This window comes from Lethenteron reissneri, unplaced genomic scaffold, assembly GCF_015708825.2.
Source record: "Lethenteron reissneri isolate LAM-NWPU_2019-01 unplaced genomic scaffold, ASM1570882v1 scaffold_1864, whole genome shotgun sequence".
Classification (NCBI taxonomy): Eukaryota; Metazoa; Chordata; class Hyperoartia; order Petromyzontiformes; family Petromyzontidae; genus Lethenteron; species Lethenteron reissneri.
The window spans coordinates 1,267,907-1,339,995 of NW_026891624.1; the positions used below are offsets into that span (position 1 = coordinate 1,267,907).

At 46.9% G+C, this 72,089-nt stretch overlaps 4 protein-coding genes across 8 annotated transcripts in view; 2 read left to right on the forward strand and 2 right to left on the reverse strand.

The window, feature by feature from the left end:
• Positions 1-1,626: 1,626 nt before the first annotated feature.
• On the reverse strand, positions 1,627-21,479 carry LOC133339444 (zinc finger protein OZF-like). The gene is made up of 2 exons (XM_061547611.1): positions 21,396-21,479; positions 1,627-6,770 (listed from the first exon to the last, which is right to left on the reverse strand). Exon 2 carries the CDS (start codon positions 6,758-6,760, stop codon positions 5,141-5,143), a length of 1,620 nt encoding a protein of 539 aa, XP_061403595.1. The 5' UTR covers positions 6,761-6,770; positions 21,396-21,479; the 3' UTR covers positions 1,627-5,140.
• Positions 21,480-31,360: 9,881 nt separating this feature from the next.
• LOC133339440 (zinc finger protein ZFP2-like) lies at positions 31,361-41,906 on the forward strand. The gene is made up of 2 exons (XM_061547597.1): positions 31,361-31,407; positions 33,484-41,906. The coding sequence occupies exon 2, from the start codon at positions 33,494-33,496 to the stop codon at positions 35,846-35,848; it is 2,355 nt and encodes a 784-aa protein (XP_061403581.1). The 5' UTR covers positions 31,361-31,407; positions 33,484-33,493; the 3' UTR covers positions 35,849-41,906.
• Positions 41,907-49,167: 7,261 nt separating this feature from the next.
• Positions 49,168-59,316, forward strand: LOC133339447 (oocyte zinc finger protein XlCOF6.1-like). 3 transcript variants are annotated; one of them, XM_061547617.1, is made up of 3 exons: positions 49,168-49,250; positions 52,238-52,405; positions 53,132-59,316. In XM_061547617.1, exons 2-3 carry the CDS (start codon positions 52,248-52,250, stop codon positions 54,216-54,218), a joined length of 1,245 nt encoding a protein of 414 aa, XP_061403601.1. In that variant the 5' UTR covers positions 49,168-49,250; positions 52,238-52,247; the 3' UTR covers positions 54,219-59,316. The 3 variants fall into 3 exon arrangements, with proteins under 3 accessions (XP_061403601.1, XP_061403602.1, XP_061403600.1); XM_061547618.1 differs by lacking the exon at positions 49,168-49,250 and adding an exon at positions 49,283-51,455; XM_061547616.1 differs by lacking the exon at positions 49,168-49,250 and adding an exon at positions 49,284-51,706.
• Positions 59,317-63,232: 3,916 nt separating this feature from the next.
• The window catches only part of LOC133339441 (oocyte zinc finger protein XlCOF6-like), a 14,958-nt gene continuing 6,101 nt past the window's right edge, over positions 63,233-72,089 (reverse strand). For all 3 annotated transcript variants that reach the window (XM_061547600.1, XM_061547601.1, XM_061547599.1), the window contains one exon: positions 63,233-66,920. In XM_061547600.1, the coding sequence (XP_061403584.1) occupies positions 64,745-66,910 (2,166 nt within the window). In that variant the 5' untranslated portion in view covers positions 66,911-66,920 and the 3' untranslated portion in view covers positions 63,233-64,744. The remainder of the gene's footprint in view (positions 66,921-72,089) is intronic.

Below are 72,089 nucleotides of genomic sequence, written 5' to 3' on the forward strand. Positions count from 1 at the left end.
TAGCCCCTTCTGTTATGTCGCGCTTCGGTTGGCGCCCTAATGTTGTGTTGCTCCTACATTGCACATTATTCCATGCCCTAAATGTTCACCTTCGACCGCGCGTTGTTCGGCACCCTAACAACCTTATATCATTATGCGTCATTGACGCCCTAAATGTTAGTCACAAGGGTTGGTGCATCGCCCTTTTCTCAGCCGAGACGGCTGGCTTTTTACACTGGGGGGGGGGGGGGGGGGTGAGGTAATGTGAGGTTACACCTGGATGATAATGTTGGGCTCTGCCGGCTTCAGCCTGCAACCAATGGGGAGGCGAGTTAGGGGTGTGGCCCTGGGGCTGTACAGTGGCTTCTGGAAAGTTCCAGGGATGTGGCAGAGGATTGGCTGTGGGGCATCACGTGGGCCAGGTATTAAAAGGGGCGGAGAAGGACAGCACGTGGTCAGAGTGTGGAGGAACGAAGGGGGAAGCCACGCTGGTGCCGTGGTCCGGAGTCTGCCACGTGGCGGGCCGCGGCAGTCTCTCTCTCTCTCCCTCTCACGCTGTCTGCCAACAGCGTGAAGGAGCAATAGAGTAGAGGAACAGATGTAGTGAGAGCTATGGACGAAACTTAATAAAAAAATTCTGAATTGCCGACATTGTCGCAACGGGGTTTATTAAAGTAGTATCCACTGGCTATAGTGTAATGCGAGCGCAAGCAGGGTTCGCTGCTGGCCTTTGGGCCAATCACATGGGCCGGGGTATTGGGGGGCGGAGCCAGTATGGGGGCGTATGTGAAGGTCCCCGCTCACCTCGGGTCCAATCGGAAGCGAGGTGAGTGGAGGCGGAACCTAGGGGCTGAGCCAGCAGGGCGCGATGGAGGGGCGAGATCTGGAAGGTTCGAAGGCACGAGGTGTGAGGGAGGAGACAGAGTCACGTGAAGGGGATTTAGGTGGCAGCCCGGAAGGGCTCCGGGTCAGTTGTTGGAGTAAAGAAGCAGGACCACCTTGGGTGGTCAGAGGGATTCCGCGCCATCAGCCACGTGGCTGCACGGGCTCAGCACACCGTTGGCCAGCGGTGTGCGGTGCGGGGGAAGCTGGAAAGACTGACGGAAGAGCGCGTGCGGGGCGCGTCGCAAGGAACAGCTGGTCCGGTGTTGGGACCAGCGGGGTGCGGGTGTTAACCTAAATAAAGAGTGGACGGAGACTCAAGCAAAGCGTGGCGAAGTCCTTTATTACAATAGTAGTAACTACTAATGCTACAGAAGTATCTACAGACTCTATAGTTGTATCTACTGACTGTAGATTTACTGGCCATAGTAGTATCTACTAACTCTACGGTAGTATCTATTGGCTCTATATTAGTATCTACTGACTGTAGTAATATATACTGACTGTACACACGGACACCACAAACACAACACAGCCACCAACACACAGACAGATAGCACATCAGGAGCTATGAAGGCTGGAATTCCACACACAGAGACACCACACACAGACAGCACATAACAGACACACACAGACGTGGTGAGGCCTAGTCCCATGCAGAGCCCCCGGCCTCGCCTAGATTGCCCAGCCAGCCGAGGTGGCACCTTGGCAGGCTGAGGCTGGGCAGCTACCCCCCCCCACCCACGATCCCCCCGCCCGCTCTACAGTAGTATCTACGGCCTATAGTAGTAGCATCTAGCAACTCTATAGTAACTGCACACATTGGGGTGAGAAGAGGACATGAAAGTGAAAATTTTACCTCAGTCCTGTGCATTTTTTTGGCATTTTGAACGCAAATGAATTGCCCCCTCCACCGAACGTGTATGCGTTGCTAGGGGCAACCACGGCTCAGCTTTGTCGCGCATGCGTAGATGCGTGCTTTGGCATGTGTTGAGCAGCACAATATAATAGCACTAAATTGCTCATTTAACTACTTTAAAGTTGACAGATGTGAAAATCGAATAGCGCTGGCTCACCGTGGGGCTTATCGCGTGGTACCTGGCTACTTTTTAAAAACTTAAACCTCACAGTTTGCGAGCCAAATCCTTCGCAATTTTTGTACAGACACACAGACAAAAAAATGACACTAGCGGTAAGTACCCGGCGTTGCCCGGGCAAAAATGACAAACACACACATCGACCCACACACATAGAAACACATCGACTTAAATGCACACACACACACAGGGACTCACACAGACATCGACTTTAGACACACACACACACAAAGAGTTACACACACACATCGACTTACAGACACACATCGACTCATACACACATACATAGACTCACACACAAACATAAATGGACTCACACACGCACAGAGGCACACACACATGGACGTACACACACACAAATGTACGAACAGACACACACACGGACTCACACACACACATGGACCAAAACACACACAGAAAGAAATGTACTTACACTGACTCACATGGAGCGACGCACACACAGCTACTAACACACACGCACAGCGACTAACACACACGCACACCGACTGACACAAACACACAAACATATCGACTCACACACACATTGACTCACACACACAGACACATCGACTTACACACACATCGCCGCAGACACGCACATCGACCCACACGCACACATAAACTTAGACACAGGCATTATTATTGTGAAAAGTAACTTAATTTAAAAAGAGTAGTTGTCTACACACGCACACCACGCAACACACATTGACTAACACACACACATGGACTTACACACACATTGACGGTATGCACTATCACTATAGCAGTGCATACCGACTGTGGTGGTACCTCCTTTCACTACAGCGGTGCACACGGACTGTGGTGGTACCTGCTTTAACTACAGCAGTGCAAACCGACTGTGTTGGTTCGTGGTATCACTACAGCAGTGCCTAGTGACTGTCGTGTAACCTGCTATCACAAAGGCAGTGCATACTGACAGTGGTGGTACGTGCTTTCACTACTGCAGTGCATACTGAATGGGGTGGTACCTGCTATTAATACAGCAGTGCATACTATGGTGGTACCTGCTATCAGTTGTAGCGTCCCCCCTGTGGGACATGGCTCGTGGCTGGCTCCTCACCACCTCGGGTTAACCCACACACTCCTCCCGTAACCCACCACCCACGCTGTAGGGCTGCGGGCGCGCGCATTACCGGACCTGCTGCCCACCACGTGAACGCGCAGCCACCCGCATCTGTTGCCCACCATGTGCACGCGCTAAAAATAGCGCAGCTGCGGTGCTGGTGCAGGAAATTAATTACTCCGCAGCCTCACTCGCCCCCACGCTCAATTTACTAGGTAATGGATTACTTCGGCACGCAGCCTCACTCGCCCCCACGCTCCAATTACTAGGTAATGTTCGCGCGTCGCACCGTGGATCGTTATCGTCGCTATGCGGACACACTGCGTGAAGCGCGCCGTGTAACCACGCGCACAAGAGAAAGCACCACGTAAAACGGCGAATTAATCAAGATTCACGCGTTAATCCACGGTGCAAACAGTCGATGGCCTTATACGCGCGCTAATTCCCAGTGTCACGGCGCACTATTGATAATAATACACGCGCGTTGATCCACTGTTCATACATGCATGCGAACGTCCCGGATGGTTTATGATTGAATTCGCGCCGATCGTCACACGTAGGCACGCACCCACACCACGTCTACGCTCTCTCCACACCCACAGAAATCACGCGGCATCGTTGCTCTATGCTGGAGTTAATTGCTGACACGACTGTAGGAAAACCCCACGTGGCCCGGAGCCAAAACCACCCAGCGAGCAGCGTCCCACCTAGTTGTACCCAACCCTCACCTATCTCTAAGCTCTCTGTGAGCCCTCACACTATCCCTCTCCCTCACGATTTCTCACGGACGTGCTGCGAGTCGGAGGGACGAGGGTCCAGGAGGTCCCTGCCTGGGTCGTGTCCTAGCCGTGCTCGTCAGCGTCACTCGGACGCTCGAGCGGCAGGAAGGCTGGCTGCATCGTTCGCTGACTTTTTACACTACCACTGTACACATACTATACACCACCATACATACACACATTTCACCACACATCACAAAACTTACCACATACTATGCACTGCACACTTAACACTACACTTCACTCTAAACCACAAATACACTATGCAAGGTGCGTGCATAGCCATCAGGTGGGTTGTACAGTAGAATTGCAGACCCCTGCTGTTACTATCATATAAAATAAAAAAGTAACATCATGCTAAGACCAATTAAATGAAACCCAAGGGATTAAAAGCAAAACAAGTGCAGAAAGTAGGCCTGACATGAAATTGTTTTGATATTATGAACATATATATTTCGTGTATTAAGTCAAATGTAAATATTACAAAAATGCTTACCTTTTCTTTTATTAAAGGGCATTTAAAAACACATCATGAAAACAAATTGGGAGCATCCAGAAAAGCACGGCCACACCTGACAGACACTTTAATAGTAATGTCCAACAGTTACAATTCATGCTTATTCATTTAATCATCATCATGGCTTGGCTTCGCGAACGAAGATCTAGGAAGGACATCCACGTCTTCTGCAGGCACGCTGGTGGCTGACGAGGCCTATGCGGGACAAGCAGGTCCTGCCACAACAGCTGCAAGTATAGGTCTGATCTGGGGTGGGTGCTGAGGGATCATGGTTCTTCCTCCTCCTTTTGTCCTCCATATGGGCCCTGCGGGTATCTTCGAATAAGGAGGTGGCCTGGTGGACTGCGTGCCGCCAGGAGTTGCGATCAGCTGCTTGTGTTGCCCACTGACGGTGATCGATGCAGCAAGCAGTGAGGGACTTCTTCAGGGAGTCTTTGTATCGCTTTCGTGGTGCCCCTATTTCGCGATGGCCAGAGGACAGTTCCCCATACAGCACAATCTTAGGTAAGCGGTGGTTCTAAATCCTGGCGATGTGCCCTGCCCAACGAAGCTGTGTCTTGAGGAATATACATTCCTAATTCATGTTTTAAAAGGCAGCATAATGCTTTGCATATCGACTATTTCACTTCACACTAAATGACTTCATATGTACAGAAAGCCCATCTCTGATTGAATTACACCTATAACCCCATTCATTATTTAAATGACAGAAGCTAGTGAATAAGGAGGATGCTATGGAAAATGGTCTCAAACTCCAGGTTACACATCTTCCAAGGTGCCATTTTACACGTGCTGGCCCCTCCTACTCAGATTTGTCCAAAAAGTCCATCCACACCTCCACATCCACAAACTGCTGGGGATTGCCTCGCTCTCCCTCAGAATCGGAAGGCTCCTCCTGCTTCACGCTGCCTCTATCCACTTGCAGATTGGGTCCTGGAGTCGAATCTTGATCTTCACATTTCACCGTCACTTCTTCACATTTCACCGTCACTTCTTCACATTTCACCCTCACTTCTTCACATTTCACTGTCACTCCTGGCCATGTTGCCAAGTGGGAATTTTCTTCCGATTCTCGTTTCACTAGAGATGGGCTAATTGCAGCACGTTGACTTTCACAAGTCGATTTCACTTTCTCCTTGTGTATCTTCTCATGCCTCTTTAGGTTTCCTGATAATGTAAACTCCTTCCCACAGACAGTGCACTTGAAGGGCTTCTCACTGGTGTGTGTTCTCTGATGAATATGAAGAGTTTTTAAAAGAGCAAATGCCTTCCCACACACAGTGCACTTGAAGGGCTTCTCACTCGTGTGTGTTCTATTATGTTTCTTAAGAGTGTCTGAACGAGCAAATGTATTGCCACACACAGTGCACTTGAAGGGCTTCTCACCCGTATGTGTTCTTTGATGAATATGAAGAGTTTTTGAACAAGCAAATGCCTTCCCACACACAGTGCACTCAAAGGGCTTCTCGCCTGTGTGTGTTCTCTGATGAATTTGAAGAGTTTTTGAATGAGCAAATGCCTTCCCACACACAGTGCACTTGAAGGGCGTCTCACCTGTGTGTGTTTTTTGATGAATATGAAGATTTTCTGAATAAACAAATGCCTTCCCACACACAGTGCACTCTAAGGGCTTCTCGCCTGTGTGTGTTCTCTGATGAATTTGAAGAGATTTTGAACGAGCAAATGCCTTTCCACACACCGTGCACTTGAAGGGCTTCTCACCCGTGTGTGTTCTCTGATGATTATGAAGAGTTTTTGAAAGAGCAAATGCCTTTCCACACACCGTGCATTTGAAGGGCTTCTCACCCGTGTGTGTTCTATTATGTTTCTTAAGAGTTTCTGAAAGAGCAAATGCATTACCACACACAGTGCACTTGAAGGGCTTCTCACCCGTGTGTGTTCTTTGATGAACATGAAGATTTTCTGAATAAGCAAATGCCTTCCCACACACAGTGCACTTGAAGGGTTTCTCACCCGTGTGTGTTCTTTGATGAACATGAAGATTTTTTGAAAGAGTAAATGCCTTCCCACACACAGTGCACTTGAAGGGCTTCTCACCCGTGTGTGTTCTTTGATGACCATGAAGATTTTCTGAACAAGCAAATGTCTTCGCACACACAGTGCACTTGAAGGGCTTTTCACCCATGTGTGTTCTCTGATGAATATGAAGAGTTTTTGAAAGAGTAAATGCCTTACCACACACAGTGCACTTGAAGGGCTTCTCACCCGTGTGTGTTCTTTGATGAGCATGAAGATTTTCTGAACGAGCAAATGCCTTCGCACACACAGTGCACTTGAAGGGCTTCTCGCCCATGTGTGTGCTCTGTCGCTGCTTCAAACGTCCACTGCGATCCGTGCTGTATACACACTGGTCATATTGGTGCGTTTTATCACCAGGCTGTGTCGAGGGTCTCTTCTCCATGCGATTAATTCTGCAGATATACACATACACATTACACATAATTACACACAATATACAAGACAAGGGTCCCCTTGTATAGCCAGACTGTTGGGACAAGTGCTGTTAGCGAGCACCTATGAAGGCTGACACAGGCAATGAGTCGGTGGGTGGCCAACATCACAAATGGCTGCCTTTGTCTCCCTAGTGGCGATGCTTACGCATCGCACCAGGTAATGATTTTAATCTGAGTCGACTGATGGGAGGCCCAGAAATGTTTCAAATAATCATCACTGGTGGTGGCCGTAAGTGGGAATTTCACTTGTGTCTCCGGGTTTGTAGTGCAGCACACCAACCACTGTACTTCTACTCCCCAGATTACACACCCAGAGTACATGCACATAATATACGTACTCATTACACACTCTAAAACAAAGTACACCGAGAAAAAATATCCTGTTCATGCAAGTGCTGATAACCAGCACCTATTAATGCTGACATTGCATTAATAGGATGTGGTGTGGCCAGAACCACAACCGACTGTCATCGTCTCTCTAACAATGTTTCCAAACTGCAAGAGGTAATCATTTAAGACTAAGTAAAACCATGGGAGCCCCAGGACCAGTTCACCTATTCACTGCCACCAATGTTGGCCAAGAGTGGCAATCAAACTCCGAAGAGTTAGTCGCAAAGTGCATGAACCAATGCATCACCACTCCCCACATTACCCGCTCATACGCACAGAGACACACAATTATACAATCATGGTCTATAGACGGCCAGACAACAGCAGTCGAGCATGTTTCTGGCCACCCACCCCCTGGTGTGTCATGCCACCCTTCATAAGTGGTCGCTAACAGTACTTTCCCCAACAGTCTGTTCAAGCTGTAGGGTGCATCTTTGTCTTTATCTTGTGTGTGAGGGAGTGGAGTTTGCATGTTCTTCTCCTATGTTGCATGGGATTCGTCCAGGTTTTCTGGTGTGTTCTTGCAGCTAAACCCAAAAACAACGTAGTTGGTTTTACCCAAAAGATCCCACTGGTGAAATAATTACCTGGATGACTCAATTGAGATTACAATCAGTAAAATTTCTGCCTACTGCAACAACCTTGGCAGAACCCTCCTGAAAAAGAGTTTTGAGACTCAGTGAGGATCTCCTCATTGAGGTAAAGCAATAACCCAGGCTAAGACTAATTCCAAGAGAAACCAGACAACAGTGGGCAAGCTTAGCAGACAAGCTCTGCATAGCCAGGCCCCACATCGTAATGTTTCATATTACAAACTGGACATCGATTCACAGTTATGAAATTGATATTCACACAAAATAAATAATCGAGGCTTTCCTGGGTAAACATATTAACGAACATGTTTAATATCGGGCCTGCCTGGTGTATTTGTTTGTTTTTAATAAATTTGAGTCTGATTTAAGAAGTTATCTTAGACTGACATTGTTTCATTAATTTTACATAATGGCAGCTTTCTGTGCAAGCCTACTGTACATCCCACCTGCTGGCTGTACAAATACACATTACATGTAGTGCAATGTAAAGTAAGGAGGACACAAGATCATGGAATTGGACAAACTAGTCCAGAGCCCAAAGAGGAAGTGAAACCAAGGCAAAACAATGATAAAAAGACTAAAAAATATGGACTGAGTATTACAGCAATTTTTATAAGGATCAAGAGAATAATGAGCTGCTGAATGAACTAGAAAATATATCCCCACCACCAAGGAATGCTGCAATGATAATATATTTTAAGAAGTAGAAAAGCCAATAAAAATCTCAAGAAAAACAAGAGTTAATTCGTGGATGCAATGAGTGGAGAAATTATAAAATCTGGAGGGAAGGAACTTATAAAATAAATCCATGAGCTATGCAATAAAGTATGGAGAGAAAATATTGATTTGAAGCTTGCGTGACTGCAGGAATCCATACTCTTTGGTTCTTTCGGTAAAGTCACGTAGGTATGGAGAGAAAGGAAATACCGGAGGAGTGGGCAAAATCCAAACTTGTGACAATACTCAGGAAAGGAGATCTCATGGAGGGTAAAAATTACCAAACCATCGCACAAATGAGCCTAATGGGGAAGATACTAATAATAGTACTCTTAAATCAATTAAAACCGCAGACTGAGGATTATTTGGCAGATTAACAGGCAAGGTTCAGAAAAATAGGAACACAGTACATCAAATGTTAATTTTAAGGTTCATAGCAGAGAAAGAAAAGAGAAAGAATAGGCTGGTTTACAACTGTTTCATAGAGTTCGAGAAACTATTCGATTTGACAAAGCCAGCTAAAACGTGGGCAATATTAGGATCATACAGAGTAGGGAAAATATTGATCCCGCAGATTCTGCAGGACATAGGTGAGAGGTTAAAGTCGGCAGTAGAATTTGGACCATTAAAGTTTGGACAGGAAATATCAAAATGTTCCCAACAACAATAGACATGACACAGGGAGATCCACTATCGCTAAACAACTTTGTCACATACATGGAAAGATTGATGGATGCCATTCCGGAAAACGGCACAGGAGTATCTGTGCAAGGAAAAAAAAATAATATGGGATTTGCTCACAACACAGATCTGATGGAAAAAAGCTGCGTGGTACTGCAGTAAAGTATGCATATGCTGAATATGCCAGGAAAGGAGGCAGGACTGAAGATTAATGTGGAAAAAACATGGATGATGGCATTAGGAAAGGAGAAATTTGAGAAAGAAGTAATACTAGAAAACAGCAAGATTGAGAATGAAAAGGAATTTGAATACTTTGGAAGTCTACTGACATGGGACGACTGCACAAACGACATTATAGCGAGGGTCGCAAAGGGGAAAGGAGTAATAGCAGGCTTTAATGAAATCTGGAGCAGCAAGTAAATCAGCAACAAGACTAAACTGAACATCTTAAGAACATGCTTGTTGAGTACAGCTTCGCATGAAAACGACTGACAGAGATAAAATGTTGATACTCGAAATGTATTACAGTAAGACCTCAGAGTACCCTGGTGTAAATGCAAATTCGCGTAAGTTGGGGTTCGCCGAAACGAGTGCACTGTATATGATGCTAGCTGGGTGGACTCGTTTCTTGCGCGTGCGATACAGTTACACGCCGTCAAAATACATGTTCACGTGATGGCGGGGGTGATTTGACTTGCTTCTAACCCCGTACTTGTAGCGAAAGAACAAGTCACAAGTGTAAATATGAATCGGAGTCAGTCACATATGATTGGGTCCGCGTACTGAGCCCTCATAATCTGAGACCTTACTGTACTAGAGAATATGTACTGCAACTAACTTGGACTCAGAGTGACTAAAGTAGAACTAAAAAAAAGTTCACACAGAATACCTGATTGATGCAGGCACTGATGAGAAGGAAACTGGCACTAATCAGTAAATGTAAAAGTGTGTTGTTCAGGAAAATGGAAGGAACCGGAAAGAGGAAGACTTTACAGAGAATGGCTGAAGAGATTGGTGCCAGAAAGTTGTGCACTTCTTGAGCATATTGGCACAAGACAGAGGAAAGTGGAACTAATTGACAATGTGCAGTGGACACTTACGGGATATGTCCATAGATCGTGGTGGTGATGATGATGATTACATCACAGCGAAATAGTGCAGCTGTTCATCTCTGCTGACATTGTAGCTCTGTAAAGCAATATCTGTAAGTAATTGTTGTTACATTAGGTTGCTACTAATTACAGTAAGGTTGTGTTAAATGGCAGGATTTAACGGGATTCATGTGAAAGTGCAGCACTGTACTCGTGTTGAAGATAGCAACAGAAGCCTTGATAGCATTTGCTGTAATATTGGTAGTTTAATTGTTGAAAAATGGCTGTGTTGTTAAGATACACTCTGATGATTTAAGACTTTAGTAAATTATTGTAAATGAGTAATGGCTTGCTTGTACATATTTGATGTAAACCTGTACGCTGTATGGCCAAGTTGTATACATTGCCAATGTTGCAAAGGATGTTTTGGGACAGTGTTTAGTGTGATGCCGCCGCCACGAAGCCGTTCGGCAGGCACCAAATCCCCGACCTCGCCACCACCAAGCAACGGAGCCGACCCCGCGTCCCCCTCACCTCACCTCACATGAACACACCCGCACTCATTCCCCCCCCCCCCCCCATAGAGCTCCGAGGGGAGGTCGCCTGGCCGACCGGTTTTTATCCGAGAGACCCTTATCGGGATTAATTCTCACGGTTTCCGGCGATCAGGGAATTGGATGACCTCCCCCGTGCTACGTGGCACCGCGGCGCTGCGGCCGGCCTTAATATGGTGTGGTCGCGGCGTGGGGCATTCGGCCACCGCGGTTGAGGCGCATTTCCCCCCACACACACTCCCACGGGTCGACGGGGCGAGCAGGGGAGGCACGGGACAGCATGAATAGCGGGGTCACAGGGGCTGTTGCGCATAGTCATGGAGGGTTGGGATAATTGCGCTTGAGCGCGCAGGCCCCATTGTTAGGGAGGGTAAGGGATTAAGTAGGATTTACGCCTTGCATGCAGCACACTGATTAGCATATCAACAGCGCCCAGAACCGCCGTGCGCGTGCCAGAGGATCGCGAGCCCATTGTTTAGTGCAGCATCCCCTTTGAGGTAGGGAGGATAAATAGAGGGGCGCAGAGGGAAAATAGCGGTTCTCTCCAGCGCCAGGCGACAGGACGCTCTCCAGTCCAGCGACCCGATCGTCCGTGAGACGCATCGAGGTGCGCTGCGAGCACGGGATCAACGAACCGCCGTGGGCATCCAGCAGGAAGTAAGTAGGTGAATTAGAATCATAGCAGATAAATCGGGAATAGGTATAAAGGTATCAGCGTAGGCCAGCCTCGTCGACTCACTGATTTAACATTAAATTACCAGGTATCAGATAATAAATCATTAATAGCGAAGAGTGGTCTCGCGTGATATTGTCGTGCAGTGTGAGCGTGTGGGTGCGCGTGTGTACACTGTGGTTCACCACGTGAGTGAGCGCTGCGTGGAGCGGCGCACGAGTGGGTGTCGCGTGTGTGCAGGTGTGTGCGCTCGTAGTGTGGGTGAAGGGGTCGGTGCGTCCGCAGGTCCCCGATCCGTCTGTCGCCGCCGGGACTCGCGCAGTGTGAGGGCAGCGTCGTTCGCCCCCGACCCCCGTTTAATAGCGCGTGATCCGTGGAGAGACAACGCAGCGTCTGCAGGTGAACGAGGGCGTGCGGTGAGCTATGCCTCTCACACGAGCTCGCGGAGGGACGGACCAGGGAGGGGAGCCGTCGGGCGATGAGCCCAGCGACGGCAGCAGCTGCTCGCAGAGCAGCGAGGGGTCGGCGCACGGCGGAGCCCCTGCCATAGGCACGGAGCAGGGAGGGACTCCGGGGACCAGCGGCCCCAACAACTTGGTGTCAGAAGTGGGATGAACCCTCACATCTTCACGGGAAGGTGGCGCGCTACTCCACGCAAAGGTAAGGCATGTGTTCACCGGCCAGGGGACCCCTACATGGAAAGCGTTTTCCCGTAATATCATAGGGGCTAAAGAGCTTAATGGCTGGTCGGACGCGCAGGCGTTGCGACATCTTACGTTAAACTTAGACGGGCGGGCAGCCGACTTTGTAGAGGCACTACCCGAAAGCGCGCAAACCCAACTAGAAGAACTAATGCGTAGATTAGACCTGCGTTTCGGCACGCGCAACGCGATACGGGCGAAGACCGCCTTAGAGGCGCGCCGACGCCAAACTGGCGAGGACTTCCGAGACTACGCTGAGGACGTGCGATCACTAACCCGGATCGCCCGTCCAGAGTTCTCGAAGGAGGTCATTGACGCGCTAGCTGCAGACAAGCTACTCAGGTACCTAGCTCGCACCGCGTGGTGGCAGCCCAAAAAGAGTAGCGCAGGCCTCCCTTTCGATACCCTAGTCGAGCAAGCGCTGGAGTGTGAGGAGCTCTCCAGCGAACGCGCGCAGCTCCGAGGGTCGGGACAGGAGTACACCGTGGCGAGCCTGATCCCTGACGAGGAGGAGGATGAGGATGAGCCCGCCAGCCCCATGGGGAGACGGGCAAGAGAGGCCCAGAAACCCCGCGAGACAACCCCGGGTTGGGTAGCTGGGTTACAGACCGGCATGGGAGATATTGCTGGCCGAGTAGACCGAATGGACGGTAAGGTAACCCAAGTAGGGGAGAGGGTAACCCACGTAGGTGAGAGGGTAACCCAGGTACGCGAGGAAGCGAATAAAAATATGAAGACCCTCCAGTCTGAGATGGGGGAACTACGCTCGACCGTAGGGGGGCTGGCCGGGAGAGTAGCCCAATTAGAGTCCGATGTGGGACAACTGCGTACTGGGGGAGGGAGAGGGAGCGGACAGGGGACCCGCTACGGAGCCGCCCCCCCTCCCCGGGCATGTTATATGTGCGACCGCCGAGGGCATCTAGTGAGAGACTGTCCGGAAATCACCCGAGCTAGGCAGACGCGGGGGTTAAACTCCAACGCCCGCTAGAAAGCGGACCAACTAGGGGTGCAATCGACGCGGTCCCGATACAAATAGACGATAATGAGAATAATGGCGAGCGAGTGATCTCCACACAGGTTCCAGCAACAACGCCCACAGAAACGGTGACTCCTGGCGACTGGCTACGGGAGCTGGTGGCGGGGATCACGGGGGCCACGTCGCTGGTGGAAGGGGAAGTAAACGGAGTGCGTACCCGAATCCTGCTGGACACGGGGGCGGTGGCCTCGCTCGTGTGCGCAGCGCACTGCAGCACGATCGGGGTCGACGTGCGTCACCTGCAGGCACCGGACCGCGCGCTGCACACGGCGAGCGGAGCCGGAATGGGGCTGCTGGGGAGAGCCACCTTAGAGGTCCGCATAGGCAGCCAGGGGTGCACCCAGGAGTTCTACGTGTCGAGTGCGTTGTGTCACGAGTGTATCGCAGGTACCGACCTCTTAGAACGGCTGGGACTCAACGTGCAACCCCGCCAGCGATGCGCCACCGTGGAGAGCAACGGCGAGCGGATACCGTTCCTGGGACGAGAACCGACGCGCCCCCGCTTCACACCTGTGGCCGCTATCCTGGCGACGGCAGTCACCATCGGGCCGCTCACCGAGATGCTGGTGCCGGTGGCAACATCCCCCACCGACCCCGCGCTCCGACCATCAGGGGAGGTAATGCTAACTCCTCACCCGGAGTTGGCAAAACGGTATGGGATAGTGGGATCCGCCACGTTGGTAAACGCAGATGGGGACCGATTGTTTATGCGGATGTTTAACCCCCACAGTTCCCCAGCGATACTGCGACGGCGCACCCCGATAGCCACCGTACACCCCCTGCACGCACGCCACTCTAACGACTCGGTGTTCACACTCTGGGCTGAGGACACCGGTCGTCCTGAGGGTGACCAGGACCTGGCCTGGCGAGTCGGCCTGACTCCCCGAGCCGAAGTCGTTCCCCTGCTCGACGCGTTACATGTACCATGGGCGGATTTACCTAAGGGAGAGGCCGATCGGCTGCGCGAGTTACTGCGGGAGTATGCCGACGTGTTCAGCGAACACGACTCGGACGTGGGTCGGACCGACCTTGTTAAGCACCAAATTGACACCGGTGCAGCCCGACCCATCAAACTCCCTGCATACCGAGTGGGCGCACCCGAACGCACCCAGATCAAAGAGGCGGTTGGGGACATGCTTCGCGATAACATAATTCAGCCCTCGGCGAGCCCCTGGTCAGCCCCGGTGGTACTAGTAACGAAAAAGGATGGGTCAACCCGGTTCTGCGTCGATTATCGTAAACTGAACGCAGTCACGCTCGGCGACGCCTTCCCCATACCCCGCATCGACGACACTTTTGACAGCCTCGCCGGAGCGCGATATTTTTCCACCCTCGATCTCGCGTCCGGGTACTGGCAGGTGGAGATGGCGGAGGAGGATCGGCCGAAAACCGCATTCACCACCCCGATGGGACTATTTTCGAGTACTCCCGTTCGGACTCACCAATGCACCCGCGACGTTCCAGCGGCTGATGGAGTTGGTGATGCGGGGTTTGCAATGGGAACAGTGCCTGATTTACTTGGACGATGTGATCGTGTTCAGTAGATCTTTGTCTGAGCATTGGTCCAGGCTACGAGAGGTGTTCCAGCGACTGCGAGCGGCTCATCTCAAGCTCAAGCCACGTAAGTGTTACATCGCACAACGCGAGGTGGGGTACCTCGGGCATCGCGTCAGCGAGGCAGGCGTGCGTACCGATCCGGAGAAGGTACGCGCCGTAGTGGAGTGGCCACGGCCAAGGAATCTGACGGAGATCAGATCATTTTTGGGGCTCGCCACCTATTATCGTCGATTTGTAAAGGGATTCAGCGAGATCGCACGCCCACTCACCCAACTCACTTCCCCTAAGCACCCCTATCAGTGGACGGGGGCCTGCCAGACGGCCTTCACCACTCTTAAAGACCACCTCACCCACGCCCCCACCCTCGCTTTCCCCGATTTTACCACCGATTTTATTTTGGACACCGACGCCTGCAGCAGCGGGCTGGGCGCGGTGTTGTCACAGGTACAGGATGGGACGGAACGAGTCATCGCGTACGCCAGCCGGACCTTGAGTGGGGCCGAGCTGAACTATTGCGTGACCCGCCAAGAGTTGTACGCCGTGATTTTCGCATGTAAGCAGTTCCGGCCGTATTTGTACGGCAGGAGATGTCGCGTACGCACTGACCATTATGCTCTTCAGTTCCTTCTTACATTCAAGGAGCCGCGGGGGCAGATGGCCCGTTGGTTGGCGCAGTTGCAGGAGTACAACCTGCAAATCGAGTATCGGGCTGGCCGGACGCATGCAAACGCGGACGCCTTGTCGAGGCGGCCCACGGTGTACGCCGAGACAAGGGCGGAGGAGGCCTGCCCCTGTTTCACGGGGGGACGCTGCCGGCAGGCAACGGACCCCCGAGAGGCCGCGGCCACTGACCCCCCCCCAGCGAGAGAGAGTGCAGTGTGCGCCACAGAGACCCTCACAGGTGGCACCGAGGATCCCGTCGACCGCCCGGCAAGCGCGGGACCCGCGGCTCGGGACCCGATCGGACGGATCCAGGAGGACGTCGGCTGCGCCTTCCCGGGCCTGAACGACGAGCAGCTGAGACAGACCCAGCAGCGAGATCCGGATCTGGCGGCCGTGGAGGCGGCACTGCGGGAGGAAAAGAGCGCCCTACCAGGACCCTGGAGCGGTTTGTATGGCCGGTTGTGTGTGCAGAACGGAGTGGTACGGGAGTTAACCGAGGCCGGCCAGCCGGGGTGCATCTGTGTTCCTGCCCAGGTGCGACCCCAGCTGCTATGGCTGGTGCATGACCACCCACTCGGGGGCCACGATGGGGAACGACGCACTCGAGAGACCCTGCGTCGCCAGTATCTCTGGCCCAAATTGGCACAAGACGTGGCGGCCTGGGTACAGGGCTGCCGCGCCTGTCAGCAGTGCGGGCCGAAACCGGCACGATACAAGGTACCCCTAAGGCCGTTCCGCGTCAGCCGCACGAATCAGCTGGTCGGGATCGATCTACAGGGGCCATTCCCACGATCCCATCGAGGCAACCGGTATATTCTAGTCGCAGTAGAGTATTTCACCCGCTACCCCGTGGCAGTGGCCATCCCTGATAAAACGGCCTTGGTGGTGGCCCGGGCATTCGTAGAACATTACGTACTCAAGCACGGGATCCCGGAACGAGTCCTCACCGACCAGGGTAGCGAGTTTGAGGCCGAGCTGTTCCAGGCACTGTGCCGAGAATTCGGAATCCAGAAGGACCGAACCACAGCGTATCACCCCCAAGCGAACGGTATGGTAGAGCGCATGAATCAGACCCTAGCGGGGAAACTCAAACGTATGGCGGCCGCAAATCAACGGGATTGGGACGAACACCTCCCCTACGCCCTTTTCGCCTACGCCACCACCGTACACACGTCGACGGGACAAACCCCGTTTTTAATGATGTTCGGCCGTGAGTCTCGTTTACCCGCAGATCTGCTATTCGGCGTCCCTTCCCCCCAGCCGGAGGAGGGAAGCCGCCCCGTGGAACACCTGTTGGAGACCCTGCGAGAAGCCCGAGGCCGAGCATACCCGCAAGGGGAAGCCGCGCATCGGCGGCAGGAACAGGGCACCCGACCCCGCATGGAACCCCCCTTATTCCTGACAGGCGCTAAGGTGTGGCTACACACCCCTCGCGTCGGGGCCGGGCAGGTGGGGAAACTGACGACCTACTGGCGGGGACCCTGGACCGTGGTGCGGCAGATATCCCCCTGGACGGTACTAATTTACGGCGGGGAGAGGGGTCGAGAGACGGTGGTCAATGTCCGCCGCTTAAAACCATGGAAAGCGGCCCCGGCGAGAGAGGACTCCGTCACCCGAAAGCCCCGAAATCCCAGAGTACCCGCACCCCTCGTGTTGGGGGGCCTCGCACACTACATGGGCCCCGCCGGGTCCCCAAGACGCCCCGATCCAGTCCGGAGACGGCGCGGACGACGGCCACTAAACCCTTCCGCTGCTGAGTTTGTGCCCCAGCCCACAGGTGCCGGGGGACGGGGAGAGCCGCTGGAGTGGAGGAGACCGCCGCAGGAGCTACAGAGGACGGAACCACCCGCCCCGAGGCCAGCCACCAGGTCCGGACGGATCCCCCGGACCCCGCAACGTTTCCTCATGGGTGCGGCCCAAGCGAGGTGCTCCAGTCAACCCGGGACGGGGACTGGCACCTCGGGGGGCTATGTGATGCCGCCGCCACGAAACCGTTCGGCAGGCACCAAATCCCCGACCTCGCCACCACCAAGCAACGGAGCCGACCCCGCGTCCCCCTCACCTCACCTCACATGAACACACCCGCACTCATTTCCCCCCCCCCCATAGAGCTCCGAGGGGAGGTCGCCTGGCCGACCGGTTTTTATCCGAGAGACCCTTATCGGGATTAATTCTCACGGTTTCCGGCGATCAGGGAATTGGATGACCTCCCCCGTGCTACGTGGCACCGCGGCGCTGCGGCCGGCCTTAATATGGTGTGGTCGCGGCGTGGGGCATTCAGCCACCGCGGTTGAGACGCATTTCCCCCCACACACACTCCCACGGGTCAACGGGGCGAGCAGGGGAGGCACGGGACAGCATGAATAGCGGGGTCACAGGGGCTGTTGCGCATAGTCATGGAGGGTTGGGATAATTGCGCTTGAGCGCGCAGGCCCCATTGTTAGGGAGGGTAAGGGATTAAGTAGGATTTACGCCTTGCACACAGCACACTGATTAGCATATCAACAGCGCCCAGAACCGCCGTGCGCGTGCCAGAGGATCGCGAGCCCATTGTTTAGCGCAGCATCCCCTTTGAGGTAGGGAGGATAAATAGAGGGGCGCAGAGGGAAAATAGCGGTTCTCTCCAGCGCCAGGCGACAGGACGCTCTCCAGTCCAGCGACCCGATCGTCCGTGAGACGCATCGAGGTGCGCTGCGAGCACGGGATCAACGAACCGCCGTGGGCATCCAGCAGGAAGTAAGTAGGTGAATTAGAATCATAGCAGATAAATCGGGAATAGGTATAAAGGTATCAGCGTAGGCCAGCCTCGTCGACTCACTGATTTAACATTAAATTACCAGGTATCAGATAATAAATCATTAATAGCGAAGCGTGGTCTCGCGTGATATTGTCGTGCAGTGTGAGCGTGTGGGTGCGCGTGTGTACACTGTGGTTCACCACGTGAGTGAGCGCTGCGTGGAGCGGCGCACGAGTGGGTGTCGCGTGTGTGCAGGTGTGTGCGCTCGTAGTGTGGGTGAAGGGGTCGGTGCGTCCGCAGGTCCCCGATCCGTCTGTCGCCGCCGGGACTCGCGCAGTGTGAGGGCAGCGTCGTTCGCCCCCGACCCCCGTTTAATAGCGCGTGATCCGTGGAGAGACAACGCAGCGTCTGCAGGTGAACGAGGGCGTGCGGCGAGCTATGCCTCTCACACGAGCTCGCGGAGGGACGGACCAGGGAGGGGAGCCGTCGGGCGATGAGCCCAGCGACGGCAGCAGCTGCTCGCAGAGCAGCGAGGGGTCGGCGCACGGCGGAGCCCCTGCCATAGGCACGGAGCAGGGAGGGACTCCGGGGACCAGCGGCCCCAACATTAGCGATATGTATAGTTGAGCAGCGTCACGCATGGTGAGCACAGAACAGTGAAAAAATAATTACCTAACAGACTCAACCACAGCATGTATATAATCTTCCGGCTACGTCTTTACAGCTAGGCCTACCACTCCGACTGCGCTTCAGACAATCTGCTACAACAGGGATCACGACAAGGACACATGCTGATATATCTACCAATGAGGTTACCTATGACATCAGTGACGCCAATACAGCAACAGCTAACCTACGAATTCAACAGCAGCCTGACCACAACAGCATCGTCCATCATCACTTTGAACTGCAGCACATTTGACATCTTTCAAGGCGTGGTTCATTAACTAGGGGCGTTGGGGCGCCGCCCACCAAGCAGCTGGAGATGAGAAATTATTTTTGTAATAAAAAATACTTTTTAAAAATGTTTTGTTGTTTTGACATTTTTTTTTAATATCGTGATTCTTTCAACGTTAATTGCCTCATGAAGATATTTTAAGTTGTTCATATTATAAACCGCTGCAATAAAGTTTGATTTGTACCTCAGGGAGGACTCGGGGCGGCCGTGAAGGCATGCAAATGAGAGCTATCACTTCACACATTGCGATTAGCTTAACATTTTCGCCACGCCGTTTAAGATGCATTCAGGGTGGTGAAAAAGGCGCCCATGGCTGTAATTACTGTCAAAATGCTAAGTTGCATTGTGCAAATATAGCAGGTCACGGCTTTTGGCAATATCAAAGGGGTGTGTCGTGTGGACTTGAGGGTCATGGGGGCAGCATTTGAGCGCTGTTGTTTTGCTTAATATTGTTTATAAATGCCTACTGTTGCTAGAAAAGGCAGTTATATCACTTTCACGGGAAGGCCAATAACATGACGAGGTTACTCACAATAGCCCCACCTCGTGGAAATGTCAGAAGCCGCTACTGCATCTTTCCCTGAAGAAAGAAGATAGGACATTTGCCAGCACATAGCAAGACAATTATATCTCTGAATCAAAAGGCTTACAAGCATGATCCATGGCAGAACCTGGACCTGCAAAGCTCAACCACAGCAGACACACGACTATGCAAGGCCTCACGGGGCAGTTGCATTCATTCATAGGGCCTGGGAGAAATATGAAACTGACATAGATGAGTACTGTGAAAAATTTGAACGAGCATGGGATAGGATTGAGCCAATCCAACAAGCTATGAATCAGTTGATGTCCCTCTATGGACGTTACCAACTGCTGTCTGAGAACTGTTTGGCATTCTCAACAAGAACTAATATTAAGGAAAGCCTGCAAGAACGAGACCTTCAGAAATACATCAACCAGGATCTTGAGAACCTTCTGGACAGGAATCAAAAAGGCTGAGAGTTGGTTCCTCGAAGCACGTTGCAAAATCTTGAAAAAATCACTGAAATCTAAAATATCGAAGACTGGTGCAGATACCATGGAAAGTGCTAAAGCAGATGCTGCATGCATGCGCGCCCCCTATAGGGTAAGGGAGGCAGCCATGAAGCTAAAAATAGCCCAATTGAATAAGAATGCGTGGCAGCTGCTATTGCAACAAGTGAAAAGTCGAGATGGAAATATATTTAAATTCTGTATATCAGGAAAATAAAGCAACTGTGGTTGAGGTCCAGTCCAAAGTATTAGATACAGTTGTAGAACAAGACAGTAGGGAGAACTGGAGTAGGACTGGCAGTCGGAGGCTTCCAGACGATGCTGGTCAACGCACCAGGGACTGTGTAATGAACCACTCCTGCGAGCATACTCGCCCATCCTCTCATCCTGACCACCAGGAAAAAGGTCACCATCCGTGATCCATGCGTTTGCACGCCGACGGATGCGCAAGGCCAGGGTCGCAATCCAAGGATTCAGACTGTCTGGATTAAGGGTGGGTGGGAGGGAGGGCGGTCGTATAGCGGTTTGCGCGCTGTGCTACAAACCCGGCGACCCGGGTTAGAATTCCGCTCACAGCCAACGCCGGTGACGAAAATCTGAACCGGTCCCGGGCCTCCCCTAGGTCAACTCGGCCTCAAATGAGTACCTGGTGCGGTGTGTAAACATCGCCGGGCGTGGTGCTGGTCACCCACCACTTCGTGTGCCGTTCCGGCCTTCATAGATGCTCGCTAACAGTGGGTGAGTGTGTAAGTGTATGAGTGGGAGCGTGTGGGTGAGCGTGTTGATGGGCGAGTGTAATTGTGTAATGCTTTGATGTCTCATTTCGACTAGAAATAAACGTTTGGGCTGGTTTCGTCCGAATATTCCAGTGTTGAAAAGCGGCCTGCAGATTACTCAATCGGGCGATACGCGCAGAAGCATCGCCCCCCCCCCTCCCCCCCGAATGCAAAACAAAAACTCGACGATCCTGAACTAGAGAATGGAGACTCTGAGAGGTAAAGCAGTCAGCCAGGTGAAGACAAATTAAACTTAGCAAGCAAATACAGGCAAGGCCTGCATGGCTAGGCTCCATGTTGTCCGGTTGCAACCTGGACATCGATTCCATACTTGCCGCTACTCAATTAATATCGCTACGAGAGAAGAAGCGAGGCTGTACCTGGGCAAACAACAACAACCAACATCACGATGCGAACTTCTCACCTCGGATCCTTCGCGAGTAACGCGTCCAGAAGCGGCTCTTGGCATCTCGTGACGTCACGCGGAAGCGCGCGGCGGTCGAGGTGACATGACGTCACTAACGAATAACATACTCCAATCTCCGCCCACTGAGGGCTTTAACTGAATACATTATGTTAATTTCATCATTGCCCACATTAGAGTTAATGGGCGTGTCTGCTGACAACGCATTCAAGACGGAATGAATAAAAGCTTTCGTGACTGCAGGAATTAATATTCTTTGGGTTGTTCAGTAAAGCCACATAGATAGAAAAATATAACAAAAATCTAAATCACGACGTTTCGATCACAACACAAGCAATCGTCTTAAGGTGAAAAAGAGGAAAATCTGCTGAGGCAGGCTGTTTATAAAGGTGTAATGTTGTAAATAACAGATGAATAAACTCCTTTAAGGCACACACTGGTTTATTGTCTTTCTTCCGACAGTCCCTACACACATGGAGGGATATACGGTTCACTCACCCGTAGCCTAAGGAGGTACAGCCTCCGTACCTGGCGGGACTTATACACGGGTCTGGCTGCTAGCCTAGGGAGGTTGTTGTATCTATGCCCTGTTTTCTTTGGTTCTTTCGGTTAAGTCACGTCTAAGGATAAAATAATAAATCAAAATAATAGCATATTACGACGTTAACCGAAAAAAACCAAAGAATAATTCCTGCAGTCACGAAAGCTCCAAAATTAAGATTGAACCACTTCTACGGGGAAGTTTTAAGCTTATCTTTTTTCTCTCTCTGGCTATTTGTTCTCTCTGCCTGTGTCCTCTCTTTGGAATTTTCACACTTAAATTCTAACTTAGCAATCTTTGAAATACGTAATCAACCAGGCTATGCGTTAATTGTGTGTTGACCGACTCTCTGTGTTGCATTACATCACATTTCGATATTTTGCGAGGTTATTTAATTTTAGTGTGCCTTTCTCCTAATTTTCAAGCTTGCGTGCCGTGCCACGTCGTCATCCTACTTGCGCAGCAGCAGCACGTTGCCGTCCACGCATTGATATGCTAATTTTCTCTGCCCCCTCCCTCTCTCCGTCCCCACCCCCCCTCTCTATATTTAAGGGACCGTCACAGAAACGACCCCTCTCTTTGTGCCGATATGTGTCCTCTCTCTGTGTGTCCTTGTGATGTCTGTCTGCTTGTATGTCTGTCTATAGTTTTCTAGATAGATTTTTGTTGCTATTTCTTTTATGCCTGATGATGATTGCTTGTGTTGCAATCGAAACGTCGTAATATGCTATTATTTTGATTTATTATTGTATCTTTAGACGTGACTTAACCGAAAGAACCAAAGAATAATTCCTGCAGTCACGAAAGCTCCAAAATTAAGATTGAGCCTTAGCTCTTAGAAGAACTGGAAGGCTTAGTCCAGGGTCCTAGCTTCTTCAGCCCGGTCTTCGTGTGCGAACTCCCGCGCGCTCCCCGCGCTTGCCCTTTTATACCCGTTTGTAACTCTCTTTGACCAATCCCACGCTCCCTCGTGGAACCCTCTGATTGCTTCTTTACAATCCGTCGTTTCGATGCTCTTTTACCTTATGTGACCCCTGGCCGTTGGTCTGGCGGGAATCTGTGTTTAGGATCCGCTCTCAATCTCCCTGACCCCGGCCGTTGGTCCCAGAGCGATAACACTGCATTGCCCCTCTGATGCACAGTGGCCCCGCAGGTTACCGTATAGAGCAGGGGTCCTCAAACTTTTTAAACAGGGGGCCAGTTCACTGTCCCTCAGACCGTTGGAGGGCCGGACTATAGTTAAAAAAAAAACTATGAACAAATTCCTATGCACACTGCATATATCTTATTTTGAAGTGAAGAAACAAAACGGGAACAAATACAATATTTAAAATGAAGAACAAGTAAAGTTAAATCAACAAACTTGCCAGTATTTCAATGGGAACTATGGGCCTGCTTTTGGCTAATGAGATGGTCAATGTCCGGTTCCATATTTGTCACTGCTAGTCGTAACAAGTGATGCAAGTGTGCATCCGTTAGTCTAGATCTGGTTGGAGATTTCAAATGTTTCATTCTGGAAAAAGTCTGTTCACAGACATAAGTGCTGCCAATGATGGTTGCCATTTTGAGTGCATGGTTCCTGAGATGAGGATATATCTCAGAGGGGAGAGATGCATAGAAATTATGAAGGCTGCTTGACTTGAATGCGTCTTTCAGAGAGTCACAATTCTGCAGTTCAGCCAGTTCCATTTGGTAAATTGTATCCACATTTTCAATGTAAATAGAAAATGGGTTACGGAAAAGCTGTATGTCCTGTTCATGGAGATGAAGCTCTTTAAATCCAAATTGGAACTCCTTTTGCAATTTTTCCAGTGAATCCACACATGTTTTGTTTGGGAATGCAACCAATGGTTTTTCCGCTAACAGATTTTGAGTTGTGGGGAGATGGCAGAAGTTTTCCTCCTTCACTTGTTTGATGAGGAGGCCTAATTTTACTTCAAATGCTTTGACATTTGATTGCATATCACAGATGAGCTTCCCCTTTCCTTGAAGTTGCACATTGAAACTGTTGAGTAGCTCTGTTACATCTGTCAGAAAGGCAAGGTGCCATTTCCATTCTGCATCATTGAGCTCTGGTACTTCTTTGTTTTTTGAAAGCAGAAAAGCTGTAATCTGTGGAAGTAAGTCATAGAAACGTTTCAAAACTCTCCCTCGACTCAGCCAACGGACTTCTGTGTGATACAGAACATCTTCATAGTCAACATTTAGCTCAGACAGAAATTCCTGAAATTGTCTGTGGTTTAGTGCATGAGCTCTAATGAAGTTAACACAAGATACCACAAATTTCATAACAGAGTCCCACTTCAGTGATTTACTACACAGCGCTTGTTGGTGGATGAGGCAGTGTATGGCTATTGGATGAGAATGGTTATGTTTGTCCATCTCTTGGTTAATGCGAGCAATTACTCCTTTCTTAGACCCCACCATGCTAGGAGCACCATCAGTTGTCACACTGGCTAGTTTAGCCCAGTTCAGCTCCAAACCATTCACAGTTTGGCAAACCTTTTCATAGATATCCTCTCTTCTTGGTTCTTTCGGTAAAGTCACGTAGAGGGGAAATAATAAAATAATAAAAATAAAACATAATAAAATAATTCTCACGACGTTTCGGCCACAACGCAAGCAGCCATCCTCAGGTGAAAACCAGGTCTGTCAGGGAGACAGCGTCTGAATGAAACAGCACACGAGCTTGGAGCATATATATAAGCTGGGTTGGAAACGGGGGAAAGAGCGCCTTGACAAAATAATTTTCATATCAAGAGGAATTTAGCATATTTATGGGAAATGCAGGAATGTTATTAGTACTACATATGCAGCACGATGAATCCCTGCAGTCACGAAAGCTTTAAATCGAAAGATATCCTCTCCTGTAGTTGTTCCTTTGATGCTTTGCAGTGCAGCAAGCTCTTCTGTGACTTGGAAATAGTCATTCGTCCCACGAAAAAAAATTAGAAGTTGTGCAGAATCACGAACATCATTGCTTTCGTCGAGTGCCAAGGAAAAATAGGAAAGTTTTTTTGTGGAGTTTTGCAAATGCTGATGCGAATTGTCTCCCATTTCTACAATGTAATTGTAGGTCCTGAAAGATTCACTGTACTAAATAAATCGGCCTTCTCTGGACACATCTCTTTGGCAACAGAAAGAAGGCATTCTTTAACAAATTCTCCCTCCACGAATGGTCTGCCAGTGCACGCTATTAGCTTGGCAACTTGAAAACTTGCTCGCAGTGATGAAATATTTAGCTGCTTCTGCTTCACAAATGTATTTTGCTGAGTTGTTAATGTATTTTTCAGTTTTAATATTTTATCTTTTCTCACTTCTCCGACCAACCAATCATATTTATCTTTATGTTGAGTTTCATAGTGTCGACGTAAATTGTATTCTTTGAACACAGACACTATATTCTGGCATATCAGACACACAGTTCTTTCCTTGTACTGCATGAAAAAGTAATCATAAGTCCACTGTTCTTTGAATATCCTACAATCCGAGTCAATTTTTCTCTTTCTTGACATCATTGTTTCCTAGGGAGTCAAAATTGCTATTAGTAAAATACCAATATATATATATACAGCGCTACAAAAACAATATACCAGCAATAACTTTGCCCACACAGAGACATACAGACTGCACTGCCCATCAATGCAGTCTGATTGGGGGGAACTCCGTCCCCTCTCCCTCTTCCACCAATGACCGTCCTTCTCATGTGGAAAAAAAGTAACAGACAGGCAGCGGCGGCAAAAACACCCGGCGGGCCGGATAAATGTCCTCGGCGGGCCGCATGTGGCCCGCGGGCCGTAGTTTGAGGACCCCTGGTATAGAGTGTCTAGCACCTCTACATCGGTTTATAGATGGGCGGGGCAGCTAATGTTAATGTAGGAGCGAGTAGGAGAGTGCGAGTAGGAGAGAGAACTTTGCTTGTAAATGTAAGCTCGGCGAGGGCCAAGCTCGGCTAGGGCCCGGACGACGCAATGGCAAGCCGCCATTTACTAACACACCTAAAGGTTGGCTGTGTTAGTGAATGTAACTCAGAGATTCGAAAATAACTGCTAACATAGGTAGGTAGGATAGGAACATCACAGCCAGTTATAACCTAAACTGGTTAATAACGTCCTTCCAATGATTGCTCATTTTGCACCCATCTTTTGAACACGTCGGCTTTCGCGACCAATATTATTCATAATTAACGTTTTTTGGATTAGATCGCGTTATTCATAAAGGTGTCGTAACCCTCCACCACCCGACACGGCCAATCAGTAAAAAAGTGTCACGTTGACAAAAGACAAATAGTTCACTACTTTAGCCCACCGGTGTGTTGAAGAGTGAATCTACAACATTTACAATTTTTGAGTACGCCGTTTCGCTGGCAATTACATCCAGCATCATCGGGCAATTTGACAAAATAGTAAAGCCCTCACTTGCTCCCGGTCTTAAATAGAGCAGCAGGGTGACGTCATCATTTAACCCATTCAGGTGCAGTGATTTGAGGCAGAGGGGGGGTATTGTAATTATATAATAGATTAGTAATCCGTCAATTGTTATGATTAGTAATAAGTTGTAGATTAGTAATTAGTTTTAATGTGTATGATTTAATAACTGAACCCAATTACTATAATCACTCAAGTACATAACTTAAATGGGGGGGGGGGGTGGTATTATTATATAGTAGATTAGTAATCAGTTAATTATTATGATTAGTAATTAGTTGTAGATTAGTAATTAGTTGAAATTGTGTCTGTGTTTATATATCTGGATGGCTGATAGCCAGTGGGTTTGCAGAGTACCTTCGTCTTGGCAAAATCAATTCCATGTGTGCCCACCACATTAAAATAATGATCAGCCATGGCTGAGGTGTTGGTCCGACCGTGTTTTAGATCTGCCTTATGTTCACAAACCCAGTCCGAAACATGTCGCTTAGTTTCCCCAATGTAACTGCTGCCACAAACACAGCTTAGTTTGTAGATACCCCGGGGTATTGCATGTCAGGGATCACATCCTTCACAGATGAGATCAAATCACGAATTTTATGTATTGTCTTGAACCGTACCTGGATCTTGTGTTTGCTCATGATTTTGGAAATCGTTTTGGTGACCCCTGCTATGTATGGCAAGGTAATGGTTTTGATTGGGTCCTCAGATGGTTCTTTCCCAACGGTTGGGGTAATAGCTTTATGGATTGTGTCGTCTGAATATCCATTCTTCTTGAGGGCTTGGTGTACGTGCTCCAGTTCACTGACTAGGTAGTGATGGTCGGAAATACAACGAGCTCTATGGTATAGAGTTTTGATGAGGGAATTCTTATGGGATGGATGGTGGTGAGTCAGGTTTTAGGTAGGCATCCGTGTGGGTGGTTTTCCTGTAGACAGTGTCCTATTGAGCCATCAGGTGTCTTTTTGATTAAAACATCCAAGAATGGTAACTTGTAATCCTTTTCCACCTCCATGGTGAATTTGATGGCTGGGTGTACGGAATTGATGTGGTTGAAAAATTGGTCCAGAGCTGATAGGCCATGTGGCCAGATGACGAACGTATCATCAATGTATCTCTTCCACAAGGAAGGACGTAGGGTGGATGCTTGGATGGCATCTGTCTCAAATTTTTCCATGAAAATTTTGTTTGTAGAATGTTCCATTCCAGGTGAAGTAAGTGTTGGTGAGGCAGTGTCTAACCAGGGCCGGTACATCAGCATTCAGTCCTTGTGGAACCAAATCTCCAATGATTGTAATGGTGTCAGGCACCGGAACTTTGGTAAACAAAGATACCACTTAGAAACTGACAAGCAAATCACCTATAGATAGTGAGATGTCCTTAAGTGAAGATATCAAGTGAGCTGAGTTAAGCACAACTGAGGTGGTCTTACCAGTGAATGGTTGCAAGGTCTCAGACAGAAATCCGGCTAGTTTGTAGGTGGGTGAGCCAATGGTGGAGACGATAGGACGGAGTGGTGGTAAGTCATAAAATGTACGTGGCCTAGCAGCAGAGGGTTTTAAGGAAAGCCGCCTGGTTGGCTCGATTAAAGATGTCTAATCAGTGATGATGTTGTTGGTTTTCATAACCAGGCAGTTGATAGGATCTCTATTAATTTGGTATAGCTGCCATCATTAAGTAGGTCCTGAATTTTGTTATTGTATGTGGTTTTGTCTATGATGACAGTGGCATTGCCCTTGTCGGCTGAGAGGATGACTATATCATCTCTCTTTTTTAGTTGAGAGAGTTCAAGGCGCTCATCCTTGCTGATGTTGCTAATAGGTGTCTTAGCGTTTTTGAGGATTGCAGCGATTTCCGATCTTGCTACGTCTGCAGGAATGTGTCCCAAACCCTTAAGGGCTACGTCGACCTGGGCAATGATAGCATCAACTGGGATGTGTTTAGGGGTGACTGCGAAATTCAACCAGTAATTGGGGGGGCTTCGACCACACGAGGATTTTAATGGAACAGAAATCGGCAGTGAACAAATAAACGTGACGTCACGCGCAGGTGGGCTGATGGGTTGTGTGAGCTCCTTGGTGACATGACGTCACTAGTGGGGTACCCTCACCCTGGGGTCAGAAAGCTGGGTGAGTGCTTCTGTTTGGCCGAATAGATGGGGGCTAAACGGGCACGACATGAGCTGGAGAAGAGATGGACTGATGCGGTACAGGAGGATATGGAGCTGAGTGGACTTGCCAACGACTGGTACCAGCGATGTCAAGATCGGCCTCGATGGAGGAAGCTTGTGAAGGACGCTACTGATCATATGGAGGCAGTCACCCTTCAGCAACAATAGAGGGCAGAGGAGCGACGCTCACAACAACGAGTGGAGAAGGGGGTACAGCTGGTGCATCTTCAGGTCATCTCAGTCAACAAACCCATGGCACCTGGGTCTGTCCCGAGACCTGCTGTCAGCGAGCCTTCGACGCTTCCTCCTCGTAGGAGCGCCGCTGACAGAACAACGGGCAGCCGGGCCGCCGCCGCCCGAAGACAGGCCGATTACCCCGGTCACGAGCGCATGCGAGGTCCTTACGGTAAAATGTATGGGACCACGGTGTGGATGACTGTTGTCGGTCAACAAGTTCGACGCGTTGCCAAAAACCGTACACCCTCTTGGGGACATTTCACCTCCAGAGTCACCACACACGCGCATGCAAGCATTTGAGACGGAGGCATTGTTCGTGTGGTTCGTTTATTTTATTTCATGGTTACACAAGTTCAGTTGTGAGCCAGGTCGTCCCCTGCGGTTGGGCCAACTCTTCACCCTTTACAGGGATGGGTGGACCTAGCAAAGGACGGTTAGGTTTTTTTCACATGGGGGGGGGGGTAATGTAGTGATTGTCCCACATGATCCCTGGGACAGAGTAATCAAGAAGGCTGGAGCAAACACTCCATGCTTTCGTTGGTTAGGGCAGGGAACAAGAGGATTGGCCAGAACATTCAAAAGGAAAAAGAGCAGGAGGTTGGGTGAGCATCAGGTTCGGACAGGTGAGGGTAAGAGAGGATGATTGGTGAAGAGGAAGTGCGACAAGAGGCGGAGCCAGGAAGAGGTTAAAATAAGAGTGGGTGAAGGAGTTTGGGGCATTGATTAACAGAATGAGAATGAAGATGGGGACCCGTGCCGTGAAATAAAGACATTACCTTGTGGATAAAGAAAAGGGCCATAGTTTTATCTCAACTGTGTGAATTGGCAAGAAGGACATTTTTCAAAGGATTTAGCTCTGTTATTTGCGAGCATCTCTTCCTGTTCTGTGATTTTAAGGTTCGTGATGTTTAACTGCGTCAGATATGTGCTTTGTGGTTAATGTGGTGAAATTGAGTTATGCTTGAACCATTTGATGTTCACCTAGTAGGGTGAAGTTTGGTTGTAGTGGACATCTGGTCTGAGGTCGTGTTGGTACTGTTGAACCTGGGGTTGTTTTCACTGGTTTTCCCACCGGTGCTTGTTAGGATATACTGCTATTGTTATACGCTTTACTCTGTTTGAGTGAATTAAAGGCTTATATTTGTAACTGTTCTAAATCAGTTGTGGTGTTCCCTTTGGTTTTCTATTCCATCCCACATCAATTCCTATAAGAGTGAGCATGGCGTCCAAACCAGCACCCTCACCACTCATTTAAGATGAAGCCTCACAAATGGCGAGCCTTAGCAGTTCCGATGGTCCACGGACGCGTGCTAAAGCAGACGCACCATTCGAGGCAAAAGCGCAGGCAGAGGAATTGAGTGGGGCATTCGGTGGCATTCCGATGCAGTGGTGTGTGGATGTTTGGTGGAAACACGCTGGGAAAGAGAGATGAGTTATTGCCATACTTTTAGGTCAGTTGGCAAGATGCTCTTTTGGAATCAGGCTGTTCTCATAGCCTGATCAGTTTGGCAACGTTGGTCAAATTTGGGATACGTGGTCCCTCCGCGAAGTCCGCGGTGGATAAGATAATTTTGACGGATTCCTCTTCGATCTCAGTGATGGGTGAGGCTAAATTGAAAATCAGTAACGAGGGGAAAGAAATAGTGAATAATTTTTTTGGAAGTCCCCACGCTGTCGTTGGACATGGTGTTGGGAGTGGATTTTTTCAGGATTGGGTATCTGCTGGATTTGGTGAATGGTCAGCAGATTTCACCTCTGGGAGCCACTTATCAATTGTTGTGATATGAAGAGACTCCCTTGATGATCGTGCCACCTAGAAAAATGGAGCGGTTTAAAGTGTCCACTTTATCCGATGCCAATCAGAGTAGCTTTTACAGGGGTGTTCTCTCAATACCCTCATGTGTTCTCGGCTAAGACTGGGAGAACTACTACGTTGCAGAACACTATTCACTCGGACATAACCCTATTCGCCTCAAAAGCAGGAATTCATCCATGATGAGATTTGAAGGATGTTGGCTGAGGGGTGTATTGAAACAAACTGTTCTCCATCCTCTTTGGCTGTGCTCGCAGCGAAAAAATATAGTGATTGGCGATTTTACGTGGACTACCGGAAGGTGAATGCTGTCACTATGCCTGATTGATACTCGTTGTTGCAGATTGTGGACTTGTTGACGTCGGTAGGTGGAGCTAAATGATTCTGCACTTTTGTATCAATTTAAGGTAATGCCGTTTGGGCTGAGGAATGTGCCCACCACGTTTCAAAGATTGATGAATGAGGTGCCACGGGGATTGCTGGGCGTTTGCTGCTAGGAAACTCCCCATATGAACAAGCAGACGTGACGTTAGGTTTGCGTGGTCGCTTCCGATTTTCATTCCCGTAACACAAATACCACTGGCGGCTCATCAACGTAATTTATGCATCAATTATGTCGCGTGGTTCATTATGTCCGGTTCAGCGGTCACGCCCAATCACTCCATATATGGGCATGCCTCGTTAACATAATTTATTACGCACGTCCCTGTTGACTTGAGGTGTGGGTGCTAGTGACGTCATGTCATCTCCCCGCCGCGCGCTTCCGTGTGACGTCACGAGATCCCAGGAGCTGCTTCTGTGCGCACAACTCCCTCGGATCGGAGGTGAGAAGTTCACATCGTGATGTTGGTTGTTGTTGTTGTTTACCCAGGTACAGCCTCGCTTCTTCCCTCCCTCTCTCTCTCTCGTAGCGATAGCAATTGGGTAGCGGCAAGTATGGAATCGATGTCCAGGTTGCAACGGTACAACATGGAGCCTAGCCATGCAGGCCTTGCCTCCGGCCCTTGTCTGTATTTGCTTGCTAAGTTTAATTTGTCTTCACCTGGCTGACTACTTCACCTCTCAGAGTCTCCATACTCTCGTTCAGGATCGTCGAGTTTTTGTTTTGCATTCGGGGGGGAGGGGGGCGATGCTTCTGCGCGTATTCCCGATTGAGTAATCTGCAGGCCGCTTTTCAACACTGGGATATTCGGACGATACCAGCCCAGACGTTTATTTTTAGTTGGAATGAGACATCAAAGCATTACACAATTACACTCGCCCACCAACACGCTCACCCACACGCTCCCACTCATACACTTACACACTCACCCACTGTCAGGCGAGTATCTATGAAGGCCGGCACGGCACACTGAAGTGGTGGGTGACCAGCACCACGCCCGGACTGCCTTTGTCTCCCTAGTGGCGATGTTTACACACCGCACCAGGTACTCATTTGAGGCCGAGTTGACCTAGGGGAGGCCTAGGACCAGTTCATATATGTGTCACTAGTGTTGGCTTTGAGGGGGAAATCGAACCCAGGTCGATGGGTTCATAGCACAGCGCGCTAACCGATACACGACCACCCACACACACTCACCCACCCACACACACTCGCCCACACAGACAAAGACAGTTTAAAGAGGTGAGTTTCCAAGACGGACTTAATTATATCTATCGACTCTCTTACTAATCAGGGTGACCGCTTAATTTGACCAGAGTGGTGAACCTGGAATGGTGGATTGGTGATGTTTGCACGGCAGTGGGTCCAGCCTGCTTAGGACAGTGCGTGGACAAAACCTGCCCTGATAATTGGTTCTTTACCCTTCTATCTGGCAACAAAACTGACACCTTTTTGCAAGGAGTCATGTTTGCATAGACCGCAATACCTGCAGTCATAATACAAACAAAAGAACATAACTCTGATAATGTGCACTGTCCTTGAAGTTGATTGGTCCACACCCGAGACAGCTTTCCTTCGAGCCTAGTCTCATATGGGTTGGACCAGATGACGCCAAAAGGCGCACAACTCAAGGACAATGCACCATCAGAGTATGAGAGCTCGGGGCAAGCATCTACACTATGGGGACCTCAAAACCTGCCCTGTCACTTAGTGAGGAGGCAGACTGACCAGCGGCTTCCACAGTCGGTGTGAGTGCCCTTGCCCTTTATACCCAAAGCTCACTTAGCGCTCCTCCAGATGCGTTGTTCCTGGAGAATTCAGCGCTAATCTATCAGCGCTACAAAGGGTCATCATAAACCCATTGTGTACTACATAAGGATGCGTTCCTGACAATGGTATAGCTTTAGTATGAATAATATGAGGGTTTCATTGGGGTATCGGTAATAGCGCTAATAATACAAATACTAAACATTTAATAAACATTATTTATAACATCAGTATTATGTACTATGCTTACAAGTGCATTCTACTTTACTAATCCTACAAGTCAGTGGAGGAAGACAAGGTTGAAGAGCTGCTGCGCTTCCAGTCCGGGTCATTCTCAGAGAAAGGCTTCAGGACCTCCCTGATCTTAATGAAGCCCTCAATCTAAATTTGTGTGGCGAGGTTTTTTTAGGTGGAGTCTGAGACTCTATCCTGATCGTGTGAGTTCTCAACTGGCTAAACGAGTCAATGTTTTTTTAAATATAATCATGACCACGAATCGTGATCATTAAATCGCGGGGTGTGGAGTCTGGTTGGCTGAGAGCATGCGTCGCTCTCATTGGCAGAGCGAACAATGGGTACGTTTGCTTGGCGAGCGCTGCTGCGTGTTCTCACTCGTGAGCACTTTGAAAACTAAACAAAATTAAGAACAAAAATATCCAGCACAAAGAGCGCTGTAACAAATCTGCACTCTAAAGGGTCGCACTAAGCAAGGTCTGCCTGTGTATTGTGTGTAATATGTATGTATCTGCAGATTCAATCACATGGAGAAGAGAGGCTCGGCAAAAGCTGGAAGTAAAAGGCACCAATGCATCCAGTGTCGATACAGCACAGATCGTATGGATAACTTGAAGAGACATCAGAGAAAACATTCAGGTGAGAATCCTTTCAAGTGCACTGTCTGTGGGAAGGAGTTTATATTATCAGGAAACTTAAAGAGGCATGAGAATATCCACAAGGAGAAAGTGAAATCGACTTGTGAAAGTCAACATGCTGCAATGACCCCATCTCTCATGAAACAAGAATCAGAAGAAAATTCCAACTTGGCAACACGGCCAGGAGTGACAGTGAAATGTGAAGAAGTGAAATGTGAAGAAGTGACGGTGAAATGTGAAGATCAAGATTTGATTCTAGGAGCCAATCTACAAGTGGATGGAGGCAGCATGAAGCAGGAGGAGCATTGCGATTCTGAGGGAGAGCGAATCAATCACATAGAGAAGAGAGGCTCGGCAAAGGCTGGAAGTAAAAGGCACCAATGCATCCATTGTCCATACAGCACAGATCAGATGGGTAACTTGAAGAGACATCAGAGAAAACACACTGGCGAGAAGCCCTTCAAGTGCAGTGTATGTGGTAAGGCATTTGCAGAGTCAACATATCTTAAGAAACATAATAGAATACACACGGGCGAGAAGCCCTTCAAGTGCACTGTGTGTAGCAAGGCATTTGCTCGATCAGAAACTCTTCATATTCATCAGAGAACACACACCGGTGAGAAGCCCTTCAAGTGCACTGTGTGTGGGAAGGCATTTGCTCATTCAGACATTCTTCATGTTCATCAGCGAACACACACAGGTGAGAAGCCCTTCAAGTGCACTGTGTGTGGGAAGGCATTTGCTCAACCATTAACTCTTCATATTCATCAGAGAACACACACCGGTGAAAGGCCCTTCAAGTGCACTGTGTGTGGGAAGTCATTTGCTCAATCAAAAACTCTTAAAATTCATCAGAGAACTCACACAGGCGAGAAGCCCTTCAAGTGCAGTGTATGTGGTAAGGCATTTGTAGAGTCAGCACATCTTAAGAAACATAATAGAACACACACGGGCGAGAAACCCTTCAAATGCACTGTGTGTGGCAAGACATTTGCTCGTTCAGAAACTCTTCATATTCATCAGAGAACACACACTGGCGAGAAGCCCTTCAAGTGCACTGTGTGTGGGAAGGCATTTGCTCATTCAGACATTCTTAATGTTCATCAGCGAACACACACCGGTGAGAAGCCCTACAAGTGCACTGTGTGCGGGAAGGCATTTACTCAACCATTAACTCTTCACATTCATCAGAGAACACACACCGGTGAAAAGCCCTTCAAGTGCACTGTGTGTGGGAAGTCATTTTCTCAATCAAAAACTCTTAAAATTCATCAGAGAACACACACAGGCGAGAAGCCCTTCAAGTGCAGTGTATGTGGTAAGGCATTTACAGAGTTAGCACATCTTAAGAAACATAATAGAACACATACGGGCGAGAAGCCCTTCAAGTGCACTGTATGTAGCAAGACATTTGCTCGTTCAGAAACTCTTCATATTCATCAGAGAACACACACCGGTGAGAAGCCCTTCAAGTGCACTGTGTGTGGGAAGGCATTTGCTCAACCATTAACTCTTCACATTCATCAGAGAACACACACCGGTGAGAAGCCCTTCAAGTGCACTGTATGTGGGAAGTCATTTGCTCATTCAAAAACTTTTAAAATTCATCAGAGAACACACACAGGCGAGAAGCCCTTCAAGTGCAGTGTATGTGGTAAGGCATTTGCAGAGTCAGCATATCTTAAGAAACATAATAGAACACACACGGGTGAGAAGCCCTTCAAGTGCACTATGTGTGGGAAGGCATTTGCTCTTTCAAAAACGCTTCATGTTCATCAGAGAACACACCAAGTTCATAAGTCCTACAAGTGCATGGTGTGTGGGAAGGTATTAGCTCATTCAATGTCTCTTAAACATAAGACAACACATCCAGGTGAGAATCCTTTCAAGTGCACTGTCTGTGTAAAGGAGTTTACATTATCAGGAAACCTAAAGAGACATAATATCTACAAGGAGAAAGTGAAATCGACTTGTGAAAGTCAACATGCTGCAATGAGCCCATCTCTCATGAAACGAGAATCGGAAGAAAATTCCAACTTGGCAACACGGCCAGGAGTGGAAGTGAAATGTGAAGAAGTGGCGGTGAAATGTGAAGATCAAGATTCGACTCCATTACCCAATCTACAAGGGAATGGAGGCAGCGTGAAGCAGGAGGAACATTCCGATTCTGAGGGAGAGCAAGGCAATCCCCAACAGTTTGTGGATGTCGAGGTGTGGGTGGAGTTTTTGGACAAAGCTGAGTAGGAGGGGCCAGCACATGTGAAATGGCATCTGGGAAGATGTGTAACCAGGAGTTTTAGACAGATTTTCCAAAGCATTCGCCTTATTCACAGGCTTCTGTCATAAAAAAAATGCATATGGGTGTCGGTGTCATCCAATCAGAGATGAGCTTTATGTATATATGAAGTAATTGAGTGTCAAAGTGAAATACAGGCAGTCCCCCAGTTACAGAAAGGTTGGGTTACCAAAGGGTTAGGTTCCAGAGATCCTCAACCCAAATTTCCGTATGTTAGAAACTGAACAGTTTTCTCCCAAAATAGCGATAAAATCCCATAGCCAGAAATATAGTAGCCAGAAGGTTTGCAGAGCACCTTGGTCTCGGGAAAAAACAATATCATGAGAGCCCACAGCATTATAGCAATGGTCAGCAACGGCGGAGGAATTAATTCTGCCGTGTTTCAGATTTGACTTCTTCACATTTCACTGTCACTAGTTCGTTTTTTCTCAGTACTGTATCGCGATGTCATCCGTTTTCTAACGCACCTGTATCGTATCGCTGTATATACGCTCTGCACCTCCTATGGTTCTTTCACTTAATAGAATATCGACCTTATCCATAATTAAACTAATGGAAAATATACTGTATATAATTGTTCATACCACTATACAATTTTATATTTATTGCTATCAGAAACCAGTCTTTCCGAATGTTCGTTTACCGTGCATTACACTAGGCCTAGACCTCCGATCGCTGTTGGCTGAGACCATAAAGAATTGAAGTGTAATTGTGTTAAATAAAGTACATACAGTAAATTACTCATGAAATAAACTTAAACTGTAAAAAACTACAGGACGATGTGGCGGGTATACACATGGTAACAATTACGAAATTGCTTAACTTCGTATTTATTAAAGTGCATTTGAAAATAAATCGTAAAAATAGGTTAGGAGCATCCAGAAAAGCTTGGCCACACTAGGCAACCACTTTAATAGCAATGTCCAAAAGTTACAATTTATACTTCATCATAAATTACTTAACTTTCAAAATAGGCTCGTAATGTATGCTTTAATAACTAAAGTCCCCCGGTTGCAGAAGGACTTGACTTACGAAAATCCGATTTTACGGAAATACTTTAATGCAGCGTGGTAAGATTTCGGAAGCATAAGGCCTTACGCATCACTCTACCCAAACGCCGCATGCATCGAGCACGTGCTTCACTAGGTTAAGGTAAATGGATTTTGTTTGAGTGTTACGTAATTATTACTAGCTGTACTACCCGGCTTCGCCCGGGACTTGTATCCACCACGGCCGGCCGCCTTTGTCTCCCCAGTGGCGATGTTAATACGCCACAGCAGTTACTCGTTTGAGGCAGAGTCGACCTAGGGGAGGTTCAAATAATGGTGACCGGTGGTGGCCGTGAGCGGGAATCGAACTGGGTTCGCCGGGTTGGTAGCGCAGCGTAGCGTTAAGCACTACACCCACCGATCCTCACACACCACACACGCACAGACACACACACAGACACACACACAGACATACGCAGAGACACACAGACAGACACACACACACAGACACACAGACAGCACGCTAAGCAGTACACTACCGCTCCCCACACACCACACACGCACACACACAGACACACACACACACAGACACACAGACACAGACAGCACGCTAAGCACTACACTACCGTTCCCCCTACACAACACACGCGCGCGCGTCCATAGGTACACATACACGCGCTTGCTGCAGACACACACGACTTTCAGGGAGCAGCAATGCTGCGCAAGGAACGCCTTAGACCTGCAACACATTTGTGTAATGCGAGCGTAAACACACAAACACATACAAACACATACACAATACACACACACATACATGCAGACACACAGACACACACATAACACACATACATACACAGACATACATACACAGAAACACATACACACATACATAGACACACACATACATACACACAAACACATGCACACGCGTACATACACACATACATACAGACACGCAGACATACACATAAAGACATACAAAAAAACGCACATACATACACACACACATACACACAAACACATACACACACATACATACACACATACATACAGACACACAGACATACACATAAACACATACACACATAGACATGACCCGGCTTCGCCCGGGACTTGGATCCACGATGCCCGGCCGCCTTTGTCTCCCCAGTGACGATGTTCACACACGACAGCAGTTACGCGTTTGAGGCTGAGTCGACCTAGGGGAGGCCCAGGTCCGTTTCAAATAATCGTCAGCGGTGGTGGGCGTGAGTTGGAATCGAACTGGGGGCGCTCAACCAGCTTAATGACTATTTGTACAAAGAACATATAAAGAATCGATTATAATAAGCAGGCAACAGTCCACATTATAGACTGCCAGTACACGCACTCAGCTTCATAAGCAGGCTAGAGTGTACATGATAGAGTGGCAGTACGCTCACCGAGCTTAATAAGCAGGCTACAGTCTACATGATAGACTGGCAGTACGCTGACCCAGCTTAATGACTATTTGTACAGTGAACATTTAAGTAATCGATTGTTGGCGCGTTGGGTTTAAAAGTAATATTAATTGCACACATTGTGGTGGGGGTGGAGTGAAGAGTACGAAAAACTTTGATGAATTTACCTCAGAGTGGCGTGGTGGGTGTTGAGGCCTAGTAGCGTGCAGAGCCTGCGGCCTCGCCAAAATTGGGCACTTGGCGGAGGCAGGGTACGGGTGGCGTTCCTTCCCCCCCCCCTCAGCGCTCCAACAATATTGTGTAATGGCTATTATTTAATTAATTACGGAGCCTATGAAAGTGGCGAAGGCGTGGCTAGCCGTTGGCAGGGGCAACCGCCGTCCAATGAAAGTGCAGCCCTTAGCGAAGGCGTCGCTAGCCGTTGCCAGGTCCAATGAAAGCGGCGAAGGCGTCGCTAGCCGTTGGCAGGGGCAACCGGCGTCCAATGAAAGTGCGTATGGTCCGGAGACACACAGACACACAGACAGACAGATAGACAGACAGATTCGCGATTTTATATATATAGATTATTTTTTCCTTGTGTAGCATTACGTAATTGTTTTCTATGCTTAGAACTATATTTTTCCCCATGTTTCTATTGCTAGTTTTGTTTATTTTACGTTTATTTCATGAGTTATTTACCAGCGAAACGTCATACTCAAATTGTAAATGTTGTGGATTTAGTTTTACACGTAGGCTTTTGCAACCATTATCCATAGTAGAGGTTTTTGAGTTAGATCGCGTAAATATATAAATGTGTCGTTAAAACCCGACACCACCCGACACAGCCAACAAGTGTATACTCTTTGGTTCTTTCGGTAAAGTTACGTAGGTGAAAAATAAAAAATAAAAGTAAATTAAACCAGGAATGGTTTGAGAAGAAACTTGATGACTCTTTGGGACACTCTACAGGAAAGCTACCCACACAGATTCCTATCTGAAACCTGAATCCCACCACCATCCGGCACAAAAGAATTCCCTCATCAAAACACTGCACGATAGGGCCCACTGCATTTCTGACCAACACCACCTAGCCAGTGAACTGGAACACGTACACCAGACCCTTAAGATGATGGATACTCGGACCGCATTATCCGAAAAGCGGTTTCTCCAACCATGGAGAAACAATTCCCTGAGACGCCGATCAAAACCATCACGTTACCATACATAGCAGACGTTACCAAAAAGATTGCCAAAATCTTAAACAAACACAAGATCCAGGTCCGATTCAGTACAGTACACAAAATCCGTGATCTAATCCCATCTGTAAAGGATGCCATTCCTGACTTGAAATACCCTGGTGTCTACAAACTAAGTTGCATCTGTGGTGATTGTTACATTGGGGAAACGAAACGTCATGTCTCTGACCGTGTCCGCGAGCACAAGTCAAATCTGAAACACGGCAGAATTAATTCCTCCGCCGTTGCTGACCATTGCTATAATGCTGTGGGCTCTCATGATATTGTTTTTTCCCGAGACCAAGGTACTCTGCAAACCTTCTGGCTACTATCAAAGGTGTGTTCATGAAGCCATCCAGATATATAAACATAGACATAACTTCAACCGAGAAGATGGATACAAATTGAGCTGCTTTATATTTTGCTTTCCTATCTGCATCTCCAGTTTCTTACGTCTAGCCCTGCTTACTCCCATCACTTGGAAATTTACCGTACATTTCGAGCATGCTGCTTTCCACTCCCCTCTGATCCACGCCCTGCCCTCACACTCTCTATCATTGGCTCCTCCCCCTCCCTCATCTATATAATCCCTTGTTAAAAGCAGCTCTTTTGCCTACTTCAACAATTGTTTCTTGCTGTGGTTGTCCGCACCTGATGACAGACGCTTGTGTTGCGCCCGAAACGTGATTTAATTTACTTTTATTTTTTCACTTATGTGACTTTACCGAAAGAACCAGAGTATGGATCCTTGCAGTCATGAAAACTTCAAACCTAGAACAAGAGTATAGTAAGTGTTGTCACATAAACAGAACATGCCAATTCGTCACTAGTCCAGCGCACCGGTTGTGGCACACCGGTTAGTGCTGTACTAGTGACGAATTGGCATGTTCTGTTTACGTGACAACCCTTACGAGTTGGCTGTCGGGTGGTGGAGGTTTACGACGAATTTATACTTACACGGCCTAACCCAAAACTATTATGAGTTATTTACTTATGTACTTTGTAATACAATTGCACTTCAATTGCTTTTGGTCTCGGCAAACAGCGATAGTAGAAGTCTATGCCGAGCCTCATGCACAGTAAACGACCATTCGGAAGTGACTGGTTTCTATTAACAATTCATATTTAAAGTTTCCTGGTGTTCCTAAACAATTGGATACAGTATGTTATATTAGTTAAATTTTTGGTAGTGTTGAGGTAGATATTCGATGAAATTATAAAATCGTAGAAAGTGCAGAGGGTACATATGCGGCCATCACCAGTGATGATTATCCTTTTTTTCAACGGTTTTACTTAACTTGAAAGCTGTGTCATGGTCAAATCTTGTAATCTACATTTCGTCCACTTCCCGTTGTCCCATCAATCCCTATGTTTGCACACGTACTGAGTTCTGGTGACAATGCATGCCTGTATCAAAATCGCCATAAGTCAATCTATTAATTGGCTGCTTTAAAGCAATTAACACTTTGTATGGACACATTATTTATATAGATATTTGTGTAGGTCAAAAATGCCGCGGTCCCTACACTCTAGAATCGTCTCGCCCAAGAAGCAGGCGCCACGTGTCTCAGGCAGATTCATTTTTAAAATAATACATTTAATCAGGCAAGCGCTGATGTGGCAGCAGGCGCCGCATCACTGACGTACTTCGACGGTGAGTTAAACGAAATTGTGAAAAAAAATTCAACTTCATTCCTCTGTTTGCATGTCGTCAAATCTTGTAATAAAACTGTTGTCCTGTTCACCTTGTCAAATCGAGTTATTAAACTTCATTCCTCTGTATGCCGTGGTCTAATCTTGTAATCAATTGTCGTCCAGTTCATGTTGTCCAATCGATCCCAACTTTAGCACACATACTCAGATCCAGATACAATGCATGCCTGATTCAAAATCGGCATCAATTAATCAATTGCCTCGTTTAAAGCAAGTGATATTTTGTATGCAAGCCTTATTCGACGAGTGTTTTGCGAACAGGTTTTCTGAAAACAATATATTAATACCAACCTAGGAGTCGAGAGTTGTTTGTATGTCGTGGTCAAATAATCTAATCAAAATATCGTCCAGTTCCGGTTGTCCAATCGATCCCAAATTTTGCACACTCATATCCAGAGGCAATGCATGCCTGCATCAACATCGCAATCAATTAATCAATAGCTTGGCTCGTTTAAACCAATTAATATTTTGTATGGAAGCCTTATTCGACAAGTGCTTTGCGAACACGTTTTGTGAAAAATATGTTAATACCAACGTAGGAGTCGAGAGTTCGAAACTCGCCTAGAACATTTTCTTAGTACTATTGTGTGTTTCCTTATTTAAGGTCAACAGTAACATTCAATGCTTTGGTGTCTTTACAAAAGTTTATTATGATTTAGTGCATCCAATGGGACAATGCATGGAGAGGGTCCGTGGCGTCATTTTGGCACTCACCATATTTAAAGCGAACTTTTAACATTCATATTGATGTTTTTTTCCATTTCAAAATTAAGCTGGTTGTGGTGGACAAATCGGTTGAGTGTTGCCCTTTTCAAAACATTCTGCAATCAAATCTGTGAAGTCTGCACCAAATGCTGCTATCCTACTAATATTTACAGAGTACGAGGTAATGAAAATTCATTGCACTATCTACCAACCGAATTGTCATCAAAGCAAACATTGCAAATGTGTTCACGTTGCAAGCCACATATCAGCAATAACAATAGAGCTGCACCGCCAAAAGCTCACTGGAATAATGTTGATCCTGGTGAAATTCCAGATGTTATTTGCGTTTTACCTCAGCCAGAATAACGTCTTATCAAGAGTTATACCTTTTTGTGAAGATCATCAAATTCACTTCAGTATTCGGTCAATATGGCTTCCGTGCACAGGCAGTGCTCTTTGCTATGGACATCTTGAAGTTAGTGACACTTCCACGAGCAATGGCTAATACTGGAATGTTGACAACACAGAAGATCTTGAAAATCTCAACACCACACGCGCATTCTCTTTACATCGTGAACAGGTTTACAATGCACTCAACTGGCTAATTCAAAACAATCCACTTTATCGGGATTTAACAATCAATCAAGAAGTAAACATTGCTGATGTACTTAGTAATAGGGTTTTACCCTTTTAACTGGCAACAAAACTGACACCTTTATACAAGGGATCATGTTTGCATTAACCACAACACTTGCAGTCAAAATGCAAACAAAAAGACAACTGATAATGTATGCACTGTCCTTGAAATTGATCGGTCCACACCAGAGATGGCTTTTCTTAGAGCCTAGTCTCACATGGTGTTGGACCAGATGATGCCAAAAGGCGCACAACTCAAAGACAACGCACCATCAGAGTATTGAGAGCTCGGGGTAAGCAGTTAAAAGGGTAAAAACCTAATACTATATCTTGCTACTGGCAAAGGAGGTCTCAATCGTTAGTGTACGTTAAATTGCTATTCCTGCGCAACAACCAGTGGGGCAAAATCACCCGCAAGAACCTGCAAATGCTTACATGCTCATCCATGAAAGATCTAGATTTGTGTGGCTGCATGGCATCAAGCAAATGAAGATGTGTTTACATGGGCCAATGCAAGTGTGCAATTTTGTGCAATGTTGTGCAATGGTGTTGGCAAATATTGTAAGAGCTGCTATACTGCCACCAAGCATATGGATCACAAATACATTCAACGTGAACTTGATTGCAGGTCATGCAATGTATGAAGCCATTCGATTGGTCAAACTTGCGAGTCTACGATATGCAATGACAGCTAACGGATATCTGGAAGTCAAACATTTTTATGCCATAAGAAACGACTTCATTAATTTCAACTCATTCTCAATAGCCTATGATGAGGAAACACTTCTCGTTGGAAGTCTACAAGACTAAGCCAATGAAGGCGATTCAGAAGGAATCACTTTGGGCGATGCATTTAATGATTTGTTCACAAATCATCGGCTGGTGTACGAATAACAGGATCGAAATAATTAGGAATTATGCATTAGTGAAAAATACTACACTGATTCACATTCATGTGGTCAGAAAGATGCACCGGCAGGCAATGGCAGAGCATGCATAATTGAGTGTGACACAATTAAATAACTTAAACGAATCTGCAGACGATCAACAGGATCAAGAAATTTTCAATTCACCATCAACTTCATCGATGCTCATCCAAAAAAGTTGCAACAGATCATGAAAACTACTATTCTAGCCTTCTGGTTCAATACAAACCATACGGAAGTTAACAAGAGCTTTTGCAAGAATTTGATACTGCAAAGGAAGCATTTATAGCAAATGAACAATAGCTCAAACAGTTGAGTGACCATATGCAAGTGCATCGTGAACGCGATGGACAACTGGAGAACGCATTAAATCAAGTTCATGCACTCAACAATATCGAAGAAGCTGTACCAGTTCAAATGGAAGATGAAGAAGAAGAGGTGGCAGATGTCCCAATGAATGAAAAACAATTCCAATCGGCACGTACAGCAATGAAAGTAGGACCACAGGAAATGTTTTGAATGGTCGCAAAAAGCATTAACATACATTTGCATGAAGACCCTGAGAGTGAAGACTCTCGTCTTCATCACTGGTCGAGCTGGAGTGGCCAACACATTCCTACTGAAATTGTTGAAATATCAAATAAATCGTTGGTTTGCAAAGAAAGCTGTCATAGTCTGTGCATTAACTGAAGTCGCTGCGCGCCTTATCGATGGATCAACTATTCATTCCACATTCAAATTGTCTGTTCAAAGAGATGGTTGAAGCGCTACCATGTCACCATTATAATCCGACATTACTTCAGAACCACGCGACTACAATGGAAGGACATTGAATGCATCATCATCGATGACATATCAATGGTCTCATCAGATGCTATGCATGATTGATATGCGTCTTCGACAGCTGAAGAATAAGTATGATCAATTTTTCGGTGGTATCAATGTCCTGTTCTTTGACGATTTCATGCAGCTTCCTCCATTTAGACCAAAAAACACAACTGTCACTCCTATATATGGTCAGCCAGAATATCGGCAATCTGCCACTCATCTATGGAGATTATTCACACTGCGGGCTTAAAGCAAATATGAGACAGCAAGGTGAACACATTCCTGCGGAGGGAGCTGATAGGAACGTTGGGTTGCTCGGTCAATGGCCAGGGTCAACGGCGGCGTGGTGTATTCCGCAAATATGCCCGACTGTGAGGGTGGGCACAAGCCGGCGTGAGTAGGTTAAACGTTGAGTCTTATAAGGGCACCACGGGGTGACCAGCCCCTCCCCACCCAGCCCCACCCCTCCCACCCCCACCCAGCCCCACCCCTTCCACCCCCTACCCAGCCCCACCCTCCCCACCCAGCCCCTCCACACCCAGCCCCTCCACACCCTCCCCACTCAGCCCCTCCCCACCCAGCCCCTCCCTCCCCACTCAGCCCCTCCCTACACAACGGACACAATAGTCCCCTGTGGGCTGGTGTAACCAGGAGGTTCCTACCAGTATAATACCTTCATCACTATATTGAATGCACTGAGTTGGAGAAATGAGAGCTGAGCATTTCTCAGTATTGGAAAGCAAACGTCTTCAACAACTTATTGGAGAGTTTGCCATAGATAAAGCTCTGCGAATCTATCTATCGAAGAATCAAGTTAATGCTCATAATGAAGCAGTGCTTCAATACTTCAGAGCCCTATTTACACAACAACAGTACAAGATCAATTAGTGGATGCTGCAAGAAATGTTGAAAATATCGGAATAAACACAATCATTCCAAAGAACATCAATAAGACTGGAGGTTTGCCATGTGAATTGCTAATATATATAGGAGCCAAAGTCATGTTAAGATCCAACATTGATGTCTCGAAAGGACTTGTAAATGGTGTTGTTGGATATATCCGAAAAATCTATTGCCCTATTCCTAGTTGTGCATAATTGCACGAAAGACAAATACCTGAAATAGTTGCAATAGACTTTGGCAAGGACGACACCAAATGAAGCCGAAATCAGTTCCCTGCTACTCGTGGCTATGGTACAGCTGAACGAAGAATGCTGCCACTAATTCTATCATGGCCATTGACACTGCACAAAATGCAAGGATGTACAGTGGATCATGCAGTCGTGTACTTAGGATCAAAGCTCTTCGAAGCAGGTCACGCATATGTTGCCTTAAGTTGTGTTCGCTCGCTGGATGGACTTCCAATTGAAGATTTGGACATCCTAAAACTAACTGGAAAGACACCATGCTATAATGAAGCATTAGCAAAAATTAACAACATTAAAAATCATTAACCAAGTTTAAGAAACTCGATTTGTGTCTCAACAACTTATACACGCAAATATGGTTGAGTACATTGCAAACAACATCCAGTTAATTGCAAACAACATCCAGTTAAGAACAGTGCTCTCGGATCGCTCTATAAAAGGTAAGGTCCACAAAAGAAGTAGACTAAGTCTTAGACTGAGTATTCTTTGTAAGTATTTCTAAAAAATATCAAACAATTTCCCTTGTGAAAAAATAATTGTTAAAATTAAGACTAAAAATTTAAAAAGAAACCCCTTAAAAAAAAAAAATTTTTAAACAACGGTATTATTTTGAAGTGCACTCAAAAGTAAAAAAAAATTCAGCCGTCACCAGCTGATCAGAATATGTTTCGCCATTTGTAACTAAAACATAAAACCGTGGGGCGCTCCTTTAATATCACTTATCTTAATCGATGACCAACAATAGCTAAAGAAAGTTACCAACAAATGGTACTCAATAGCAAAACAAAATACTATTACATTTCTAATAATATAGCAGGACTGTCTCTATTTCCTATTACCAATCTCACGATGCTACTTAGTTGGTTGAGATGGCTTGATGTCTTAGTAGCACATTTAGAATCATCAAAACTATTCCATGCTAACATTCAAGTGTTTAGGTTTCGAAGAGTTGGAACAAAGTAAAATATTAAATGCCTTGTAGCGTTCAAACTCAAGTCTCACAATAAGGGAGTGGTATCTGATATCACTAGAAAATGGTAAGGTGTAAGGTCTTAGGCAATGTAAAATAAAAATCCTAGTAATACATTATAATACAAAGTTCACCATTCATCTGCAAATCTTGACGAGCAATCTTTACTTATCAATAGTGAAAACTTAACAAGATAAGTAATACGTATTTGAAGCAATTGAAACGCATATGTCGACTTGATTATGATAGGAAAATAAAAAAAACAATAGCTGTAATAATTACAATTACAAATACTTGACAAATACCTTCAAAATAATTAAAACCAAATCTACGCTTTCATTATATTATCGGATAAGCAAACATAGATTTGATCATCTATATATAGTAATAACCTATGCATGTCATGTATGCACTTATCTTCCCTTTGACTAATATACTCTGACCAAGAATAAAAGTTGCTATAGGAAGTTGAGAAAAAAATGTGTTTACCTATACTTTGGATCCCTTTGCAGTCAATTATTATTTTTTTTAAAAGCAGTTCAACACACACGAGTAGAAAGAGGTAGTAATACAGATTTAAGATTTATACTCAAAACACTTGTAAATGTTCTACACTTCATCGTCAAATGACATAACTATCAACATTTTCCCTTCTAAAAAATTTTGAATTTTTTTTTACATACATATCACACAAATACACTTTTATCAAACTAAAACATTCTAAAGCAACTCATGCATACAAATATTAAAGGAGTGCCCCACGGTTTTATGTTTTAGTTACAAATGTCGAAAAATATTCTGATCAGCTGGTGAAGGCTTAAAAAATATCTTTTTAACTTTAGAGTGCACTTAAAACCGTTTTTTTAAAATATTTTTAAGGATTTTATTACAATTTTCGACCCTGCTCAGTTGAGCTCAGCTGAGCTCACCTCTGGGGAGGGGGTGGAAGGGGGGTGTAGGTGTATTATACAACTCATTCATGCGCCACCATCTCAGTTCCACTGTCTCTCGCGTACTGACTGCTCATTGTAATCGGTGTGGACTTTATCGCAAAATATCGTCGCAACCATTTACTGCAACTCATCCACTCCTCAAAGTGAGAACATACAATTATGGGTTAAGGTAAAATATTTTTCACACGAAATTTTTTTTTTGAGTCGTTGCTTTAAAAGGTCACAAATACGTTTTCTATTAAAAAAGGAAAACGTTTTAAAGTATACCGTGCCTATTTGAAATGGTCATAAAAGTACCTGGTTTTCTGTATATGTTAATTACGTTTTTTGGTTGCTAGTTATGAAGCACAATATTTCCCTAAGTTGCGGTCGCTATCCCTACCTAAATCCATTGTTTGTTTGGGAGAAATTTCCCTGCTCTGCGTCGCATAAGCAATGTTCAAACTCTTCCAGTCCATAGCCCCCACCCCCATTTTGATGTATTCCTATGGGGGGGGGGGGGGGAAGTCCCCTGCTATACATCGTTTCGTTATAAGTCACAACGTCTCGGTCCCTAACCTCGAAGTATATCGAGGACCCCCTGTAATACAAATGTAGTGGGTCAGAAACCAGGGGAGACGCCAGTTGAGGCAACACAATATTTATTACTCTTTTCTACAGGATCCCTAACACAAAGGGGTAGTGGCCCCTTTACCCTGATGGCCTCTGGGCTACACTGCCCTAACACTGGGGACCCTGCTAATTCCCCGACCTCTGGCTGGGGCCCTAGGAGAGGCTATGCTGACCCGACTGTGCCCGGGTCGTCAGGTTCTGACCACTGGCCTCACTGAGCTCCGGCCCTGAGAAGGATGGCGGAGCTTGGGGTCCAGGGTCCGAGCCTCAGCCCGGGTCTTCAGAGTGGAGGAGACTGACTGTTATCGTTCAGAGGTCCGACTTATATACCGGTTCGGGGCTTGCTCCGCCCCAGCCCCGCCTTCCTTCCAGAACCTTCCACCAGTTCCTGGAAGGGTGACGTCATCCCCCAATCCCCCCACTCGGGGTTTGTGGATTGTGTCCCAGGATCCGTTATCCCGGAGATCATCGTTGGCCCCCTTTGCCCATAGCCACTTCACATAGAGGTAGCCCCTCTTCCGCCCCCTGTTGACCCAATAGTGATGCCACCCGCTGACACATGAGGAGTGCGGAATATCACCTCTCCACAAATACTGTGCACAGAGGCATATGTTGACTCAAACGCACACGAAAGGAAAAATTACGCGTGCCAAACAGACTGCTAATAAAGACGTTAATCAATAACAATATATTAACGCACACTGAGAACACATCTAAATACATACTATTGTGTACACAAAGATTAAGATTTCCCCCCGACAGCAATAACAAACTGTTGGGGCATGTACCGTTGGCAGGCGCCTTTGAAGGCCGACACGGCACACGAGGGGTTGGGGTGTCCAGCACCACGCCCGGCCGCCTTTGTCTCCCCAGTGACGATATTTGCACATCGCACCGGGTACTCATTTGAGGCTGAATCGACCTTAGGGGAGGCCCGATACCGCTTCAGATAATCGCCACCGGTGTCGGCCTTAAGCGGGAATCGAACTCGGGACACCGGGTTCGTAGCGTAGCGCTAACCGCTGCACCACCGCTTCCCTCACCACAACTCGCCGCCTCTGACGTCACCCCTCCGCATGCCGTCTTCGGCGCGAGACCCGCAGGGGGGGGAGGTGTACCCCGCTTGTGACGTCATGTCATCTCCCTCGTGCTTCCGTGTGACGTCACGAGATTCCAGGAGCTGCTTCTGTGCGCGCAACTCTCTCAGATCGGAGGTGAGAAGTTCACATCGTGATGTTGGTTGTTGTTGTTGTTTACCCAGGTACAGCCTCGCTTCTTCCCTCTCTCTCGTAGCTATAGCAATTGAGTAGCGGCAAGTATGGAATCGATGTCCAGGTTGGAACGTTACTACGTGGGGCCGAGCCATGCAGGCCTTGCCTCCTGCCCTTGCCTGACTGACTTTGCTTTCATTCTCTTAAGTTTAATTTGTCTTAAGTTTAATTTGTCTTCACCTGGCTGACTACTTCACCTCTCAGACTCTCCATACTCTAGTTCAGGATCGTCGAGTTTTTGATTTGCATTCGCGGGGGGGGGGTGGCGATGCTTCTGCGCGTATTCCCGATTGAGTAATCTGCAGGCCGCGTTTCAGCACTGGGATATTCGGACGATACCAGTCCAGACGTTTACTTTTAGTCGGAATGAGACATCAAAGCATGACACAATTACACTCGTCCATCAACACGCTCACCCACACGCTCCCACTGTTAGCGAGCATCTATGAAGGCTGGCACGGCACACGAGGCTGAATCGACATGGGGGAGGTGTAGGACCAGTTCAGATATTCAAGTTCATTTATTTGGTATAGCCCTGTGAGCCATAACGGCTCTTGAATCGGATGTAACCGCAACAAACAAAAAACATGAACAAGAAAACATCTTAAAGTGAATATGTGACTAAGTGCAAACAGAAAATCCAAGAAAAGACAGCAAAATAATGCAGAAAAAAAACCGTAAACCAACGCTGTGTGCAAAAATCCCAGTAGGATGCAAGTCAAACAACAACCACAAGACAACTTAAATTAAGGCCATCGGTCTTACTCCGTACTACAACAAACAAACATGGCCAAACCAAAAAACTTTTAGAAATCACCAAAATAAAGCCATGAAAGCAATGAAACGGAATTTTCACAGTAAACGTCACTGGTGTTGGCTGTGAGCAGAATTCTCACCCGGATCGTCGGGTTCGTAGCACAGCGCGCTAACCACTAAATTGTCACTCATTCATCCACCTGAACCACTCTCCCACGCACACACTCGCTCACCCACACAAAGATCTCCCTATAGCCTTAACAGACTGTAGGGGCAAGTGCTGTTTGCGAGCACCTATGAAGGGCGGAACGGTACAGGAGGGGTTGGGTGGCCAGCACCACGCCCGACCGCCTTTGTCTCCCCAGTGGCGATGTTTATACACCGCATAAGGTACTCATTTGAGGCAGAGTCGACATAGGGGAGGCCCGGGACCGGTTCAGATAATCGTTACTGGTGTTGGCCGTGAGAGAGAATCGAACCCGGGGTTGCCGAGTTTATTGCGCAGCGCGCTAACCCCTGCACTACTGCCCACACACTCGCCCATCCACACACACCCACTCTCGCCCACCTACTCAGTCACACGCCCCCCTCCCAGTCACTCACCCTCCCATTCACTCTCCCTCCCACTCACCCTCCCACTCACTCACGCACACACTCAACTACCCACACACTCATCTACCCACACACTCAGTCTACCACTTACCGTCCCACTCGCCCACACTCACTTGCCCACACACACTCGTTCACCCACTCGCCCACTCTGCCACTCATCCACTCACAATCAGAAGTTTATTACCGAGTAAAGTCCATTGAGCTAAGAAGCTCTTTTTCAAGGGCGACTCGGCCGGCAGACATTAAAGCATTCCTTAAATACATATTTACAAAAACAAACTTATATATAGCAATTATGTTATCCATAAGAGGTGTTTAGGTGAGATTGCGGACATATGAATGTATCGTTAAACCCGCCACCATCCAACACATGTTTTACATAAACAAAACATAACGTTCCAACCTGGACAGATTCCGTGCTTGCCGCTACTCAATTGATATCGCTACGAGATGGAAGAAGCGAGGCTGTACCTGGGTAAACAACAACCAACATCACAATGTGAACTTCTAACCTCCTAGCGTACTCAGAATATTAATGATGGGGGGTGCGGCATGTTGAGTGACGTCACGCGCGTTACACAGACATTATTTGCTCATATTAGTAATGAGGGCTTCACTGGGGTATCGGTAATAGCGCTAATAATACCGATGCTAAACAGTTTAATGATTTATAATAGCATCAGTATTATGTACTATACTTATGAGTGCATTCTACTTTACTCATCCTACAAGGTAGCGGAGGGAGACGAGCTTGAAGGAGCTGCTGCTCTTCCAGTCCAGGTCATTCTCAGAGAAAGGCTTTAGGACCTCCATGATCTTAGTGAAGACCTAAATCTAAATTTGTGTGGCGAGGTTTTTTTAGGCGGAGCCTGAGACTGTCCTAGTCGTGTGAGTTCTCAACTGGCTAAACAAGTCAGTGTTTTTAAAATATAATCGTGACCATGAATCGTGATAATTGAATCGCGGGCAGTGGGGTCTGGATGGCTTAGATTGTGTGTTGCTCTCATTGGCTGAGCGAATGATGGAGCCAGGTACGTTTCCTTAGCTAGCGCTGCTGCCTGTTCTCACTCGTGAGCACTTTGTAAACTTAAAAAAACAATTTCGATTTAAAGCTTTCGTGACTGCAGGGATTCATCTTTTTGGTTTTTTCGGTAAATTCACGTAGAAGGGAAATAATAAAATAATAAAAATTATAAATAATGAAATACAATTCTCACGACGTTTCGGCCACAACACAAGCAGCCGTCCTCGGGTGAAGAACAGGGCTGTCGGAAAGACAGCGTCCGAATGCTGTCTTTCCGACAGCCCTGTTCTTCACCTGAGGACGGCTGCTTGCGTTGTGGCCGAAACGTCGTGAGAATTGTATTTTATTATGTTTCATTTTTATTATTTTATTATTTCCCTTCTACGTGACTTTACCGAAAGAAGCAAGAAGGTTAAAAAAAACAAGTATGGACAAAAATCTCTAGGACAAACAGCGCTGTAACAAACACGCATCATTCTACGGGGTCGTACTAAGCGAGGTCTGCCTGTATTTGTGTGTAATAAGTATGTATCTGCAGAATCAATCACATGGAGAAGACAGGCTTGGCAACGGCTGGAAGTAAAAGGCACCAATGCATCCAGTGTCCATACAGCACAGATCAGATGGATAACTTGAAGGAACATCAGAGAAAACACACTGGCGAGAAGCCCTTCAAGTGCTCTGTGTGTGGAAAGGCATTCATACGGTCAGTATATGTCCATATTCACTAGAAAACACACGGGTGAGAAGACCTTGAAAAAAAATACTTCGCAATAAAATGATGTCATGCTGTAATGCAATGATATGATACACACGTCATGTGACTTCCTTAACACCCTGCTTACACGTGAATACTCTAATTTCCAGGCCGCTGTTGGTTAATTATTATACAAATAATGAACCTTGTATACCTGAAATTATGGTTGGTAAGTCTGCATTTGGTGAAGGATTGCTGTATATACCTCCTTTTAAGGTCACATTGTTTATAAATACGTTGAGTTATATGTTAACTGTATACGTACCAATACCAAATGCAATCTCACCAAATAATCCATTGTGGCTGCTAGTGGCCGCACATCCCTTTAAAGAAAAATCACCTGGATTCACATCCAATAAGCACTGTCACCACGTCCTACCGTAAATTTGGGATCCCTGTTGTAGCTGAATGTCTGAAGCGCAGTCGTAGTGGTAGGCCTAGCGGCAGAGACGTAGCCTGGGCCTCCCCTAGGTCGACTCAGCTTAAAATAAGTACCTGGTGTGATGCGTAAGCATCACGGCTAGGGAGACAAAGGCACCCGTTTGTGATGCTGGCCACCCTTCCCCTCATTGCCTGTGTCAGCCTTCATAGGTGCTCGCTAACAGCACTTGTCCCAACAGTCTTTTATGGCTATACAGGGGATCCTTGTCTTGTAATGTGTATGTATATTTACAGAATTAATCGCATGGAGAAGAGACCCTCAACACAGCCTGGTGATACAACGCATCGATGTGACCAGTGTGTATACAGCACGGATCGCAGTAGACGTTTGAAGCAGCAACAGAGCAAACGCAGGGCCGAGAAGCCCTTCAAGTGCACTGTGTGTGGGAAGGCATTTTCTCGTTCAGAAACTCTTCATATTCATCAGAGAACACACACCGGTGAAAAGCCCTTCAAGTGCACTGTGTGTGGGAAGGCATTTTCTCGTTCAGAAACTCTTCATATTCATCAGAGAACACACACCGGTGAAAAGCCCTTCAAGTGCACTGTGTGTGGGAAGGCATTTGCTCAACCAATAACTCTTCATATTCATCAGAGAACACACACCGGTGAGAAGCCCTTCAAATGCACTGTGTGTGGGAAGTCATTTGCTCATTTAAAAACTTTTCAAATTCATCAGAGAACACACACAGGCGAGAAGCCCTTCAAGTGCAGTGTATGTGATAAGGCATTTGCACAGTCAGAATATCTGAAGACACATAATAGAATACACACGGGTGAGAAGCCCTTCCAGTGCACTGTGTGTGGGAAGGCATTTGCTCGTTCAAAAACTCTTCGTAATCATGAAGGAACACACATGGTTGAGAAGCCCTTCAAGTGCACTGCGTGTGGGAAGGCATTTGCTCTTTCAAAATATCTTCAGAAACATAAGAAAACACATTCAGGTGAGAATCCTTTCAAGTGCACTGTCTGTGGGAAGGAGTTTACATTATCAGGAAAGCTAAAGAGGCATGAGAAGATCCACAAGAAGGAGAAATTGAAATCGACTTGTGAAAGTCAAAATGCTGCAATGAGCCCATCTCTCATGAAACGAGAATCAGAAGAAAATTCCAACTTGGCAACACGGCCAGGAGTGACAGTGAAATGTGAAGAAGTGACGGTGAAATGTGAAGATCAAGATTCGACTCCAGGACCCAATCTGCAAGTGGATGGAGGCAGCGTGAAGCAGGAGGAGAATTCCGATTCTGAGGGAGAGCGAGGCAATCCCCAGCAGTTTGTGGATGTGGAGGTGTGGGTGGAGTTTTTGGACAAAGCTGAGTAGGAGGGGCCAGCACGTGTGAAATGACACCTTGGAAGATGTGTAACCTGGAGTTTGAGACGATTTTCCATAGCATTCGCCTTATTCACAGGCTTCTGTCATTTCAAGAATATGTAATGCGAGCAAGGACAGGGTCACGTGAGTGTTGGCGGAGTCAGGGTCACGTGAGGGGGAGGATATAAGGGGAGAACCGGAAGGGGATCGGGAGTGGAGACAGGATAGAGAAGGGAGAGGCCACGCGGAGTCCTGGCGAGGAGTGGCGCGATTGCCACGAGGCAGGAGTCACGGCACCGTCGGCCAGCGGTGTTCGTGGAGCAGCGGGGGTGTCTGCAGAGTGTGCGGGAGCACACGGAGCAGCAGGGTGGCTGCTGGGTGTGCGGAGTCACACCGAGCAGCAAGGGGGCTGCGGAGTGTGCGGAGCACACGAGCAGCGGTGTGGCTGCAGAGAAAGAGCGGGAGCGTAGGACTCAGACGACGTGCGGAGGCACGAGGCGGAGAAGGTGCGGGTCGGAGCGGAGACATCGCGGGGTGCGAGCAAGAACCCAATAAAGGACACGGAGAATAACATCGTCTGAGAGTCCTTTATTACAAATACATAGGGGTTTAGCTGTCATCCAAGCAGCGATGGGCTTTCTGTACAGATGAAGTTATTGAGTGTCGAAGTGAAATAGTCGATATGCAAAACATTATGCTGCCTTATAAAACACGAATTAGGAATGTATTTTGATGGTTACATATTAAATTAATAAGTATGAATTGTAACTGTTAAAGTGGCTGTCAGGTGTTGCCGTGCTTTTCTGCATGTTCCCAATCTGTTTTTATTGCCTTTTAAATTCCCTTTAATAAAATAAAAGGGGGAACCATTTTTGTAATATTGCTGTGGTTTTCACACCTGATGATGATTGCTTGTGTTGCAATCGAAACGTCGTGATCATTTTATTGTTTTATTTTTATTATTTCCCTTCTGCGTGACTTCACCGAAAGAACCAAGAATATGAATCCCTGCAGTCACGAAAGCTTTAAATCGCCATTTTTGTCATGTTTACTTTTTGCTTCATACACTAAATATATGTTGATATCAAAATAATTTAATGTCAGGCCTACTTTCTGCACTTGTTTTGCTTTTAATCCCTTTGGGTTTCATTTAATTGGTCTTAGCCTGATGTTACTTTTTTCATTTTATATAATGGTAACAGCAGGGGTCTGCAAGTCTACTGTACATCCCACCTGATGGCTATGTACGCACCTTGCATAGTGTAGTTATTGTGGTTAACAGTGCAGTGTAGTGTCAAGTGTGCAGTGAATAGAACGTAGTAAATGTTGTGATGTGTGGTGAAATGTGTGTATGTATGGTGATATTTAGTATGTGTACAGTGCATAGTGTAAAAAGACGGCTTTGGCTTTTCACGTGACGAATCGCACGCAATGTATCATTGCACTCAGTCGCGAGTTGCAGTCCAAAGGTGCCGAATGAGAGTAAAGTTCTGCATCTTGACGCTGCATGCCACTTGCAGTGAGGCGTATTGTGTGCCATGCAGTTGCTGTAGCTGGTGTGAGCTTACCTGTGATGAATCGCACGTGTAATTGTACACTCTGCAATGTTGCTGTAATTGCTACGTAGAGCCAGGTGCTGGTGTTTTTTATACGTGTAGGTAATGTTCAGAGCATGCCACGCACAACAGTGTGTAGTGTTGTAAATATGACGAATACACTTCTTTGAGGCACACGTTGCATACGTTGTTGTCTTACTACAGGGTTCCTAGCAGGAAGGGTATATCGGTCCCTTCACCCGATACCTAGGCGCTATGGCCTCCGAACTATACGGAACCTACAGTGAGGAAAAAATGATTTGATCCCCTGCTGATTTTGTACATTTGCCCACTGACAAAGAAATGATCAGTCTATAATTTTAATGGTAGGTTTATTTGAACTGTGAGAGACAGAATAACGACAAAAATATCCAGAAAAACGCATGTAAATTTTTTTATAAATTGATTGGCATTTTAATGAGGGAAATAAGTATTTGACCCCTCTGCAAAACAGTACTTGGTGGCAAAGCCCTTGTTGGCCATCACAGAGGTCAGACGTTTCTTGTAGTTGGCCACCAGGTTTGCACACATCTCAGGAGGGATTTTGTCCCACTCCTCTTTGCAGATCTTCTCCAAGTCATTAAGGTTTCGAGGCTGACGTTTGGCAACTCGAACTTTTAGCTCCCTCTACAGATTTTCTATGGGATTAAGGTCTGGAGACTGGCTAGGCCACTGCAGGACCTTAATGTGCTTCTTCTTGAGCCACTCCTTTGTTGCCTTGGCTGTGTTTTGGGTCATTGTCATGCTGGAATACCCATCCACGACCCATTTTCAATGCCCTGGCTGAGGGGGAAGGAGGTTCTCACCCAATATTTGACGGTACATGGCCCCGTCCATCGTCCCTTTGATGCGGTGAAGTTGTCCTGTCCCCTTAGCAGAAAAACACCCCCAAAGCATAATGTTTCCACCTCCATGTTTGACGGTGGGGATGGTGTTTTTGGGGTCATAGGCAGCATTCCTCCTCCAAACACGGCGAGTTGAGTTGATGCCAAAGAGCTCCATTTTGGTCTCATCTGACCACAACACTTTCACCCAGTTGTCCTCTGAATCATTCAGATGTTCATTGGCAAACTTCAGACGGGCATGTATATGTGCTTTCTTGAGCAGGGGGACCTTGCGGGCGCTGCAGGATTTCAGTCCTTCATGGCGTAGTGTGTTACCAACTATTTTTTTGGTGACTATGGTCCCAGCTGCCTTGAGATCATTGACAAGATCATCCCGTGTAGTTCTGGGCTGATTCCTCACCGTTCTCATGATCATTGCAACTCCACGAGGTGAGATCTTGCATGGAGCCCCAGGCTGAGGGAGATTGACAGTTCTTTTGTGTTTCTTCCATTTGCGAATAATGGCACCAACTATTGTCACCTCACCAAGCTGCTTGTCGATTGTCTTGTAGCCCATTCCAGCCTTGTGCAGGTATAAAATCTTGTCCCTGACATCCTTGGAGAGCTCTTTGGTCTTGGCCATGGTGGAGAGTTTGGAATCTGATTGATTGATTGCTTCTTTGAACAGGTGTCTTTTATACAAGTAACAAGCTGAGATTAGGAGCACTCCCTTTAAGAGTGTGCTCCTAATCTCAGCTCGTTACCTGTATAAAAGACACCTGGGAGCCAGAATCTTTCTGATTGAGAGGCGGTCAAATACTTATTTCCCTCATTAAAAGGCAAATCAATTTATAACATTTTTGATATGCGTTTTTCTGGATTTTTTTGTTGTTATTCTGTCTCTCACTGTTCAAATAAACCTACCATTAAATGTATAGACTGATCATTTCTTTGTCAGATGGGCGAACGTACAAAATCAGCAGGGAATCAACTACTTTTTTCCCTCACTAACTCTGGTCACCCGTTCCCTATCGTCCTCCAGCTGGGACCTAGGGGAGGCTTAACTGACCCCGACCTCTTGGTCCGTGGGTCCTGACCACTGGCCTCACTGAGCTCCTGCCCTTAGAAGGACTGTAGAGCTTGGGGTCCAGGGTCCTATTCTCCAGCCCAGTCTTATGTCTTTGGTGTGTAGATAACTGAGCTCTGGCTTATATACCCGTTCGTTGCTGGCTCCGCCCTGGCCACACCTTCCTTCAGGAACACTCTAAGGTGACATCATTCCCCCGGTTCCCCCCCCCCCCACCCGGGGGCCCGGGGAATGTGTCCCAGGATTCGTTTACTGGGATCCACCGTTGGCCTCTCTGGCCCATGGCATGTGCCGTAAGCGATGTAACGCCTTTGCACTCTGTTGACGGTAAGTGGAACTACAGGCTGTTGAATGGTGAGTGACAATCACCCCTACAAGTGTGTAGACTATTCAAAGTACAGGGAACACCCTCATTTCAAATTTGAGGTGCACTGGTGAGATATTACATTATTCAAATAGAAAATCAAATATAACTTAAATTAATATTATTTCAATGTTAATCGAAAGCCATGGACTAGGTAATGCTTGACTGTTGAATGAGTTATTGGAGGTGAATATATTCACAATTAAGACGTTGATATTATTAAAGTATTTTTGTTATATTTCAACATAAAAATTGGTTATAATTTGGTCTAGCAAATAAACACTGGTGCTAAATCCCATTCAAGAGGTACTGTGTGAAGTGTAGGGTGATATGTTTTTCTGGTAATGATTACAGGTATGATACATTCGCTTATTTCCAGTTAAATTGTTTGCCGTTTTTTCGCGGGAAGTTTAATACTAGATTTTTGCCGACCTAAGGCCGCCTTACTCTAGCAACTACGAAGGGCTTCTCGGTGCTTGGCATCTCGCCCATTGCTCTAACTGATGTCCTCTTCTTCTGCCCCGCCCTCCCCCCCCCAATCTGTGCAGATACTGCCGAGTTTAACATGTAGCCTTTCGCAACCAATATCCATAATACAGGTTTTTTTTGGGTTAAACCAGCCACCATCCCATGCAGCCAATTAGTAAGGTTTGTCACGTAAACAGAACATGCCAATTTGTTACTCGTACAGCAAAGTGTTGGAGAGCCAAGCCAGATCATTTACTATCTGAGTACGATGTTTTGCCAGTAATTACAACTAGCTTCATCAGGCAACAGCCACATTTGTGCATGTAAAATGCACAATTGTCAGCATACGGAGTTAGCCTGACATTGAGTTAATGGGGCGAGCAGAATAGGTGTTTTGGCAGTGGTTCTAGTCTCAATTAAAAAGGCTTTAGTGGTTGTCAGTTAAATATACCAAATTTACATGTTACTATAATTTAACGTGTTATTGCTTTATTATTCAGAATATAAGTACGTATCCATTCGTTAATGCAATATTATCTTGGAATGTAGCACATTTAGGAGGCACTACAGATATTTTAGGCATATGTTTGTGGAATATTTACATTTGTATTGTTAAATAAGATGTTAAATGTTCTTAGATTTGAAAAGCGGCAGTTATATTTTATATTTGCGGTAGATTCCGTGCTGAGGAGCTGCTCTGAGGTGTTGTGTGACGTGGAAGGTGATAGGGATATGTTTAGTCATGATTGCAGATATGCAAATGCTCCTTGGAAGAACAATTTGAAATAAAGCATTTCCGTTTCACAAACCTCTGGTGCCCATCTGTAGTGAAGTCGTCCACTTCTCAGGAGGACAGAAAACAATGCAGAGTATTTGCTCAACCTCTCTGAGCTTTATTGTTCTTGTTTATTTGGCCGACCTATCCCCTCATTACGATTCACGGGAGGAGGATAGGTGGGCCGGCTACACATGGGATTTCTCCAGTTTATGTACCATGCTAGTGCACTTTTAAGGCCACGTGAAATGTCAAAGGCCCTCTGGAAGATCACGGAACAGACCCAGGTGTCATGGATTGACTGAGATGACTGGCAGACTCACCACCTGTGCTCCCCACTTTGCCACATAGCTGCGTTTTATCTGCCCTGCTCTCCGCTTGTTATTGTGAGCGTTGCTTCCCTGCCATTTGTTGCTGGGGGGCAACTGCCTCTTAAGTGTCAAGGAGCGTCCTTCATGAACCTCCTCCATAGGAGCCCATCTTGACACCTTGAACCAGTCATCGGCAAGTCCACTCGGCTCCAGTGGTGACTTGGTCATGAACTAAATCACCAGAGGCAAGACTCCAGACACTGAAGTATACGTGGTGAAGGGGTGTAAACCGCTATTTGCTTGAGTTGCGATGCCTTAACCAGGTTCATACACCAGAAGCCCAGATGATGAGAAACAGCGTCTGGATGGACTGGGCACAAACCACAGTGGGCACGTGATGGGACGAGATGGGCAGGTAGCAGTGGCCAGTTGGACAGGCAGTAAAAGTAATACTGCCGCATCATTTGGACGAGGAAATACGCGGAGCTTCAGCTAGGGCAAGCTGGGTGCGGGCTAGTCATGAGCCAGAACATACAGGTGGTAATCCTCTTCTTGGTTCTTTCGATAAAGTCACGTAGAAGGGAAGTAATAAAATAATACAAAATAAAACAATTCTCACGACGTTTCGGCTACAACGCAAGCAGCCGTCTTCACCTGAAGACGGCTGCTTGCGTTGTAGCCGAAACGTCGTGAGAATTGTTTTATTATGTTTTATCCCTGCAGTCACGAAAGCTTTAAATCGAAATTTAGGTGGTAATCCTGTCATGCTAATTAGGTGATGAGATGAGCTTAACTTAGACAAGCTGGTTGTAGAGCACAGCAAACTTATCACAAGCCAAGATGGGCAGGTGTGGTGGTTAATACTGAAGCACCAATCGAGAGATGACATTAACTGGGTTTGAGTTAAGGTGCAGCTCAGGCAGATCCAGGGAGCATCATCCCTTGGTGGTGGGGATATTTTTCGAGTTCATCCAGCAGCTCATTATTTTCTTGATCCAAATCCTTATGCAAATCACTGCAATACTATGTCCATCTCTTTTTCGCCGTTTACCTTGGTTGCCACTTCCTATTTGGGCTCTGGACTTGTTTGTGCACTTCCCTGGTCTTGTGTTCTCCATACTTTACATTGCACTTCATGTAATGTGTATTTGTACAACCAGCAGGTGTAAAATGAATAAAATAATGTCCAGTTAAGATCAATAATATCAGACGCAAAGATATTAAAACAAGTTCAGCAGGCAGGCCCGACAATCAGCACCCAATGGCAGCTACCAAAATCCAGACAACAAATCGAGAGTGAAAAAAGAACACGCCCCAGAAAGAGCATCCAAGGAATCATCCATCCTCGGGAGCGGGTGCGCAGAGGCAACTGACACTTTAAGCTTGGTACACTAAACTTCCATCCTGTTTCTTCACAAGCACTATGGGGGTACCCCACCGACTATTCGATGGGGAGATAATGTCCGCTGCCAACATCTTGTCGACCGCGACCCGCACATGATCTTCCTCCTTGGGGCTTAACCTGTAGGGGTTTTGGCGAATGGGGGCAGCGCTCCCCGTATCAATATGAAGCTGCAAGAGGGATGTGCGACTGATGTCATACTTCCCTTTGCTAAAAATGTCCGAAAATTCTAAGAAGCGCACGGAGCCTGCCTCGCTGGTCATTCGATAACTCGGGGCTCTCGGAACAAAGCGCGTCGAGCCATGAGTCATCACGCCCTCCTCTCTGTACAACGGCCGCTGCCACTCGCGCCGCATTCACCTCCCCAACACCACAACTCATGGGTGATGCATGCGCAAGAACCGTGCTCGCCTGGATAATGGAAGTTTCTATGCCAGCGTTTAGAACCTGAATGAAAGGCTCTTGGTCCCTCACGACCAAGGTCTGCACTCCCACCAAAGTCAACCGACGGTACAGCTTATTAGAGGAGACTAATAACATTCCGTCAGTGGTCGCCTCCCGCCCCAGCTGCTTACGCAGTTGCAGGGGGACTAACATTTGGGCCCCGGGGGGAATTTTAACAGTTCTCGTCACTAGGGCTTGGACGGTGGCATAACCCGAGACAAACTGCGTAGGGGAGGACAGAAACGCCATCCACCGGCTTGATGGTACCTCAATATAGCTCTGATCAATGAGTATTTTCAAAGGATTCTTACCCAAGAAATCCGTGCCCAGAAGGCACGGTACAGCAAGAGGTCTAGAGATGAATATGGGCCCTGTCAAGCGGATGTCACCAATACATACGTCCGCCAAAACCTGACCGATAATGCCCAGAGACCCCCCGTTTGCCGCAAAACACGGTACCGCAACGGGACGCAGAAAACATGAAGAGGGTGGGAGGATATTAAAAATCAATTCCGAAATCATGGTTGCAGATGCACCCGTATCAATAAATATCCGCACCTCCACACCTTGAACCATGCCAACAACCAACGAAGCCTCTGCTGCGGCGATCATACGGTGACCCAGTGCTTACCACTGGATATTCCCCCGCGGCCACCCGTCGTTCCCTACAACATGGTTTACACTGTCCGCGACCCATAAAATGGGTGAAATAGATGTAAGTGCCGGGTGTGTGGTGCGCCGCGACCCGCCTGTGGACCTTGAGGTCCCGCGGAAGCCCCGACAACCGCTCGAGGACCAAGGAATCCAAGCCGTCCTCATCCATTCTCAAGTAGGCAGCTTGCGCCAGGGCACGCTGCGGAAGGTGAGGGGGCATCTCGGCCTCCCCCCGCCGTCGTGCAGAAAACTTATGCCGTATGTTAGATGGAGGGTCGAAAATACCCGCCATCTGCGCAAGTGCCTGCTGGAGCATCTCACGATCTTTCGGCGGGATGGCGTAGAAAGCACCCAAAGCGTCTTCGTCGAGGGTAGTCGGCAATGCTCATAACGCCTCGGCATCTGGCCACCCTGCTAGCTCGCAGGTAGCCGTAAAACAGCGACAGAATGCCGCCCAATCCCCCCCTGACACAGGGGAATTCCTTGATGCAGGTAAGGGTCTAATTCAAAACTGGCACCTTCGCGTGTAGTTGTGGCGAGATTCGTTGGATGAACCCCGTCGTCTCGCGCTGTCGTCACTGTGGCATCCACATGTGCTGGCTGCGGACTCGCCACCTCCAGCAGGTCCGGTGAAATGGCGGCTGCACGCCTAGACGGCGACCCCGCTTTCACCCCCGCATCTCTACAATGGCGGCTGCGAGCGTGGGATACGCGTCATCTTGGTCGTCTCCCCGCAGCGCTGGCCCGCCGGCCCTTTCCAGCAGCTGTTCCAGCCCCATTTCGGCTGCCAACACGGCAGCGGCAGTCAACAAGTCAACGAGGCGGGCGCCCCGCGATCGGCGCAGCTTGTTGGGCGACGGCGGCGCAGCGAGGTTGGGCTCCTCCCGTAGTTCCAACAACTGGGCTTCAGCGAACGTTTCCTCCAGGATTATTTCACCCGGGGCTGTTTGTGGAATCAACCCATCTTCTTCGTCTTCTGTGACATCTTGGTAAGCTGTCATCGCCTTGTAAACACATTTATACCCAAGGATAGCATCTAGTAAGATTCTCACATTCCGACACCAGTTGTAGTGGTTTCTAATCAGGCGCAGACCAAGACTGGGAGGCAACACGTTTATTCTCTAACACAACCAACACTACTCAACGTTCCAAAGTAAACTATGACCATTCCGAGCGACTATTTACATTACAGGTTAACTACGTAATGTGGTGGTCACCGTTCCAAACCACTTGAAAGGATTCCCTATACGGGTGAACTAGAACTTCCGACATGCCGTCGTGTCATCGCATACTAAAGAGCGAAGCTCGGGGAAGACAACTTCTTCCCGGGTTGAACAGCCACGCTCCCTCTCGGGGCTCAGCTTACATTTCCTGCGGCGTGACCTGGCTCTGCCTCTAGTTACGCCCCATTCTCGATCCTTCGTGAAGAATCTGGATCCACATCACATGGCCCGCTAACCCCCTTCTGGGGGCCCCCGTGATCCCTCATCCGGTCACGTGCATTCGTGGGTTCACCCAGACTGTCATATCCTGAGCCGACCTCCGTGACATACGAAATCTGCCCTCTAATAAGCCCTTGTGTATAGTACACGCACTGTCGCCATAGAACGGCCCATTTATGTTGTTACACACATATAAAAAAAAACACCAGCACCTGGCTCTAAGTAGCAAGTACAGCAACATTGCAAAGTGCACAATTACACGTGCGATTCACAGGTAAGCTCACACCAGCTACAGCAACTGCGTGGCACACAACACGCCTCACTGCAAGTGGCATGCAGCGTCAAGATGCAGAACTTTACTCTCATTTGACACTTTTAGACTGCAACTCGCGACGGAGTGCAATGATACATTGCGTTCGATTCGTCACGTGAAAAGCCTAAGCCGGCTTCTTACACTATGCACTGTATACAATATACTACACCATACATACACACATTTCACCACACATCACATTTACCACGAACTATTCACTATGCACTACACACGTGACACTACACTGTACTATAAACCACTACACTCTGCAAGGTGGGATGTATAGTACACTTGCAGACCTCTGCTGTTACCATAAAAAAGTAACATCAGGCAAAGCCCAATTAAATGAAACCTAAACGGATTAAAAGCAAAACAAGTGCAGAAAGTAGGCCTGACATTAAATTATTTTGATATTATGAACAAATATATTTAGGGTATTAAGCCAAATGTAAATAATACTAATATGCTTACCTTTTTTTTTATAAAAGGGCATTTAAAAAACAATCATAAAAACAGATTGGGAGCATGCAGAAAAGCACGGCCACACCTGACAGCAACTTTGATAGTAATGCCCAACAGTTATAATTCATACTTATTAATTTAATACGTAACCATCAAAATACATTCCTAATTCATGTTTTATAAGGCAGCATAATGCTTTGCATATCGACTATTTCACTTCGACACTCAATAACTTCATATGTACAGAAAGCCCATCTCTGCCTGGATGACACCCAAACCCCTATGCATTCTTGAAATGACAGAAGCCTGTGAATAAAGTGAATGCTATGGAAAATCGTCTCAAACTCCAGGTTACACATCTTCCAAGGTGCCATTTCACACATTCTGGCCCCTCCTACTCAGCTTTGTCCAAAAACTCTACCCACACCTCCACATCCACAAACTGCTGGGGATTTCCTCGCTCTCCCTCAGAATCGGAATGCTCCTCCTGCTTCACGCTGCCTCCATCCACTTGCAGATTGGGTCCTGGAGTCTTATCTTGATCTTCACATTTCACCGTCACTTCTTCACATTTAACTTCTTCAAATTTCACTGTTGCCAAGTTGGAATTTTCTTCTGATTCTCGTTTCATGAGAGATGGGCTCATTGCAGCATGTTGACTTTCACAAGTCGATTTCACTTTCTCCTTGTGGATCTTCTCATGCCTCTTTAGGTTTCCTGATAATGTAAACTCCTTCCCATACACAGTGCACTTGAAAGGATTCTCACTGGTGTGTGTTCTCTGATGAATATGAAGAGTTAATGGTTGAGCAAATGCCTTCCCACACACAGTGCACTTGAAGGGCTTCTTGCCCGTGTGTGTTCTATTATGTTTCTTAAGATATGCTGACTCTGCAAATGCCTTACCACATACACTGCACTTGAAGGGCTTCTCACCGGTGTGTGTTCTCTGATGAATACGAAGATTTTCTGAACGAGCAAATGTCTTGCCACACACAGTGCACTTGAAGGGCTTCTCGCCCGTGTGTGTTCTATTATGTTTCTTAAGATATACTGACTCTGCAAATGCCTTACCACATACACTGCACTTGAAGGGCTTCTCACCGGTGTGTGTTCTCTGATGAATACGAAGATTTTCTGAACGAGCAAATGACTTCCCACACACAGTGCACTTGAAGGGCTTCTCACCGGTGTGTGTTCTCTGATGAATATGAAGAGTTAATGGTTGAGCAAATGCCTTCCCACACACAGTGCACTTGAAGGGCTTCTTGCCCGTGTGTGTTCTATTATGTTTCTTAAGATATGCTGACTCTGCAAATGCCTTACCACATACACTGCACTTGAAGGGCGTCTCACCAGTGTGTGTTCTCTGATGACTATGAAGAGTTTCTGAACGAGCAAATGCCTTCCCACACACAGTGCACTTGAAGGGCTTCTTGCCCGTGTGTGTTCTATTATGTTTCTTAAGATATGCTGACTCTGCAAATGCCTTACCACATACACTGCACTTGAAGGGCGTCTCACCAGTGTGCGTTCTCTGATGACTATGAAGAGTTTCTGAATGTGCAAATGCCTTCCCACACACAGTGCACTTGAAGGGCTTCTCACCGGTGTGTGTTCTCTGATGAATATGAAGAGTTTCTGAACGAGCAAATGCCTTCGCACACACAGTGCACTTGAAGGGCTTCTCACCGGTGTGTGTTCTCTGATGAATATGAAGAGTTACTGAACGAGCAAATGCCTTCCCACACACAGTGCACTTGAAGGGCTTCTCACCGGTGTGTGTTATCTGATGAATACGAAGATTTTCTGAACGAGCAAATGTCTTGCCACACACGGTGCACTTGAAGGGCTTCTCGCCCGTGTGTGTTCTATTATGTTTCTTAAGATATACTGACTCTGCAAATGCCTTACCACATACACTGCACTTGAAGGACCTCTCGCCTGTGTGTGTTCTCTGATGAATTTGAAGAGTGTTTGAATGAGCAAATGACTTCCCACACACAGTGCATTTGAAGGGCTTCTCACCGGTGTGTGTTCTCTGATGAATATGAAGAGTTAATGGTTGAGCAAATGCCTTCCCACACACAATGCACTTGAAGGGCTTTTCACCGGTGTGTGTTCTCTGATGAATATGAAGAGCTTCTGAACGAGCAAATGTCTTGCCACACACAGTGCACTTGAAGGGCTTCTCGCCAGTGTGTGTTCTAGTATGTTTCTTAAGATATGCTGACTCTGCAAATGCCTTACCACATACACTGCACTTGAAGGGCTTCTCGCCCGTGTGTGTTCTCTGATGAATTTGAAGAGTTTTTAAGTGAGCAAATGACTTCCCACATACAGTGCACTTGAAGGGCTTCTCGCCCGTGTGTGTTCTATTATGTTTCTCAAGAAAAACTGACTCTGCAAATGCCTTACCACATACACTGCACTTGAAGGACTTCTCGCCTGTGTGTTTTCTCTGATGTCTCTTCAAGTTACCCATCTGATCGGTGCTGTATGGACACTGGATGCATTGGTGCCTTTTCCTTCCAGCTTTTGCCAAGCCTCTCTTCTCCATGTGATTGATTCTGCAAATACATACATATTACACAATTTTCAGGCAGACCTCGCTTAGTGCGACCCTTAGAGTGCCGATTTGTTCCAGTGCTCTTTGTCCTGGATATTTCATTTCGTAATTCTTTTTTAAGTTTACAAAGTGTTTACGAGTGAGAACACGCAGCAGCGCTTAGCCAAGCAAACGTACCCGGCCCAATCTTCACTCAGCCAATGAGAGCGACGCATGCTCTAAGCCAACCAGTCCCCACCCCCGCGATTTAATGATCACAATTCGTGGTCATGATTGTTTAAAAAATATGACTCGTTTAGCCAGTTGAGAACTCAAACGACCAGAATAGTGATAATTGGTTCTTTACCCTTCTATCTGGCAACAAAACTGACACCTTTTTGCAAGGAGTCATGTTTGCATAGACCGCAATACCTGCAGTCATAAATACAAACAAAAGACATAACTCTGATAATGTGCACTGTCCTTGAAGTTGATTGGTCCACACCCGAGACAGCTTTCCTTCGAGCCTAGTCTCATATGGGTTGGACCAGATGACGCCAAAAGGCGCACAAATCAAGGACAATGCACCATCAGAGTATGAGAGCTCGGGGAAAGCATCTACACTATGGGGACCTCATTTGCCAGTAAAAATATGATAATTGGTTCTTTACCCTTCTATCTGGCAACAAAACTGACACCTTTTTGCAAGGAGTCATGTTTGCATAGACCGCAATACCTGCAGTCATAAATACAAACAAAAGACATAACTCTGATAATGTGCACTGTCCTTGAAGTTGATTGGTCCACACCCGAGACAGCTTTCCTTCGAGCCTAGTCTCATATGGGTTGGACCAGATGACGCCAAAAGGCGCACAACTCAAGGACAATGCACCATCAGAGTATGAGAGCTCGGGGCAAGCATCTACACTATGGGGACCTCATTTGCCAGTAAAAATATGATAATTGGTTCTTTACCCTTCTATCTGGCAACAAAACTGACACCTTTTTGCAAGGAGTCATGTTTGCATAGACCGCAATACCTGCAGTCATAAATACAAACAAAAGACATAACTCTGATAATGTGCACTGTCCTTGAAGTTGATTGGTCCACACCCGAGACAGCTTTCCTTCGAGCCTAGTCTCATATGGGTTGGACCAGATGACGCCAAAAGGCGCACAACTCAAGGACAATGCACCATCAGAGTATGAGAGCTCGGGGCAAGCATCTACACTATGGGGACCTCATTTGCCAGTAAAAATATGATAATTGGTTCTTTACCCTTCTATCTGGCAACAAAACTGACACCTTTTTGCAAGGAGTCATGTTTGCATAGACCGCAATACCTGCAGTCATAAATACAAACAAAAGACATAACTCTGATAATGTGCACTGTCCTTGAAGTTGATTGGCCCACACCCGAGACAGCTTTCCTTCGAGCCTAGTCTCATATGGGTTGGACCAGATGACGCCAAAAGGCGCACAACTCAAGGACAATGCACCATCAGAGTATGAGAGCTCGGGGCAAGCATCTACACTATGGGGACCTCATTTGCCAGTAAAAATATGATAATTGGTTCTTTACCCTTCTATCTGGCAGCAAAACTGACACCTTTTTGCAAGGAGTCATGTTTGCATAGACCGCAATACCTGCAGTCATAAATACAAACAAAAGACATAACTCTGATAATGTGCACTGTCCTTGAAGTTGATTGGTCCACACCCGAGACAGCTTTCCTTCGAGCCTAGTCTCATATGGGTTGGACCAGATGACGCCAAAAGGCGCACAACTCAAGGACAATGCACCATCAGAGTATGAGAGCTCGGGGCAAACATCTACACTATGGGGACCTCATTTGCCAGTAAAAATATGATAATTGGTTCTTTACTCTTCTATCTGGCAACAAAACTGACACCTTTTTGCAAGGAGTCATGTTTGCATAGACCGCAATACCTGCAGTCATAAATACAAACAAAAGACATAACTCTGATAATGTGCACTGTCCTTGAAGTTGATTGGTCCACACCCGAGACAGCTTTCCTTCGAGCCTAGTCTCATATGGGTTGGACCAGATGACGCCAAAAGGCGCACAACTCAAGGACAATGCACCATCAGAGTATGAGAGCTCGGGGCAAGCATCTACACTATGGGGACCTCATTTGCCAGTAAAAATATGATAATTGGTTCTTTACCCTTCTATCTGGCAGCAAAACTGACACCTTTTTGCAAGGAGTCATGTTTGCATAGACCGCAATACCTGCAGTCATAAATACAAACAAAAGACATAACTCTGATAATGTGCACTGTCCTTGAAGTTGATTGGTCCACACCCGAGACAGCTTTCCTTCGAGCCTAGTCTCATATGGGTTGGACCAGATGACGCCAAAAGGCGCACAACTCAAGGACAATGCACCATCAGAGTATGAGAGCTCGGGGCAAGCATCTACACTATGGGGACCTCATTTGCCAGTAAAAATATGATAATTGGTTCTTTACCCTTCTATCTGGCAACAAAACTGACACCTTTTTGCAAGGAGTCATGTTTGCATAGACCGCAATACCTGCAGTCATAAATACAAACAAAAGACATAACTCTGATAATGTGCACTGTCCTTGAAGTTGATTGGCCCACACCCGAGACAGCTTTCCTTCGAGCCTAGTCTCATATGGGTTGGACCAGATGACGCCAAAAGGCGCACAACTCAAGGACAATGCACCATCAGAGTATGAGAGCTCGGGGCAAGCATCTACACTATGGGGACCTCATTTGCCAGTAAAAATATGATAATTGGTTCTTTACCCTTCTATCTGGCAGCAAAACTGACACCTTTTTGCAAGGAGTCATGTTTGCATAGACCGCAATACCTGCAGTCATAAATACAAACAAAAGACATAACTCTGATAATGTGCACTGTCCTTGAAGTTGATTGGTCCACACCCGAGACAGCTTTCCTTCGAGCCTAGTCTCATATGGGTTGGACCAGATGACGCCAAAAGGCGCACAACTCAAGGACAATGCACCATCAGAGTATGAGTGCTCGGGGCAAAGCATCTACACTATGGGGACCTCATTTGCCAGTAAAAATATGATAATTGGTTCTTTACCCTTCTATCTGGCAGCAAAACTGACACCTTTTTGCAAGGAGTCATGTTTGCATAGACCGCAATACCTGCAGTCATAAATACAAACAAAAGACATAACTCTGATAATGTGCACTGTCCTTGAAGTTGATTGGTCCACACCCGAGACAGCTTTCCTTCGAGCCTAGTCTCATATGGGTTGGACCAGATGACGCCAAAAGGCGCACAACTCAAGGACAATGCACCATCAGAGTATGAGAGCTCGGGGCAAGCATCTACACTATGGGGACCTCATTTGCCAGTAAAAATATGATAATTGGTTCTTTACCCTTCTATCTGGCAACAAAACTGACACCTTTTTGCAAGGAGTCATGTTTGCATAGACCGCAATACCTGCAGTCATAAATACAAACAAAAGACATAACTCTGATAATGTGCACTGTCCTTGAAGTTGATTGGTCCACACCCGAGACAGCTTTCCTTCGAGCCTAGTCTCATATGGGTTGGACCAGATGACGCCAAAAGGCGCACAACTCAAGGACAATGCACCATCAGAGTATGAGAGCTCGGGGCAAGCATCTACACTATGGGGACCTCATTTGCCAGTAAAAATATGATAATTGGTTCTTTACCCTTCTATCTGGCAACAAAACTGACACCTTTTTGCAAGGAGTCATGTTTGCATAGACCGCAATACCTGCAGTCATAAATACAAACAAAAGACATAACTCTGATAATGTGCACTGTCCTTGAAGTTGATTGGTCCACACCCGAGACAGCTTTCCTTCGAGCCTAGTCTCATATGGGTTGGACCAGATGACGCCAAAAGGCGCACAACTCAAGGACAATGCACCATCAGAGTATGAGAGCTCGGGGCAAGCATCTACACTATGGGGACCTCATTTGCCAGTAAAAATATGATAATTGGTTCTTTACCCTTCTATCTGGCAGCAAAACTGACACCTTTTTGCAAGGAGTCATGTTTGCATAGACCGCAATACCTGCAGTCATAAATACAAACAAAAGACATAACTCTGATAATGTGCACTGTCCTTGAAGTTGATTGGTCCACACCCGAGACAGCTTTCCTTCGAGCCTAGTCTCATATGGGTTGGACCAGATGACGCCAAAAGGCGCACAACTCAAGGACAATGCACCATCAGAGTATGAGAGCTCGGGGCAAGCATCTACACTATGGGGACCTCATTTGCCAGTAAAAATATGATAATTGGTTCTTTACCCTTCTATCTGGCAACAAAACTGACACCTTTTTGCAAGGAGTCATGTTTGCATAGACCGCAATACCTGCAGTCATAAATACAAACAAAAGACATAACTCTGATAATGTGCACTGTCCTTGAAGTTGATTGGTCCACACCCGAGACAGCTTTCCTTCGAGCCTAGTCTCATATGGGTTGGACCAGATGACGCCAAAAGGCGCACAACTCAAGGACAATGCACCATCAGAGTATGAGAGCTCGGGGCAAGCATCTACACTATGGGGACCTCATTTGCCAGTAAAAATATGATAATTGGTTCTTTACCCTTCTATCTGGCAAGCAAAACTGACACCTTTTTGCAAGGAGTCATGTTTGCATAGACCGCAATACCTGCAGTCATAAATACAAACAAAAGACATAACTCTGATAATGTGCACTGTCCTTGAAGTTGATTGGTCCACACCCGAGACAGCTTTCCTTCGAGCCTAGTCTCATATGGGTTGGACCAGATGACGCCAAAAGGCGCACAACTCAAGGACAATGCACCATCAGAGTATGAGAGCTCGGGGCAAGCATCTACACTATGGGGACCTCATTTGCCAGTAAAAATATGATAATTGGTTCTTTACCCTTCTATCTGGCAACAAAACTGACACCTTTTTGCAAGGAGTCATGTTTGCATAGACCGCAATACCTGCAGTCATAAATACAAACAAAAGACATAACTCTGATAATGTGCACTGTCCTTGAAGTTGATTGGTCCACACCCGAGACAGCTTTCCTTCGAGCCTAGTCTCATATGGGTTGGACCAGATGACGCCAAAAGGCGCACAACTCAAGGACAATGCACCATCAGAGTATGAGAGCTCGGGGCAAGCATCTACACTATGG

Coding starts and splice junctions, on each gene's coding strand:
- LOC133339444 (XM_061547611.1), bottom strand. CDS start 6,760: ATGGAGAAGAGACCCTCGACACAGCCTGGTGATAAAACGCACCAATAT.
- LOC133339440 (XM_061547597.1), top strand. CDS start 33,494: ATGGAGAAGAGAGGCTCGGCAAAAGCTGGAAGTAAAAGGCACCAATGC.
- LOC133339447 (XM_061547617.1), top strand. CDS start 52,248: ATGGAGAAGACAGGCTTGGCAACGGCTGGAAGTAAAAGGCACCAATGC. Junction 52,406..53,131: donor TGTGGAAAGGCATTCATACG/GTCAGTATATGT, acceptor GTATATTTACAG/AATTAATCGCATGGAGAAGA.